Raw genomic sequence first — 72,089 nt, forward strand, 5'->3', positions numbered from 1 at the left:
CCTAGATTCGAAAACCGCCACTTATCGGCAGCTCCCGGTAGACGCACCACTGATGGAACCTAGAACGGGCCGGCACTGGCTCGTACACTAGCCGGACCTCTATCACACGCGCTCAACAACCCCACGGCCTCGCGGCCAAGAGCATTGATGACACATACATTGCCTTCCTAAATGTCTTGCGTTTGTATTACGTCGTTTGTAGTCCACTCTTCTCTCACCCACTACTCCTCAGAGGGAGTCCCTTACATATTACGAAGCACAGACATAGGGGGTCCTCCAACGGCTGAATGCCGCCACCCCTCTGCAACTCTCCTACACCTTGGGGATTGGCCCCTCGATGCGTCGCTCAACATATAAACATTTCGCACAAAATCCACTCAAGGTACCATTTAATCGTATACAGGAATGTACCATTGTCCTCACTTCTCTTTTCCCTAGACCCCACGACTAGCCTATGGCTTAGGATGTCCTATCTCTCACTCAATGTGGGTCAAGGTCCTAATGAAAACAATTGTTGTGCATCCAGGATTTCTGATACCTTTAAATATTTTCATGATTTATGCATATTGTGGATGCCAAGTGCTCAAACAATTATGAAATCAATATTGTGCACATGTACAAAACATCCTTTCAATGATTTTCAACTACCGTTCTTATACGGCGTTGCACAAACCTAGCACCGAGAAAACCCTCGTGCTACTAGGCTCTTATTTTATAATTATTCACCGACCTATATGGCATGCAAACAACACATCAATATTTTCATCATTTTACTCCACATTTAGACACATTTTAACCACTCTACCCTCCCATCGATCAAATGTTGCCTTGTTGTATGGATTTATAGGGCATTTTGCCATCATTTTATGTGTAAAAAGCGGGAAAAATACACTAGAACAAGAAGGTGGGGATGAACTGAGGCAAATCCTCATGCTTCAGTCCCCACAAACATTCACAAACATTGTTCTTAATTTTCATTAATTTTCCGCATCCAAAATGTATTTTTTTCCTATTTTTAGTGATTTTTCTCTATTTTCCTTGTATTTTCCCTTATTTTCTGTATTATTTACTTACTAAAAATCCAAAATAGGTTATGGGCTGTGGCCCTTAGTTCCTTCTTGCAACAAAAATGAAAATTTAGTTGGTGTTCCTATTCATTTCCCCATTTTTATGCCCAAAAACATCATTTTCCCTTGATTTTTCATATTTTACGTATTTTAGTGTATTATTTTGAGTCACAAGATGCATATTTTTCTGATGTTTTGATTATGATCAACAAGTACTCATGGAAAACAGCAACATAAACAATTTTTAGCCCACATGAACAACATTTTATCAATCAAAAGCCATGAAATCTCAAATTTCCTTTGAAAAAATTTGAATTACCACTTATTTGCGTGTTTCGGGTTTCATGTCCATGGCTACAAATCTGAAAATCAGCAGCACTTCATACTCATGACGATCACAAATCACCATTTCCAGCCCGTGGAACAATCGGATCCATGCCGGACAAGCCTCCACCATTCTTTCTTCTATAGCTCATGTCAACCCGCACGACTGTCTGAAAAATTATAAAAAATCAACAAGTGTCACTCGGGCACCTTTAAAGCACTTTGACGCTTAAAATCGTGAGCCGCCGGCGGCCTTTGGCGTTGAATATTTTTCCCTTGATATTCATAATTTTTAGCTATTTTTAAGCACTTTCCGGCACCAAAATTCCGCTCTCACCGCTTCGCAACAATGCCACAAAGCCATCTCCTAAGGAAAGCAAAGTTGTCGTGCAGCTTCACCTTCCTCAATTATTCCCCACACATTGCATTTCTCTCAACTTTATTCTTTCTCGCCCTCTCTCTCCAAGTTTTTCTCTCTCTATTTTTTCCATTTTCTCTATCTCTCTCCCCCTAAATTTTTTCATCTCTCTCCTTAAAAATTTCCTCTCTCCCTCTCTCTCTATTCATGGTTGAGGTGAAGGGTGACTATAGTAACTGCATGTCACCCTCTCACTTACCAAACTATCTTTGTTGGACTTAAAAAGAGAAATGCTATGACCCAAAGTAGTGACTTCATCATTTTTCCTTACCACCATGTGTACTCAAAAGGATTTGGTTAATTGCCTCTAAGCTACCATAGTTTAACTTTCTAGGCAAACATAGTACTTGATGTGCAAGTCTATGTGATCCATCCATCTTAAGAGGCTGTGAATTATACTTTTATAATGGCCGATTCATTCTTAAACAAAATTTATTTAAATGTTAAACACCTCTCTCTCTCTCTCTCTCTCTCTCTCTCTCTCTCTCTCTCTCTCTCTCTCTCTCTCTCTCTCTCTCTCTCCCTTTACAGTGCACTTTATATCATTTGAGTATGATTTAGCTCTTTTGCACATGGTACTTTTAGGCCCTTTACAAAGTGAGATTCATAGCTAAATAAAAGTATTAGTTGTTACTCATAGATAGAGTGTGAACTTTACAATCTTTTGTGTCTAGCTTCATACACCATTTAACCTTACAAGTGTATCATATGGCTTATATAAGGGTGAGATTATAATCTAAATGGCCTTTTAACATATATAGTTATTAGCATAAGAGAAGATTTGCACCAAAAGATTTTGAAATATTAGCATCTACATCACCAATGGCACTAGTCTCATCTAAAAATCTTGTGGAGAATTCTAATAGTAACTAATGTTCCAAGGAATGCTAGGTCGCTTCATGATAGTGTTGCAAAGTCAAATCCTGAGGAAAGAGAAGTTGACGTGTGGCTTTGCTTTTCTCAATTCTTCCCCACACATTGTCTTTCATTTTTCTCATCTTTTTTTTGCATTTCTCTCAACTTTATTCTTTCTCACCCTCTCTCTCTCTCTCGAATTTTTTTCCTCTTTTTTTGTAATTCTTGAAAAGAGAGAGAGAGAGAGAGAGAGAGAGAGAGAGAGAGAGAGAGAGAGAGAGAGAGAGAGTGTGTGTGTGTGTGTGTGTGTGTGTGTGTGTGTGTGTACATATATACATATATATCTTTCCCCCCCCCTAAATTGCACTTTATATCATTATTTGTGTATGACAGCTCTTTTGCACAAAGTACCTTTTCAGACTGAGATTCATCTCACTACATAAACATATCAATTGTTACTCATGGATAGAGTACAACCTTTATAACCTTGTGTCTCGCTTGATGCCAAACTTTTGCTTGCCTTGACCATTTAAAATTTTAAGTATATCATATGGCTTACATGATGGTGAGATTATCTGTCTAGATGACCTTTTAACATATATCATCATTAGCATTTTTAAAACTTGAATAAGAGAAGTTTTGCACTAAAATATTTTGAAATATTAGCATCTACATTGTCTATGGCACTAGTCTCATCTAACAATTTTGTGTAAGAACTAAATAATACTAACTAGTGTTCCTTGCAAGGAATGCTAGGCTACTTCGTGGCAATGCCAAGAAGCTGCTTCTTAAGGAGAGTAAAGTTTCCTCAATTCTTCCCCACACATCACATTTTGTTTTGCTCATCTTTCTTTTGTATTTCTCTCAACTTTATTCTTTCTTTCCCTCTCTCTCTCCAAAAAATTCTATCTATTTTTCGTGTGTGTGTGTGTGTGCGCGCGCGCGCACGTGCGTGCGTGCTGATGCCAAAATCGATCTATGAGACAAATCCAAGTAGAATTTTGATCATTATTGGACATCAAAATGTGACATCCTAGAGTATGGTCAATGACATATTGTAAAGGCAAGGTGGTATACAAGACAAAATAGTGCTCATATAGGGATACAATGGGAGGATGGGATAGTATATGTATGTTGTGTGATTGAATGATACTTGCACATGCGCGTGCATGCACACACACACACATAGCTTGTGGGCATGCAAAGAGCCCCTCACCCCTTGTCGGGTGTGCAAATGTGTGTGTATGTGTGTGTGTGTGTGTGTGTGTGTGTGTGTGTGTGTGTGTGTGTGTGTGTGTGTGTGTGTGTGTGTGTGTGTGTGTGTGTGTGTGTGTGTGTGTGTGTGTGTGTGTGTGTGTGTGTGTGTGTGTGTGTGTGTGTGTGTGTGTGTGTGTGTGTGTGTGTGTGTGTGTGTGTGTGTGTGTGTGTGTGTGTGTGTGTGTGTGTGTGTGTGTGTGTGTGTGATCCTAAGTTCTCCCTTCTATTGCTATGTCTTGCCTTCCCCTTCCATTGCCCTGTGCTTGCTGCATAAAGAAAGGGGGGGGGGAGAGAGAGAGAGAAATAGAAGACAAGAGATGTTGTTGTCTCCCTCCTGAGAGAGAGGGGGGGGAGGGATGGCTAGAAGGCCATTTGTTAATTATAAATTCAAACTTCTTTACTAAAAGAAAGAGAGGAAATTTGAATATTGGGAGATGTTGTGGGTTCTAGGACGCTTCTAGAGACTTGGAATTTCCCTAAGGTACTATCAAAATGATAAGTAGTATAAATATAATGAAGCAGTTGGTAACACCAATCACAATGTCGATTGAAGTATGAACTTGCATTTATAAATACATAATTACTCTCTTCTCAAGTAGAGAACTATACACTCATAAATGGACTCACTTGTTTTCTTCATAACTTGCCAAAGAGGGTCGCTCTTCTTCTCCACAACATAAAGAAGACTGGGCACTCCACACCTAGATTTTACCAATGTTTTGCCATTGGTGTTCTTTTGATGCTTTGTATTAGGTCTCAAAGGACTAATGTCAATAATAGTTACAAGACTTTGTGTCCTAATGCATATTTTATGTGGCAAAAAGATTCATGGGTGGTTGAGTTGCAAAGAAGCCAACCATGTATGTATGTATATGTGTGATTTATATGCATACATCCACTTGTCTGGTCTCATAATCTCATCATTTTCCTCTCCCTTCTCATTTTTCTCTCTTGTGTCTCCTTTCTTTTTGCTCTCCTATCCCTCCTCTCTTCTTCTTCTTCTTCTACACACAAACATAGACACGCTTTTTCCTTGTTTCCTCTCCTTAATGTCTATATATGTGTTGTGTGTGCGCGCGCGCACGCGCTCACATGCATTTATGTGTGTATGTTTGTATGCATGTGTGTATATACGTATGTGTATGTACTACATATGTTTTTATTTGTGTGGTCTCATAAGTGTATATCTCCTCTCTCTCTCTCTCTCTCTCTCTCTCTCTCTCTCTCTCTCTCTCTCTCTCTCTCTCTCTCTCTCTCTCTCTCTCTCTCTCTCTCTCTCTCTCTCTCTCTCTCTCTCTCTCTCTCTCTCTCTCATTGTTTTTCTCTCATCTCCTTTCTTTTTTTCTTGAAGTTCCTTGTCTTTCATCTTTTTTCATCTCATATGTATGTATCTTGTGTGTGCATGTGTATACACATGTGTATATATGCAAGTGTTTGTACATGTATGTTTAATATGTGTGTTTTCATTTGTGGGGTCTCAAAAGCATGTATGCCTCCTCTCTCTCCCTCTCATCATTTTTCTCTCATCTCCCCTTTTTTTTCCAAAGTCCCTTGTCTCTCATCTTTTCTCACCTCATACCTGTGTGTGTTGTATACATATGTGCATGCATATGTTTAAACACATATGCATGCATGTATGCATATGTTTGTGCATGGATATATGTGTTTGTATCTATATGTATAAATGCATGTGTGTATGTATGGATGTATGTATGCATATGTCTTGTAAATTTGTATCATTCTCTCTCATCTCCTTTACTTCCTATCTTCTCTCTTTCATACTTCTCTCTATCTTTTTCTCAATGATTTTTTTAGGTCTCCCTCCCCCCCTCTCTCTCCATTTTTTTATTGCTCATATGTTTGTGTATGGGATTGTGTGCATATGTGCATACATGAGTATATATGTTTGCACATACATATGCATGCGTACCAATATACATGTGTATATATGTTATCTGTGCATTTTTATAGTATGTGTACATTTGTAAGCATTTTTCGAATATGCACACATTACAAAATACCATTTCATCAAGAAAATTTCTCTCTCTTTTTATATGTGCATTTGTGGGTCTTACACTATGTACAAATTGCATGCTTATGTTCAACCATCAAAATATCATTTGATCTCATATCTATTTTATATGTTATTTAGAACTTTGCTTTGGGGATCCCTAACCAACTAGAATGCTACCGAGCCTATGTGGCATAAGAAGGGGAAGTTTGGTATCTAAGAAATAAAGAGGGCTTTTTCTTAAAAGGTGAGTGGGGGTTATATTCTCTCTCTCTCTCTCTCTCTCTCTCTCTCTCTCTCTCTCTCTCTCTCTCTCTCTCTCTCTCTCTCTCTCTCTCTCTCTCTCTCTCTCTCTCTCTCTCTCTCTCTCTCTCTCTCTCTCTCTCTCTCTCTCTCATTTTTTTCCTCTCTTTTTTTGTAATTCTTGAAAGAGAGAGAGAGAGAGAGAGAGAGAGAGAGAGAGAGAGAGAGAGAGAGAGAGTGTGTGTGTGTGTGTGTGTGTGTGTGTGTGTGTGTGTGTGTGTGTGTGTGTGTACATATATACATATATATCTTCCCCCCCCTAAAGTGCACTTTATATCATTATTTGTGTATGACAACTCTTTTGCACAAAGTACCTTTTCAGAGTGAGATTCATCTCACTACATAAACATATCAATTGTTACTCATGGATAGAGTACAACCTTTATAACCTTGTGTCTAGCTTGATGCCAAACTTTTGCTTGCCTTGACCATTTAAAATTTTAAGTATATCATATGGCTTACATGATGGTGAGATTATCTGTCTAGATGACCTTTTAACATATATCATCATTAGCATTTTTAAAACTTGAATAAGAGAAGTTTTGCACTAAAATATTTTGAAATACTAGCATCTACATTGTCTATGGCACTAGTCTCATCTAACAATTTTGTGTAAGAACTAAATAATACTAACTAGTGTTCCTTGCAAGGAATGCTAGGCTACTTCGTGGCAATGCCAAGAAGCTGCTTCTTAAGGAGAGTAAAGTTTCCTCAATTCTTCCCCACACATCACATTTTGTTTTGCTCATCTTTCTTTTGTATTTCTCTCAACTTTATTCTTTCTTTCCCTCTCTCTCTCCAAAAAATTCTCTCTATTTTTTCGTGTGCGTGCGTGCGTGCATGTGTGCGTGCGTGTGTTCTGATGCCAAAATGAATTTATTTTTAATTAAACATATGAAATGAATTAATAGTTTAATGGTTATTATTTAGAGCTTTGCTTTGGGAATCCCTAACTAACCAGAAGGCTCCCAAGCCTATTTGGTACAAGGAGGAGAAGTATGGTACTCAAGATATAAAGAGGGCTTTTTCTTGAAAGATGAGTTGGGGGGTTTTGAGAAGCAAGATGATAAGGCTATCTTAAATGGATAGAAGCAAGATGACAAAGTGACTCAAGAGCCTTACTTTTACAATAAATTTGAGAAACATGAGAGGCCTAGGAGACCATGTGTAAACCATAGCCCACTAATGGAGCAATATGCTAGGGCAATCAAAGTGAACTTTCGAGTGTCAAGTTGACCCATCAAAGGTTCCAATTACCTTGACTTTAAGGACATTGCTACAGTAATGAGTAGATACATGAGAGAAAACTTGGTGCTACTGAGGAAAATGTTGCTTGAACAAACAATAGAGATAAAACAAGGCAAAAATTAGAGGCCTCATGTGGCAATGAAAATCCAATGGTCCACTAAACACCATTCAAGCCAAGGATGGAGAATCATGGGAAGTTGAGTAGCTAAAACCCATAAGCAAAGAGGATTAAGAGATACACAACACTAGGGGTAAGGTCATTTATCTAACATGAGATGTGGGAGCTCAATAAGTGGGAGATTGAATTAAACGAGGGTGGTGGTTGTGAAGCTCCAACAAAGCTCACAGTGTGAGTGTGCAATGAAAATCCAATGATCCATTGGACACCATTCAAGCCAAGGATGGAGAATTATGGGAAGTTTAGCTAAAACCCATAAGTAAAGAGGAGTAAGAGATACACAACACTAGGTCGTTGATCCAACATGAGATGTGGGAGCTCAATAAATGGGATATTGAATTAAATGAGGGTGATGGTTCTAGAGGGTGAGTGTGCTTTGGAGGAGTTTCAACAAATGGCAAAAAACATAGAAGAGTGTCTTGATCAAGAGTAGGATAAGTGTTCAAAGAGAATAATAAATGTGAGCCCATTGATGTAATTAAATCCCTGAATTAGGGAGTTCTTAAGACAAAATCCACCGTTAATGTTTATCAACACTCTTCTATTATTACACAATACAATGAATGTGAGCATGCAAATGTGATCTTTTATCTTCAATTTTGCTATATTTTCTTAGTAAAAGAAACTTCCAAATGTATTCATTGGTTTGCCTAGTTGCTAATTTAACATGGCCTTTTTTTAAGCTTATAATTTTGGATGTAAATTGATAATTATTGAAAAGACTATGATTTCCCTTTCATGAGAGTTCTCGCTCTATTTTCCAAGTTGGAAAGTCTTTATGTCAAGATAAGGCTAAAGTTTGGGGGTTTATCCACATCCTTCTTAAACACTTTTGTACCAACATCTAGTCCTCACTAGCTACTCACAATCTCAAGCCATGGTTGGCTAGTCTAGTTTTTTAAACCAAACTTGTGCATGACTTTGAGTTCATGTCAGACCAATGTTATCTTTCGAGGTTCCTAAGAGGGGGCATCTAGAGAAGAATGGAGTGGGATTGTAGTCAATGCCTTTTAAAATATATCAATGGTGGCTTAGTGGTTGAACACTTTGCACATGCTTGCAATATCTTAGCAACAACATTGGCTCATATTTTTAATTGAGTCATTTGTGAGGGATTTCTAGCTGGCTAGTCAAACCATACAATTGTATGGCTCTTTAATACTAGAGACACTATGATAACTCTAGTAATTACATAATAATTATGATTGGCCACATGTTGGCTAAGATATATAGATCTATTGTGGAGTAAGCCTTTTGTCTTGACATTAGCAAGTCAAGTTGGTTTCACATAGGGGTATACCACACTCAACCATATCTTTACTCCAAGGGCTATTATTGAGAAAGGTTGAGTTTGCAAGAAAAATATATATTGTTTCTTTGCGGGTTTCCATAAGGCATTTGATATGGTGCTAAGTGCCAAACTCATGAGGAGACTATGAACATTGTTGTCCCTAAGTGATGTAGTGGAGCATCTATGCGCTTTATATGAGACATTGATAAGCAAAATGCAAGCACCAAGGGGTATCTCAAATTTAGTCAATAGCACAATTGGAGTGATAGATGGATGCCCACCCTAACCCACTTTGTTTGGGCTGGATATAGATGAAGTATCAAATTAATACTCATAGAGGAGGAGGAGTTGAAGCTAGTTTAATTGGAGTGGTGGTGCCAATATTGCTTTATGTAGATGACATTACGTTTATATTTGATTCACTCGAGGGACTACATAGACATTTAGATGCACTATCAACCTTTTGCGAAGATAGGGACCTTAAGGTGAGCCTTGAGAAAAACAAGGTTATGGTATTCAACACCTCAACCGTTTGGGTGATGAGATTTGAGCATCAATTTACTTTTGATGGAGAGTGACTAGAGTCTATTAGGTAGTATGTATACTTGGGAGTCACTTTCAAAGGGCCACAATTTTCTTGCATAGAGACATCGGAGACTTGACTAACATGAGCATTTGCAACATTGGGTCTATTCGAGAGATACAATCCTTCTTTATATAAGCAGAGGCCACATTGGCCTTTTACAATTGTTCTCTCTCTCTCTCTCTCTCTCTCTCTCTCTCTCTCTCTCTCTCTCTCTCTCTCTCTCTCTCTCTCTCTCTCTCTCTCTCTCTCTCTCTCTCTCTCTCTCTCTCTCAAACGCAACGAGCATCATGCAAGAGTGCAAGAAGTAGGCTAATGGCACACGCAATAGGTTGCAATAATGATGAGAGAGTGGGCTGCACAAGTGAGAGCATAATCAACAAGCACCAAAGAGGTCACAGGTGCTACAACCAATGTAACTTGCGAGGTCTCAAGGGCAGCATTGGTGAGCAAGTCAAAGGTAACATTATAGGCAATGAGCCACCAACAAATCGAAACTCGGCAACAATCGAGTTCACGAACAAAACCATGTATCTCCACCCATGTAATATACCTAATTTTCATGTAATAAAATAAGTCCTACATTTTTACCAATAACTCTAATAGTGTCTCAATAAATGAGGATAAACGTTAGCATGAATGATGTGTTGTACACCAATTCATAAGTGGGAGATACTTGGAAAGCCCTCCCAAAATAAGTTTATAAAAACCATATTTGTAGTATAGAACAACAACAAGGGCTAATGGATAGTTACTTGGCAATCAGCAATGCTCGAGTCATGACATTGTCAGGAAAGCTCCATAGTAGAGTAAGTCCTAGTGGCAACAATAGTGGAGAAAGCAACCATATGACAAAGCAAGTGATTGTGACAAGTGTGGCCCCTCTTCCACTTGCACTACCACATTATCAAGTGACTTTAAGTTTATTTTTTCATTAGAAACTATTTTCCTTATTTGAAAACAGTGGGATTGAGTCTACTATATTTTAATCAAGATATCTTACGAGTCAATCCCTTAGCTTTTTTAAGAACATAATATGCCTTTGCAATCAATGAGTAGTAGAAATATTTCTTGCCTTGTTGGTTCAATTCCATATATATATTTCATAAAAGCTTTATTTAAAAAAGATTGTATTCTGTCTTGGCATGTCTATTTTATGGTTGTGCTTGTAAAGAAATAAGAGAGCTAATGATGGATTGAGAGCAACTGTAGCCCATTCTATCCAAAGCTAAATTTGGTTTACTTGTTTGAAATCAATGGTTGCTTTTACTTGTTTTTGTGTGTACGATCTAAAGGTTTGTAATAAATCTATACTAAAGAATTAATTAAGAAAGCTAATTTTGATTGTCCAAAGTGTATTAGGACCCTAATTAGAAAACTCAAGATGTTTTGGCTATATGCGTGGGAAGTAGGGAGATGACTTTGTCGATAGGATTTGTCTTATGGCTAGCTAGACTCAATTAGGCAAGTGGCTTCTCAACAACTAACTATAGAATAAACGTTGACTTGCTTAGGGTCTAGGTCTTAGAACCGAGCCTAGTATCATTTTAGCAGGCCAACATGAGTCTATGCCTTGTGGGCAAAGGGATCAACATTCAACTCTCTCATTTCTCACTCTCATTAAACCAACTGTAGTGCTTGTCTACTTCGGGTTTGATTGACCACATAAGTAGCTTTCTTAACTACACTAAAATAATGTTAGCAACTGTAGTTGAGTCATTAGGAGCCTTAAGTCAATCCTTGTAGATTAAGCTATACACTCCCGTGTGAGATAAACCTAGAAGTAACATAACCATCTCAAACCATGTATTTCATGGGATCCGACTAGTAATGCTTAGGACAAGCAACTAGACGACTACCCAACATTACTCAAGTTTTCTAGATAGATACATTTCAACACACACACAAGAAAAATCAAAGAGAGAGAGAGAGAAGAGAGAATATCAAAGAGAAAAGGAAGGAGAGAGATGACATAGTGAAATGTGTGTGATAGAGGGAGGGAGGGGAGAGAAGAGAAAATAGAGAGAATGAGAGCATAGGCACGTATGTCTCCCTAAGGTTCCTACAAAAGAAGTTGATGTTGGCTGAGGGTCTTACCGACTTTCCTCTCAAATCCCTTTGAGAACAGCTTTCAATGCCCGATTGATTTCTTCTTAGTGTATTATCAAGGAGGATAAGACAATGTTTGAGAAGAATCAATAACTAATTAGTGTCCCCCCCACACGTGCCATATAGTCTCAAAGTTCATTATAGGATGTGTGTATAACTACAATTTATTTCAAGATAAAATCCATCATACTTCAAGTAGGCATGTACATATGATCAAAATAGCCTTTGGATCAACTAAGATGTCTATTAGAAGCCTAATGGAGTGCTTGGGGGAGGGTCTCTCTAAGGCGCATGAGACCCTCTATCAAGCATCCAATCAAGGTCCAAGTTGTCATAAACAATTTCAATTAGAGGTACATGTTTGATTGAAGTGTGCCAGATTCTGCCTCAGAGTCACATGGACATGCTTTGATGAAATTTTGAGACTCTGAAATCAATCAAAGATGCACATAGATTCCAAACTAACATATGTGGGAACCACACTTCCTTGACAATGCTACTTTGTTGTTGCTAAGCAGCCTAGCATTCCTTGCACACTTCATAATGCAACACCCATTGTCATGAATATCATTTGACAAATATTTATGCACATGTGCATGTGTGTGTGTGTGTGTGTGTGTGTGTGTGTGTGTGTGGATCGTTAAACTGCCATCAATGATCATTAATGCAAAATATACATTTTTGTGTACGTGTCCAAAAGATGAATCTCTTTGTATTTAGATTGCAATAAGCAAGTGGGCAAGGAGTTTGATAATAAATTGAGTACATTAACAAAACAAGTTAGTTGTAGACTATTTGTATAGCACAGTGCAAATCTCTGCATAGAACTAGCCTCTTACTTCGCAATTCTGCCCTCATCGAAGAAACAAGAATGGGGTGAAATCACACTCACGGAATTTCTAACAATGTTTTGACTTAGCACACAAAAACTAAGTATAGAATAATTTTGACTTATATTTCATATAGTGAAACACAAGCAATCTTAACAAACTTAACACACAAGAAATTAACTAGCAATGGAAGATTTCAAGGAGTTTATAATTTATTCTATGGGCCTCTATCTTGGAAGCCCCTCACCCCTGACTTTCCACACATTCCTAAATATATTTTTGGTGGTGGTGTCCTTGGGGCTTTGTGATTGCATGAGGATCAGTTAACGTTTTCTTTCAAGCCTATACCTCAGTCCACTAATTTTGCTCATCTATAGAGGTAGACATGAACAAAGAAAAGATGGAAGAGCGTGGTATTCTGCCCTTTGAATTGAATGGCCATTTTTCCCCATATTGTAGCTACCTCAATCTGACACATGTACCAACTTGCAGCTTAGCAACCTACATTCTGAATTGGTTAAATTTCTTGAGTCCAGTGATCAAAACCCTCCTAGACCAATCTGGATTAGGCTTTGTCTTCATTTTCGTGCATGTACTTCATAATTCTAGCTAGGAGAGCCTAACCAAGAGATGTGTAGGTTCCATACTTTTGAAGATGCTCTCCAAGCTTCCAAAAACTTATAGCAAACATGTAACCCCTATCCAGTGTTGGGCTTTATACATTCACATACATGTTTGAAAGGGTTCAACCTGAAGAATTATACATAAAGTCAACATAACCAGACTCAAAGTGAACTTGACTGATAGAGAGAGTTTTTTATAAACCTGTCAATATACTAATATAGTCAAGATTTTGAAATATTTACAATCACAGACTTTATGCCTCAGGCTGGCTTAGGTCTCAGGCTGCTTAGGACCTACCTAGCGTTTTCAAAGCATGATGAAGAAAACAGTAGTTTTGATTAGGCAGGATAGCCTTGAAAAGAAAACACATCTTTAAAGTCGATTAATAGAGAAAGTTGCTTACTAAAGGAGTTAAGCAAGGTGCCTGCTCACTGAGCTCTTCCACGCATAGTCCATGCTTGTTATCAATACTAGCTAGATGCTTCTCCTCTTATACAAGCTTTTCATTTTTTTTCCATGTGAGCATCCCTTAACACATGATTGATAGAGAAAGTTGTTAAAAAAGGAGTTACCCAAGGCACACATTCATTGAACTCTCTCACACATGGTCTATGCGTGCTATTCACACTAGCCCATGCTTCTCCTCTTATACATGGTTTTCATTTCTCTTGTTTGAGCATCCCTTAATGTCTCTTCCAATCGTCCACCAAATTTCCCTCCTCATCGTCCCTTCACAACTCGAGGCCTGGCTTCTATGCTCAAGCGTCACATATCTCAAAGTCAACCCACCATCAACAAAAGTTACTTGAGGGTGTAGCCTTTACAATATGATCTGGGTGAATATAGTTTGGCCTAGTTTTTGTGGTTTATTAGACTTAGGTTTCATCCTGGGAAGGTCTAACCCAGCACAAGGCAATGCCATGATCCCTTACAATTGGACTTGCATAGTGATTTATTGCCCCTCGATTTTTTCTTATGTTTAATTTTTTTTCTTCTCATGAAGATAATGCCGCGCCAAATGTCATAGGCACCTGGCACAACTACTTTGATATCCTGGACTTGCTGGGAGCCTTAAAACTTGCAATGTTAGTAACCTCCCTCCCTGTCACCAGAGAGTTTACTTCATAAGTCCCCTCGTAGGTATAAATAGGCTCCAAATCACAAAATGCCTGCCAAGAAAACCAGAAAGTTCTTAAGAAATGATTCCTACATCCAGGGCTTCAGAGGTTCAACAATCCCATCCTTCTAGAGCCCCTGAACAAGAATATTACTACTTGTCACAAACAAGGAGGTTTTAAAACACTAAGCCACTGAACAGAATCCCAATATTCAGTTCCTACAATGGCCACAATAAATACAATCAGGGTCACAATTAAAACAGGCTTGTTTAGCAACTAAAGAGCAGAACAGCATGGATGGTACAGTGCTAATATCCTAAAGCCCAAATTATGACAAAGCTTCAGAGATAAGACATTCATGAGGAACAATGTAATGGTCCATGGAACTACATAAACCATCGTTCAAGAGCAACCCAATCAAGTTGACAAAAAGGCACTGACCTTGGCAACAAGGAAGTCTGCCAAGATGCCATTTCCACCAAGTAATTCTCTTCCAAGGGCGACGGTTTCCCTGGCTCGCAAAGTGTTCCAAGCCTAAATGGATAGAAACATGTATAAGCAAGCTTTCCCTCTCCCTCCCTCCCTCTCCCTCTCCCTCTCCTGCAAGCAATCACTTGCATATAACAAAATTCCAGTCTACAAGTATGAGTTGAGACACATGATGGCTTTTAATGTGTTGTTCCTGAAGTCCTTTGCTTTTCACATTTTGGAACATTCAAAACCAATTTGTGTTTCTTTTTTTGTGCTGATTATTTTTTATCACCAAAAACACTGAATGAACTCTCAAGATATCAGAGCATTCTTATTTTCTCGACCTTTGCAAGGCTTGCATGCCCAGGTGTCATTTTCCCTGCTTCATACAGTTTACAAAGCCGCCAACCCATCAGAGCCATGGCTTGTATATTACCCAACATCCGGACAAGCTTTTCTTGATTAATTTGATATGATGCTAAGGGTACTCCAAATTGCTTCCTCTCCTGTAGATATCTGAATCAGCATATGGTAACAGACTATTAGTCTCTGGAAGCTATACATCCTTTTACAGAATCACCAACTATTTTAAAAGACATTCCAGTGGAGAATTTATATTTGACAATGGTGGACTTGTGCAATATATAGATGATGTATCTCAACAATTAATGTGGTGATCTCAGTCCTCTTGACTGCTTTGCAGAAGGAACAAAATGCTGCAGAATGAAGATGCTCCATTAGACTTGATTAATAGCAGCAACTTCATAATCCTGATTGGATAAGAACCTCAAGCATGCCAGCTGGGCAAGGACCAAGTACAGTAGAGCTCAAGTTGAAGACAACGGACCAGCTATATTTATTAAGATTCAATATTCTCTTTCCTGATGTGGCAGGTTTATGAGAACTTGAAAGCCAAAGTCTAAACCCCAAGTTTCACTTCTATTCTGTCACAATTATCTACAAATTGTGTAAACAAAAAACTTGGAAAAGGTGTTACTTTTCAGAGGATTCTAACATTGAAATGACATGGCAACATAAGGTGCTTGTTTGGAATCTAGAACGTTTCTTTTATGTAGCTTGGAATTAACCAAAATAATGTAACCAGCCTGCATCGTAATGAAGCATATGACCTACCTGCCATGCAATCAAGTGATTCCAACCAGCCAGGAACTTTGAGTTTTCCCATTTTTAACAACCAACCATAAATGTATTAGCCACAACATAGGGACTTGCTGCTTCAATCCCAATCCTTCAGGCTACACGACCACTACGTGTGCATTAAAGCATGTGTTTGACTTTCATTTCAGAAACAAGCATATAGCATCAACATGTGCACACAACAAATAAGTTGAAGTTGGAGGGAAGATGAAATACTCACGGTCTATGAAATGTGGCTAAGCACACCTGAGCATGAGTAGTACACAAACACAGTTTGTCACCAGATTGTGCAGCATAAAGATGCCACAGAAGAAGCTCATCACCTTACACAACCCTATTCAAAGATAAAGCAGGGTCCTCTAGAGTTTACGCACATGGCATTTTATTGCTCAACAGAACCTGAGGGTTTCTCATGGAAAGACGAATGGTGCATTTCGACTTTCAGCAAGATGCCACACAACTTGCATAAGGGACCTTGAAGAATTGGAAAGAGCAAAGGTGCTCTATGTATGTCGGGAAAATAAAATGGGGAGCTATGGGCCCAAATAAAAATAACTCGCAGATAACTATGTTGGGCATATGATGTCCAAAACCCGAGGAAGTGAGATTTGCAAAATAACAGGCACATAGAGCGAAATTCACAATGGTTTATATTGTCACCCTATCTTCTATAAAGGATGGAAGGGCACAAAGCAACGAGTGTTTTGATTTTACCACAATGCAATCATTTGGAAGGCAATACATGCGGCACCAGTTCTACATTATGCAAGCTCCCCTCCAAGTATGTAGAAGTCAATTCTGTTTTGCAATAACACAAATGTGCTATAAAGCATATGGACCAACTCTTCAGTCATTCCATAGTCTCACTGCTACTTCTAAGTAAGATAAAAGAAGGATCCGTATTTAGACAGAAATTGATTGATCTTGTCATAGAAAAAGGCACACAGAAAATCAATTGAGCTATCAACAACAAAATTTTATGTCTGTGCCATCTGTTTCCATATACATAATTTTGAATAAAACATCGAAATTATAAGACTTTTCCATAAAGCAAACCGAAAACTAGTTTGATACCTGTGGCACATATCATAAACACCCATAGTTATGCCTATAGGCTGCCATGCAACCACAATCCTAGATACTGCAAGCACCTGCAATCACCAAAGTAAAACTCAGGAAGCTTCTTCAAGAAAATGTCCAGAAAATGGTAAAATTCATCAGGGAATTCAACATAGGGCCAGCTCCAACAGCCAAACAAATCAACAAGCAACCATCTGAATACCTTGCTTGTATCCTGAAAAGAATTGATCCCAGTTAAGCGATCCTCATCTGGAACAAAAACTTCTTTGAGCAGGATGTCTCCATTCTGAACAACTCTCAGACCAATCTTGTTTTCGATTTTTGTTGCCAAAAACCCTGGTGCTCCTTTCTTCACCAGGAAGCTGAGGAAACACAAGCCCACACACACCCCTCTCCCCAGGCCCATCCGCACCAGCAACAAAGAAGGGGGAAAAAAAAAAAACCAAAGTTGAGGAAACTTTTCTTAAAAAGAATGATTGTTGAAGGGGTTCCAAGTGAACTGTATAAATGTAGAAACACTGACCCATTAATTTGGTTGGTTTCTCCATTCCGAGCAAATACGACACACACATCAGCAAAAGTGCTGTTCCCAATCCACCTTTTCTGCCCGTTCAGAAGCCATCCTCCAGCAACCTGTATGGAGGAAATTAGTCCCTAGTGTCAATGACTCTAAAGTGATTAGATACTTGTGTGATCTTGTGCCAAGTCCCTCATCCTCACTTAAAGCGGGTGGTGCTCACACTTCCCCCGTAGGTATAGTGCCCTGCCCTCACTTAAAGCAGATGGTGCTCACACTTCCCCTGTAGGTATAGTGCCCTATATAACATCTGTTGTGTCTGATTTTGGTATCTTGCAAACCTATATTCGTGTTTTGAGTTTCATATCTCCCCCTTTCTCATATTTATTCTTTTGCTATTGTAGATACTCTATAAATAAAGGAAGATAGTGAAGGATGAAGGTTTAGAGCTAAAGGATGAAGGATGAAGGTGGAACGGAGATTGGAGAGTGGACAGCAGCAGCATAGCTGAAGGATGAAGGTTGAGAAAGTGCAGGAAAAACTGTAGGCAAAACTGCAGGAGAAGCAATACGCATGGCTGGAACTCGGACAAAGCCCTGTCCCTGAAACACTGTCCCAAAATGCATTTCACCTCACCCAAAACATCCTTGCTTCCCTGCTTCAGGGTCTGAAACAGCATTTCAAGCAAGTATGATCCTTCGTGATGTCTCTTCTTTGACTAGTGGCACATAGGCTACATGGTTTCTCACGGTATTGTCCTTCTAGAGATTATCTATTCCACTCGAATTGTCTTTGCACGAAAATGGGGAAACAGAAATGCATTTTAAAGTCACAAAACAGAGTTTTGACCCTAGGCCCAAACAGCAAAATAGGGATCCAAAATTTCTGTTAATTTTTAGAAATATTTCTAGATTACACATGTTAAGGGATAATACCATTTGTGACTTTAACCATTTCACAAAAACAACTTAATTCCTAAACCTAATGCATTATACATGTAATACTACAAGAAGTTTGATGAGCCCAAACTACCAACGACCTTTCTGAAAGATTGTTATGGTATCAGATAGGCTCAAAAAAGAGAGTTTTAGACCTTTGCAGCCTTCGCATGGCCAGATTCTCATTGGTGATAGTTCTTCTATTCCTATTCAAGGACAAGGTAATATGCATCTTATTCCAAATGGGCAAGGTGGTGCCCATACATCCGAGGAGCTTTATGTGCCGCATTGGGATACCATTTTCTTTCAGTGCACAAGATTTGTGCCCTCAACCTCTTGGTCGAGTTTGATGTGGATTCCTTTTGGATTCTTGATCGTGGATCGCGACAAGTCCTTGCTTCAGGTTATGAGGAGAATGGAATCTACAAGTTGTGATCTTCTTCTGCCTTGACTTCTCTTCTTCTTACCTCTCAAACAAAATCTGAGCTTTGGCATGCTCGGTTTGGCCACCTCAATTACGATTACCTATGGAATGTGTCTAAGGAACAGCTTGTTCGAGGTTTGCTGGATAGTGTGGTGAGCCAGCAACCATGTGTATCTTGCATCCGTGGAAAGCAAACTCGTAATGCTATTCCCACCAAGGCTTCAAGGCGGTCTTCAGTACCCTTGGAGCTTGTTTCTACTAATCTTTGTGGACCAATGAGTACAAAATCCCTTCAAGGGAGCTTGTATTTCATGCTAATTGGGGATGATTACAGCAAGATAACATGGGCCTATTTTTTGAAGCTGAAGTCAGAGGCTTTCTCCCACTTTATGAATTGGTTGCTCTTTGAGGAGAACCAATCAGGCCAGAAACTACATACCTTACCATTAAATAAGGGCGAAGAATCTGTTCCTAATGAGCTTGCTCTTTTTTGAGCAGATTGTGGTATTCACCAAGAGTTTACCGATACAAACACCCCTCAGGAGAATGGCATATTGGAGCGAATTGTGGCACTATAATGGAGTATCAACAAACACCTCGATGTCTATGGGCTGAGGTTGTGGCTATTGTAGTCCACATTCTTAATCAATCCCCTACTTCCGCCGTTGTTGGTATGACACCTTATGAGGCATATTTTGGGTCTAAGCCAGATGTTTCTGATTTCAAGATTTTTGGGTGTGACGCCTATGTCCACATCCCGAAATCATAGCATGACAAATTTGAAGCAGCTTCCAAAAGACAATTTTTTGTGGGCTATAGCTTGCAGTCTCAAGGTTACCGATTGTATGATCCCATTAAGTAGGAACCATGAAACTGGCCTATTCACTGGAAAGGGCGGTAGTGTACAACCAAAATATATAAATGCTTTCACCCAATTCACAGTCGCCCACTTTACCTGAACTTAAAGACACAGAACCAAGAAGAAATACAGGAAGCTAGAATGCTCCTGTTGCAACACAGACACCCTGTTGGCCCCTAAGTCAGGCGCCCCTTGCGGTATTTCTTTATTCATTAACAAAGGGATAATCCCACAATAACCTGCCTACAAGCTGTCCCTGTACAAAGTGGAGAAGGAAACACAATTCCAACCCGATTTCGACACCATAACGGCAGTACAACTTGACCTGGTCATTATCCCTACTCAATAGGTGCCTCCATACACCTAAACACACTCAATGAAGTGCCTGGTAAGAAATTCAGCATGCTGAATTTTCTGGTTTTTGTCTTTAAACTGCTCCAAAATACATGTACAGTGTCCCTGGAGCTTCCTTGAAGCTTCTAGAGCAAATAGACACCAAAAATGTCCAAAAACCTAAACCTACAAAAATATACAGCAGGCTGTAATTTCCTGTTTTGGGTCTTGTTTTACCTGCCAATCACTTGTGTGCGTAGCCAGCGGGCTCCGCACCTTATGGGCCACTTGCCCTTTGAATCCTGCGAGATTTCACGCGAGAAATCTCAGGAAAACAGCGTTTTCCACACAAGTATCTGCTTGGGAATGCAATTAGCAAACCCTGTACCTGTTCAAGAGGCTCTTGCCTCGGCAATTATGCATAAACCCACAACACTGTACATGATCCATCTAATCAGCCCACAACACTGTACATGATCCATCTGATCAAATAAGGAGAGAGTGACCTAGGAGGAGCAAGCTCAACCTCTGTACATGAGTCAGAGATGAAGTACCCTCCATAGCTGATGTATTTGCAGCAATCTGCCCTCAGCCCCATGAGTTCCATGCTCCAATCTGCCCCTCATGCATTGAAACTTGTTTTTGTGCTGCTCTCTCTCTCTCTTTTGGGAATTTATGCCCAAATTGTGACACATGGCATACACGTAACAATTTTCCTGTTTAAACCTTTTGGTCTAAAATTCTCTATGATCGGTACAAAATTCGACCTCGGCACAGACCAGAGAATTAATCCTCGTGCAAAAACGAAGATAATGACGCGAACAGATTCTAGGGTCCAAAAATAGTAACTCCCTAAATTTTAGGAGCTGCTTCCATTGCATCCCCACTAGTCTTCTGACCATCTTTGCAGACTATGGCTACTTCCAAATTTGCAATGTAGCTCAACTGAAAGTGAATTTCCACTGATGACCCCACATGGACTAATCTCTTGCAGATTTGTCCATCTTCACTTTGAACTAGTCTCTTCCAAGCTAGTTCTTCAACACACTTGTCCATATACACTTTCACAAGTCTCTTCCAGGCTTGTCAATCTACAATGCCATCAGTCTCTTCTAGACTTGTACTGGATCTTAACTGTCCAGTCTTGACTCACTGGACATTCCTATCCGTTTCACATACTGGCCATGCAACTCAGGCGTTTAGATTTCAAGAGGGATCCTTCCAAAAAGAAAAACCAAATAAAGTAGTAATAAAGAAATCAGCAAAAAGGTAATAGTTGTCACAGTCTTGTGACATACCTCCCTCTCGAAATCGCAAACGTCCTCGTTTGCATGAATGTCATACATGCTTCCAGCTAACCCAGTGAACTTACACTTGGCAGCACATGTACAACACATACATGCTATCAGTCAACATTGTGTACTGAACACATTGTTAACACATGTATGTTCTAACTGTGAAATATGGCAGACTATCATCATGTGACTTCACATCACTGTTTCCAGATATAGTGGCCGGTACACCACAATGATATTCCCATAGTGGCAGATTCTCATTTGATGACTCCACATCACCCTGACTAGAGATCTAGTGGCCGGTACATCAAAATGATATCCCCACTGAGTGAATTCACAGAATACATGCCCGATCGAGTAACCATTGTTACAACCTGTATTCAATTCAATAGAAGTAAAAACTGTATTCTTGCAAGCAATACTTACTTCTTTAGCACTGAGAAAACCATATGGACACAATAAGTGTTAACCCGTACAAAATCTGTTTCTGTACATAATTTCTTTCTTGAGCAATTGTCACTTTGACAATCTATTTCAGCTTAGAGATACAAGGGGTCAAGGTAGGTTGCAAGCGAAATGCTTCAAGGTAAAGTTCCAACACATTAGGTGACTTTGCAAGTTCACCTTCGTCCATCCACTTAGCATCTATAGCTGGATAGTTCTTGAACTTAACCAAATACCTTCTAGCAACCTTGCCTTTCACTTTCCTTTCCTTGTGTGCCAGTACCTCTTCTAGAACAAGAATTTCATCAAGTTCCTCAACTTCAGGCTGTTCCTCAGCTGGCATATCTTCTGGCACATCACCCACATAGGGTCTAAGAAGACTTACATGGAAAGCATTATGAATCTTCCAATTGTCAGGCAATTTCAGCCTATAGCTGACATCACTAATCTTCTCTGTTACTTGAAAAGGCCCATAGTATCGCATACTAGTGATCCAAATGGCATTACCAAGAACTCATAGAGACCAAACGTGGTCCTAAATGCAGTCTTATGCACATCCTCTCGCTTAATCCTAATCTGATGGTATCCACTCTTCAAATCTATCCTGTTGAAAATTGACGCTCCTTCCAAATGGTCAAGGATGTTGTCAATTCTTGGAATGGGGAACCTATTCTTGATGGTACTCTTGTTCAACGCACGATAATCTAGGCACATGCGCCAAGAGCCATCCTTCTTCTGCACTAAGAGCACTGGTGAGCAAAAGGGAGATGAACTTGGCTGAATCAGCCCTTTTTCTAACAGCTCATTCACCTGGCTCAATATCTCTTTCTGTTGGACTGCACTAACCCTATACGGAGGACTATTTGGTGGGCTACTACCTGGCACCAAATCTATCACATGATCCTCGGACCTCTCTGGTGGCAACTGTGATGGTAACGAGTCAGAAAAACAATCACTGAACTGAGACAAGAAAGCAGACCTGTCTCTATCTAACATAGAGAAATTTGACTCATCATTATCCTTGACATCACGTGCAAAAATCAAGTACGCAGAAAGATGATTATTTATTACAGATGTAATGGCAGAAGCCGATACAATAGGTACAGACTCTCCTTTAAGCTTCACATCAAGCACGAGTCTTTCCCCTATGTTCCAAGTCAGTGTCTTGTTAAAGGCATCCAACACACCATGCTTTCTGAACATCCATAGCATTCCCAACAAGACATCACAGCCTTCAAGTGGCATGATATAAAATTCTTCTCCATCAACATAAGACTGTATATGAAGACGCAGCTTTCCAAGAATGGGTGTCACAGACTCTGAGTGGCCAAGACATGGCAACCCTGCCTCTGCTGTGTAGCCCACCTCATCTACTCTAATGCCCAAAGTAGAAGCCAACTCTGGTGAGATAAAGTTTGCCTTAGCTCCAGGATCAAAGAAAATGAGTACATGTTGATCCCTAACTTTACCCCAAGCTCTGCAAAGCTCATTAGCATCCGAGTGTAGCTTATCTCCCAGCAAATCTGGCACTAAACCTGCTGAAGGTTTGGGCTTCTTTCCTTTCCTGTCCTCTTTATCATCATCAACTGGTCTCTTATTCTTGTCCGGACAATTAGACACAATATGACCGGTCTGCTCACAAATAAAGCACTTCCTCTCAGCCATTAAAGCCTTTTTCTCTTCAAGAGACTTGCGCACAAAAGGCTTCTTCTGGTCCTTTGACTGCTGTCCAAAGAACTTGGCTGGCTTCTTCTTGAACTGCCAAGGTTTACCTGTGCTTTGAGAAATCTGAGAAACCTGTTTATCAAATGGCTTTTTTGCTGAAAATTTCTCAGATTTGTCCTGTTTAATGCTGCCCCCAAAACCACTTGACTGTCCCAGCAATAATGCATTTCCTGTGCTGGCATTCTCAATTAGCTGAGTCAAAGTGGTGACCTTTGTCTTTGTACAATAATTCCGGAGTTCCTTGGGCAGCCCGCAGCAGTATTTCTCTATCTGCTCGGTCAATGGCACAACCCTGTAAGAAGTGACTGGAAGCAAAGCCTCCCAAGACTTCTTGTTATAATCTTCCAAATCCTTGCATTTAGATGCATCCAAATTGTGCCAAGCTGACATAACATCGATCTCAAATTCATTGGTCAACCAAGCAGAAGCAAATACTTGCTTAAAGTAAGTCCAAGTGGTAGGAGCCTATCCTTGCATCAACAGTGTACTCCACCACTGACTAGCATTGTCCTTAAGAAAGGTGGCAGCTTTCCGGACCTTAGAAGGCTCTGTAAAGTTCCCTCCTGCAAATGCGGCATCAAACTGCTGTAAGAAAGAGAGAGCCTTAGTCCTATCTTCAAATCCTCGAAAGATGTCAAACTGTATGGCTGCACCACCTTCCTTGTATGGCTTTGGCTTCTCATGAGCCATCAAAGGGTCCATAGGATATACCTGTAACATAGGAACACTACAAGTGGCATGGAAGTTGCCGGACCACTAACTACAGGGCTTGTAGACACAATACTTGCTTGCTGATTTTGATAACTAGCCATACCAAAAGTGCCCTGTGGCATGCCAAAACTGCCCTGAACTCCTTGAAATCCAAGCTGCATGCCTATATTGCCATACATGGGGTTTGGCATAAAACCCTGTGTACCCCCAAACACTGTTCCTGGTACATAAATCTGGTTTCCAGGCGCATGACCAGCCATACTCTGAAATACAGATCCACCTCCAAAGTACCCAGGATGTACAGAGGTCGATGGGAAAACCTGTGGTAAAGCCTGAAAACTGCTTCCCTGTCCATTTAAGCCAACATTTGGCTGCTGTAAAGTGGCGAGCTGAACTGGCAATGCCTGTGTAACTAGCGTTTCCACCACCTGTTCCTGGACAGTCGAAACCAATCTTGGAGTCTCCATTGACTCCACAAGCTGCCTTGGTGTTTCCACTGAATCTGCAGCATGCTTACCCTTATCCTTGACCTCTACTAGATCCGAAATCTTTGCAGATTGCCCAACTTGTTGTAAAGGAAGAAAGGGTTGCAAAAATGCCAAAAACCTTGGATTCTGCATCACTTGAGTAAACATACTCACAGCAGCAACTAACTGAGTCTTGAAAATGTCTTCATCCATAGAAGAAGCCATAAGAACTTGTAGCTCAACCATAACAGGAGGAGTAACAAACTGTGGAGGTCTAGAAGACTCTCCCACCTCATGAACAACAGGGATCTCCTATGATGAAGACGCTTCCTCTCTGGTGTCTTCCTTTCTATCAACCATAATGCACAATTCTGTGTCTACACCCAAACAGACCCTGGCTCACTCTCTAGGGAAAAAGTGATTCATATCCCGGCAATGGAACCATGAAACCGGCCTGTTCATTGGAAAGGGCGGTAGTGTACAACCAAAATATATAAATGCTTTCACCCAATTCACAGTCGGCCACTTTACCTGAACTTAAAGACACAGAACCAAGAAGAAATACAGGAAGCTAGAATGCTCCTGTTGCGACACAGACACCCTGTTGGCCCCTAAGTCAGGCGCCCCTTGCGGTATTTCTTTATTCATTAGCAAAGGGATAATCCCACAATAACCTGCCTACAAGCTGTCCCTATACAAAGTGGAGAAGGAAACACAGTTCCAACCCGATTTCGACACCATAACGGCAATACAACTTGACCTGGTCATTATCCCTACTCAATAGGTGCCTCCATACACCTAAACACACTCAATGAAGTGCCTAGTAAGAAATTCAGCACGCTGAATTTTCTGGTTTTTGTCTTTAAACTGCTCCAAAATACATGTACAGTGTCCCTGGAGCTTCCTTGAAGCTTCTAGAGCAAATAGACACCAAAAATGTCCAAAAACCTAAACCTGCAAAAATATACAGCAGGCTGTAATCTCCTGTTTTGGGCCCTGTTTTACCTACCAATCACTTGTATGTGTAGCCAGCGGGCTCCGCACCTTATGGGCCACTTGCCCTTTGAATCCTACGAGATTTCACGCGAAAAATCTCAGGAAAACAGCGTTTTCCACACAAGTATCTACTTGGGAATGCAATTAGCAAACCCTGTACCTGTTCAAGAGGCTCTTGCCTCGGCAATTATGCATAAACCCACAACACTGTACATGATCCACCTGATCAGCCCACAACACTGTACATGATCCATCTGATCAAATAAGGAGAGAGTGACCTAGGAGGAGCAAGCTCAACCTCTGTACATGAGTCAGAGATGAAGAAGTACCCTCCATAGCTGATGTATTTGCAGCAATCTGGCCTCAGCCCCATGAGTTCCATGCTCCAATCTGCCCCTCATGCATTGAAACTCGTTTTTGTGCTGCTCTCTCTCTCTTTTGGGAATTTATGCCCAAATTGTGACACATAGCATACACGTAACAATTTTCCTGTTTAAACCTTTCAGTCTAAAATTCTCTATGATCGGTGCAAAATTTGACCTCGGCACAGACCAGAGAATTAATCCTCATGCAAAAACGAAGATAATGACGCGAACAGATTCTGGGGTCCAAAAATAGTAACTCCCTAAATTTTAGGAGCTGCTTCCATTGCATCCCCACTAGTCTTCTGACCATCTTTGCAAACTATGGCTACATCCAAATTTGCAATGTAGCTCAACTGAAAGTGAATTTCCACTAATGACCCCACATGGACTAATCTCTTGCAGATTTGTCCATCTTCACTTTGAACTAGTCTCTTCCAGGCTAGTTCTTCAACACACTTGTCCATATACACTTTCACAAGTCTCTTCCAAGCTTGTCAATCTACAGTGGCATCAGTCTCTTCCAGACTTGTACTGGATCTTAACTGTCCAGTCTTGACTCACTGGACATTCCTGTCCGTTTCACATACTGGCCATGCAACTCAAGCGTTTAGATTTCAAGAGGGATCCTTCCAAAAAGAAAAACCAAATAAAGTAGTAATAAAGAAATCAGCAAAAAGGTAATAGTTGTCACAGTCTTGTGACAATGAGGATGTCTACGCAAGCCATGATGTTCAATTCAAAGAAGTTCCTGCCTCAAAGGGGGGTGAGGAACACCCCATTCTTGGAGATCCCGGTGATAGTTGGACACCAGTGACTATCCCTCTAGAGTCTGTGCCTCTTGAGGATTCTTCTTTAGATGAGGAGCTTATTTCTTAGCCACCGGACTCATTGGTTCAACCCTAACAGTTGGTGGACCTTTCAAAGACTTCAACAGATGGAGAGCGACGAGGAGAGATCTAGCCTCCTCGTTGGACACATAACACTCTTTGTGACACACAGATTGAGGTCTCTAAGGAGTAGCAGCCACACGCCGCCCACGGTGTTCTCGAAGAAACCAAGCGCACCACACCAAGCTTATGTACACTAATTACTGTTTGATGACTCGTGCCATGCAAGATCGGGAGCCCGCCTCGGTGAAGCAAGCTTTACAGCATGATCATTGGTGGAGAGTGATGGAGCAAGAGCTGGAGTCGATTGAGAGGAATGGCACTTGGTGCTTTGTGCCTAAGCCTTCTCATAAGGTCTCTGGAGTCAAATGGGTCCTTAAGTCCAAGTACCGCAATGATGGCATAAGATCTATCAAACTTCTTCACTTCTTTCTAGGTCATAAGATTACGGTTTCTTCGAGCAACCCAAATCTCGAGATCTATTGTCTAGCAGGTACAGGTGATGCTGATTTGGTACTTATAAGATAGAGTGATTCAAATTGGGCTGGCGATGTGGCTCATCAGAGGGCCACCACCAGTTATTGCTTTACCTTGGGTGCCGGTATTATTTCATGGAGTAACAAGAAGAAACCCACGGTTGCCCTATCTTCGACTGAAGCAAAGTATCAGGTGGTATCTTCTACCATATGTGAGACGGTGTGGCTTCTTAGGTTATTGGAGAAGCTTGGCTACCCGCAGACAGGTCCTACTCTTCTTCAGTGCGACAATGAGAGTTACATTACCTTGGCCTGAAACCTCGTGTTTCATGCTCGGACGAAGCACATCAAGATCCAATACCATTTCATTCGAGAGAAGCTTCTAGATGAGACTATCGATATGGTCTATTGCAAGACAAAGGACAATCTTGCAAACTTGTTTACAAAGGTGCTTCCTCATGCTTAACTTCGACAACACTCTAGATCCCTTAGCCTTATGTCCTATCCAGGATCTGAGAGGGGGTGTTAGCGATTGTCACCTCCTGGACAGGCATTTCCTATCAATTGTGTGTGCTGGCAGTTCTGTACAGTCCACAGATGTGCCACGTCAGCAGGCAGGTGTGCCACATGGCAGTGCTGGTCTGTTTGCCACATCAGCAGGCAGTTGAACAGTTTTTTTCTGGTCGGACAATAATTGGCTGCAGCCAACAGCATATTTTTGTCATTTTTCATCAGGCTATTTATTGCCTGTTTTCAGCACACAGTTGGATATATTCTGATCACAGGTTTCCAGATTGCTAAACGTGGAGACTGCTTTGAGGTTCACAAATTGTGAGATCTTCGAGCTGGAGACATACGCAGACATACACTCTACACCCGCATACATATCTGCTTCCTTATACAGCATTCTTCATTTCAGATATTGTGTTCCACTCTCTCTTTCTCTCTCTCTCTTCTTTCTCTGTTCATTCTGTGTCTTGGTTGTATGCTTCCGCACAGCTTCACTCTGACAGCAAGAGGGAGCAAGACAGGAAAACAAGGAAAGAGGAGGGCAGTGACGATGAGGGAGGAAATCCTCTCAATGTGAAGTATCTCTTCCGCTCTTGAGTTTTTGAATTTGTTATGATAGTGAAAATGTGACTCAAACAGAAAAAATAAAAGAAAAAAGCACAAAGCAGTTAAGTAGCACAAAGAAAGTAAGGAGACTACATGCTCATAAACAACTGACATGAACATTTAGGGTGTTATGAAGTTTGCATCTAAGTGAAAATTCAGAAGATGCCCATAGAGGTTAATCTTGGTAAAAGGCGCTAGATAATAATAAACTTAGGTACCTTAGTTGCAGTTGTACTTAAAGAGCTTGCATCACTACCATAATCAGGCTCTGTAAGGGCCTGCAAATTGCAAAACAGCCAAGACATACATCACGAAGTTAGCACTTTTAAAACATTTTCTTACAATTTAAAGGAAAACATTTCAAGCTGGGCCATCCTAACTTACCCAGCAAGAAATTGTATCAAGGCGTGCAAGGGATGGCAAATATCTTTGTTTCTGCTCTTCACTCCCGCACATTGCTAGAGAGAGAAACAAACAGATTTACTTTCCACTTTCAAATTAACCACATATTATTGAGATTATATTGAAGATCAAAGTTTGCTTCAACAGTAGACAGGCATACCAATTGTAAGCATTGCCAAGCATGTGTGTACCATAACAAATGTCGAGCAACTTGCATCAACACGTGCAATTTCAGCCATGGCAATAGCACTGCCAACAACAGATAGACCAGGACACCCATAACCCTGCAGAAATGCAACATCAGCACAGTTTACAGGCTAAATCAAAGTGAGTCGGAAGCCATTTTATGTTTCACATGAGGCTCCAATAGTGTGAAAGGAACATAATGTAGACACAAACCTTTATGGTACCTCCAGCCACCTTCAATTTGGCCAATTTAGGGACAATTTCAAAAGGGAACTCTGCCTTCTCCCAATACTGGAGTCATGAAAACCCTACTTCTAAGTATCACCCAGATGGTTTCAGACATATGAAAAAATTGACAGACGGATAAGGAGATGCTACAGAAAAATTCTGACTCACCTTTGCAATGATGGGTGCAATGTCCCTTTCTGCAGTTTCTCTAACGCGTGCTCTCAAGGATCTCTCCTCAGGTGTTAGGAGGTCGTCTAACTGGTAATAATCAGATACTGGAACATGATGCCACAAATGTAAGTACCACTACTATCGTCGGTTTAGCAGCAAAGTATGCATGACATAAAACAGTGAACTAATCCAGCCCATAAGATCCCAGAAATTTTATCCCATCCTTTGTCCAGGAACCTTAAATGCACAGTTCAGTACTCCTGCCTTACCCCCCTGACATAGAGCCCTTTGCCCTCTAAAATGAGGTGTTTAGGCCAGAGCTTTTTGGGTTTGTAGCAATTTCTTCCTTCTAAAGAACTTAATAAATGTTAGAAAAATACTAGTTCGATTTTGCACCAGATTTTGAGGTGGAGACCTTTGCAGATACTCCAGATTACTGTTATGGTTACAATAAGTGTTTGTGGTCTTAAAGCACACTTAACTTTGACAACCTCCATAGATTATTGATATAGATGCAGCCTGATCAAACAATCATCTGGAACAGAATATTGATATTGGGGGATGTCAATTCCAAACTAGCAGTTCATTACTTTTTCCATTCTTATCAAGTAAAAGAGTGCAGCAGGGCCTGCACAGCAAGTGTGAAGAAAGAGACAGAGGTGCACCACCAAATGAATGTCATACCCACCATCACTATTAATAAGTAACGATAGTAATGACATTAATGCTTATGCTAAAAACTTAGTTGCAAATAAGATGATGCTTCTCCTCATCTTGCATTCTTTCCACCACTTTATAGTACAGCTGCTTGACTCTTAACCTTTTGTCCAGTCTTCTATAATTACTTCTCTAGATTTCACCAGCTGATTAAGTGAAGAGAGCACTCCCCTGTCATAAATTTCCAAAATCCACTCAAAAAACTTTGACACAGCCCAAACTAGTTTATTCCAAACAGCCAATCTAGCAAACCCTTGAGCCTGCTAGCAAGCAATGACTCACCCTCAGCTTCTAAGCCTCAAGAGCTGGTATCCCATAGCACTAGCCCACACTTCATCGATGTGTGTACCAAAGCTATCCCAAGGCTAGAGTCCAAGCAAAAAGTATGGCCAATGCATCAGATGTGAAATTGTATATTATTCATCTGGAACCAGTATGTCAGGCTCAATATTTGACTTGATGTGTGTTTATACAGTTGCATAAGAGGTTCATTAATCTCAAACAAGGCTGCTCGTTAAATATTTTGGTGAACCAAGGAGCAAGATAATTGTATGAAAAGCGCACCGGATGTTGGGAAGTTTGCTGCTGGAGTGGCTTGGGGAAAAGCTAGAGCAAGGTCCAGTGCTGGCAACTTTGGGACACTGAAATGGCCAGGTTCCATACTCAAATCTAGCATCACAAGCGCCATAAACTAAATAAATAACAAAATGAGCAACCAAACTCAGAAAAATGCATACTTGAACAGCAGCTTAGAGAGATAGTAAGGATCACATACCAGCAGCTGTGGACGTAATGTTTCTGCTCACAACAGAACTCCCAGATGAAGATGTCTGCTCTTGTTTCAATGAATGCCCTGAATTTTGAAACGTAACTGTTTGAACTTGTAAAACAGGTCAGATAAACACTCTAATCCCATAAATTTGCTGTCCAAATCATTGATGAGCACATAGCTGATAGTAGATACATACTCAAATGTTCAGGGCTTAAATGCTGGCCAATAATGGCCAGCCTATGCCAGGCTCTTCCATCTGCCATTTCACAACCTACACTCAGAAAGAGAGAACAGTGTAATGACCAAATCAGAATGCTATTACATAACCTGAGAAAGTTCAAGGCCCTTTGTCAAATAGCAACAACAAACGCATATTTTCCCTTTGTTCAGGCCAAAGTCACCGGCAATATCTGACTTTTCATATGAGCACCTTCTATTTACGTCAAGGTCACCTGAAGATGGCCAGGAGTTTCAGAAAGCTAGGCAGTTGGTCAGTTAGACACTTGCTTGAAGCATCAAAAGGCGATGTTCGCATACAGATGCAGCTAGCGTCATTTCCTGTGGTCCAAGTAATGGATGAAGCCAAGAAAAGTGGCATAGCAGGTCCAAATGATGTATGAACCCAATTAAAGTGGCATAGCAGTGATGTAGTCAGAAAAAGGGGTACAACATCATGCCAATTTAAATCTGTTCCATACAGTTAACAGTAAATAATCCCTTGCACTCATTTAAATGTGGCCCAAACGCACACTACTACAGCACTGATGTATTCCCTCTTAGTCACATGATTGCCCATAAGAAATAGCTCTCTTTACAATTTTAAGAATTAATATTGCCACACTTTGCCCAGCTTTCCTGCTGCAGAGCCATTATTGTAGCGGACAACTCCAAATATGATGTCCACCACACAGTCTTGATTTCAAGGAAGCTCATCATGTAATATTGATAGGGCCGCTGGTGATCACAGGTTCGAAGAACAATACACCGCAAAAAGACTCGAGAGATCTATTTTGCCTTAGAGTAGTGACTCAATTTGCTCTAAAGAGTTACGGAAAAGCGGGAAAGCCAAAGACAAGCGATGTCAAGCATATCGTCTTACCCTGTGCTGGCGATCGGAGCTCTAATGGCGGGATGGCACTGAACTGTGACGGCGAGTAAAATCAGCGGGACAGAGATCGATCGATCGATCGATGGAGAAGCGGAAATCAGAAAAGAACCTCGACGGCATAACGCCGTTCTTCGTTTTATGAGAGTGTTTCATCACATGTGACGTTGTCATGCGAGACTATATCCAAGTACCTCGCCGGTGGGGCCGACGTTACTGGACTAAAATGGGATAATTGCCATTAGGCCTCGTGCCTTTGGAGGCTTGAACCTGCAGTATTTGCAAAAATCCCCCAATATATATATTATATTCCTCATCGTTATCTTTTTTTGCCTTTTTGAAGAAAGCGGTAAATACTATGGAAGATCGAAGTTCATGTGTTTATGCGTGCACTCCACCTTTTGAAAACTAAATTTGTTAAGAAAAAACTTTTGGTGGACAAAATGCGAAGTGTGCACGGCGTAGCCTCACGAACTTCGTAACGATGAACACCGCATGAAGTGAGGTAGCTGACATGGCCAACATTAGAATATAGTATATTCCTCATCGTTATGGGGACTCATACTTATCCTTGCAGTTACATTGAGGGAGTGCCTCCTATTTGGCATCTTGTTACAAAAAAGTAGGATTGTGTAGAGGTCCACGAGCTCTATAGGAGCTATGGAGGGAGATTTCATGCTACGAAGTGTTGTAGGTTAACTAGGATCACTATCAATTCTTCTTCTTTCTTGCTCATCAATTTGTTGCAATGTTCCTTGCTAAGCATTGCCACTTTGGTGTCTTCGTGCATTATCACATTCCCCATCTTCACAACCTGAGATACAAAAGCAGTCTTCAATGTTATTAGAGAATTGATGCAACTCCCCTTAAAAATTTTATTGTTACGATTAATACATATGCTTCAGATGGTAGTGCTTCAAATGCAGGTCCATAACAAGGGGAAGAGGTTGTATGCTTCACCAAGAAGCATATCCTTCAAAATGAGTTTGAAGGGGTGGTATGGGAGGATCATATTATGCAACTATTATAGTTTAAACTAATTCGATCGACAGTGGAGGATGATATGCACAATGGTTTCCTCAACCCGACCACACCTAGTGTGTTTCCTATTCCATATTTCTTTGCTCTTTCTTGAGTCCATTCACCTCTGTGCAAATTCATCCAAAGGAAACATGAAAACTTATGCTCAATTGCAAGTGACTAGATTTTCATGAACCAATACTCCCATTGAGTAGTATTCCAATTGAGATGCCATCTAGCATTAAGCTTTTGGACTAGGTTGGTGTGTCCCTTGGAAAATTCAAGAGGGGAAGTAGATCTTTGTGTCTCGGCCATTTAGATCATGCTAGACACTTTTGCAGTCCTCAACAAATAACAAATCATTTGCGTTTTTGAATCCCTTTTTTGTTGAGTTTAGTAGTAGTTATAAAGTGATTATGGTCCATATGAGGAAAGTATAGCTCAAGGTGGCCCAAACATAGGACCTAGGGGATTTTTATTTCTATCACCTCTTTGTAAGCTTGCCAAAATTTCCATATCTACTTGATGGGGGGATGCTTTCTTCAGTCAAAAGTTGTGGCATGAGAATATGATAGAGTGGAGAGGGAAGTCTATCCTTGAAGGGAAACCTTCAACTTGAAAGCTCTTGAGGTTGAAGAGAAAGAGTCCTACCCAATCGTCTTGTGGTTTAACAAGGCATCTAATTACCAATTTCTCGGTTAGCTTGGTTAGATTGTTGATATCTACTACACCTAACCCTCCCTACTTTTTTGGTATGATACAAATTTTGCCATGCCACTTTGGGCATCTTAAAATTATTGGATCGAGCTCCCCATAAGAAGTTCCTACATAAAGCTTCAAGCTATTTTAAACTTGGGTGGGTGCCAACATGCTAGATAAAATTATTGGATCGAGCTCCCCATAAGAAGTTCCTACATAAAGCTTCAAGCTATTTTAAACTTGGGTGGGTGCCAACATGCTAGATAATATAACATGCAAGGATAACAATTTGATTAAGGACGATTTCGCTAGCTACAAAACCTTGTTGAATGTCATGCCATTGGGCTAGATTGATTTTTGGTTTGCTTACTACCCATTCCCATATCTATTTTAGGGTTAGTACCCATTCCCATCACTAGCTCAAGGTCACTACCCATTCCATCATTGTTTTAGGGTCACCCCAAAGTCCATAGGTGTGCCTAACAGTTTAGATATCTTCCCCTACTTCATGGGTTGACAACCATCCTCCAAGCTCCATTTAAGAGGCCATTTAATAAAGGTTTTGATGCATGTTTTCTTATTATTAACCTTAGATCCAAAGGCAATATAAAAGGTCTCAAGGTAGTCCGAAATGTTGGCTATAGATACCAAGTCATTGTTGAGAGTGACATTTGTGTTGTTTAGTGAATATATTGAGGAACATATTTGTTCCTCCTCTAGGAAGTTGAACCCCTTTTATGTTCCCTTTGTGGAGTTGTTCCTCAATCAACCAACCTAGTCCATCAGTATAGCAAACAAAAAAGGTGCTAGTGGTGGGTAGCCTTGCCTAATCACTATTTTGAGGTGGAAGTGGTTTGTTTGCTCTCCATTGATGGAAATTCTTGTAAAGGCATTGCCAAAAGGACGAAGAAAGATGTGATAAAACTTATGCCTAGTCCCATGTCAAGCATCAATTGGAGGATGAAGTCCCACTCTAATCTATCATAAGATTTATTGAAGTCTATCTTCAAGAACACATAGTCTTGATTGGCTCATTGCGCACAATCCAACCCTTCCCATAGGTTGATGATAGCATTCGAGATGTACCTCCCCTTGATAAATCCTTTTTGTTCCTTTCTAATGCCAAGTATCCAAGAGGTTGGAAAGTCTCCTTGCCAAAGTTTTGACCAATATCTTGTAAGCTAAAGTGAGACATGTGATGGGCCTCTAGTTTCCCATATCTTCTTTGTCCTCCTTTTAATGAAATAGTTTGACCACCCCTTCATTGATACTAGAAGGCAGGGTGCTATAGTGGACAACTTCTCTTAAAAGCTCCATAACAATAGGAACTTTTAGGTCTCAATGAATTGATTGGGCATGCCATCTAAGCTTGAAGTTTGGCTTTAGCCAATAAAACTATGGTGTTAATCTCTAGAGATTTCTATTTATGTAAGTTCCGAGCCAATTAGAATTGCTATTTGGTGAGGTACTAATTTCTTTTTGCATAGGGAGATGTACACTTTAGCAGCAATTTGAGCTTTTGTAGTCCTACAGCCCCTATTAAACACATTGAAGAAGTAATCATGAGCTATGCAAAGATTTTCTTCCTGGAAATTTGCTAAACTACCATCTTTACAATGTAAGCGGGGAACCCTATGTTTGCTCTGTTTATGCTCGAGTAGTCAAAAGGTTTCTTTAGCGGGACATACAACTTTTCTAGACCACCACTTGTGGAAATAGATATGCACATTTTCAACCTCTATCAATTCTTCTTTCCTAAGACTAGCTTTGGCTTGGATTAATTTCTCTTGTAGTGCGGTTTCTCCTTGATAAATCTTAGCTTCTAATTGTGTTACCTCTTGATATGCTACCATCCTTCTTGCTTATTTAATTCTAGTGAGGCACTACTTAGTGCACCCAAGGAATGACTGGGTTTCCCTTATGGTTGCTACCTAGCCCTTGGCTAGACTTACTTTGGTGGGGAAGTGTCAAGACCAAATTTTAGTCATCCATTTCATGTGTATTAAAGAAGGTCAAATGGGATGGAACCACCTTGCCCTCAAATTCAATTTCTATGTGCATGAGAGAGGTGAGAATTGCTCTATGATCAAATAGGAGGATTGTCTTCATGGCCTCTGCTTCTTGCGATAAGTGTAAGCAAATAGGACCCATCCAATATATAACACCTGTTGAGCCTAGCATTATAGAGGTAAGGTGGGTTCTGATTGTTCATCCAAGTGAATTCCGAGTAGGGATTAACATCTACAAGTCCATGGAATCCCTTTAGGTGTATAGCCAAATTTTGTAAGGTTATATATTGTTCATCTATATAAATGCTTCTTTCTACATTTAAAAACATGGTAAGAGTAGAATTTTACAATTGATATCTAGAAAAACCTTCTTTCTTGTACATGGACTTTATAACACATGTGCATCAAAGATAATATCTCACAAAATTTACATGAATGGACATCACCATTAATTATAGTGTTGGTCTTCATGATCATTCTTCTAACTAAAAGGACATGTAATACATGCATCAATATCAAGTAGGAATGAAACAATAAGCAAAATAAAGCCAAATGGTATTGTTGCTCAACTAAATTTGAACTTGGAAGGTGAATTCATTGATGATTAACCCCCATCTGCATACACACAAACATCTGCCCATAAGTAGAGTGTAAATTTGTAGGTGACCTAAATATGATAATGTAAAAAGCCCAAAACTTGAATTATTGATTAACTTGTAAACAAAAAAAAGGAGAGAGGCGAAGCAACCAAGAGTGCATACACATATGATGGAGAGTTGAGCACACAAAGAAGCAGGGTTGAAATCTTATTCTTCTTTCTTCTTCTTCCACACAAAAGAACTTAATCTACAACATGGTAATAGACTAATAAGAAAGTATTAGAAGCTTAATAAAAGAAATAAACCGTGGCTTCTTGAAATGAAGGTGCCCATGAATGAAGGGGGAGAGATTAATGGTAAATCTTGGCCATCTGTGCACCAAACTATGCGCAAAGTCAGGCGATTGGAAGCTGGAAATTCCTCTATTAGCCTACAACTTCAATTTGCCCAAGTATATTGAACCTCCATGTTGATGATCATAGCTAAGAGAGAGCAATGAAGGAGAAAAAGAGAGATTGGCATTGCATCCATGCCTAGCATTGTTTCTTTGCATTGTCTAAGCTCTCTAAAACTCTATTTGTCTCTCTCTATGCCAATTGTTGATTCCCTGCAGGCGCCCTCTCCTCCTAATGGCATTGTTTTAAGTTCTCTTTTCATTGCTAATGATTAGATTTTTGATGAATATTATGCATATTGTCTCTTGTTCCTGAAAGCATCTGTTCATCAATCATCATTCTCTCTCTCTCCTCTTGCAAGAAGGCGCCTCCCAAGATCTCACACCCTCTCTCCTTCCCTGCAGCATACAATGATTCCCTCACCCACTTTCATTTCTTGTTCTTTCTTTATTTTCTTTAAATTACCATTTTTCCTTGACCTAACACTCCTTTAAACCCAAAAATCTCCAACCCCCCCCCCCCCCTCGAGCAATTTTATAAAGACTCATTCAAATTTGTCAGTGTCTATACTGTCTATGCGGGTGAAGGTCAAATTATCACCTAGACCCCACATATGTCCCAAATTCTAATCTTGATATTTTTCTAAGTCCGGTCTCCCTAAAGAACTAGGAATTTCACTTGCAAGATTGCAAGGACACATCTTCCAAAGACAATAACTACGATTGCATCTGCATAGAATTAATATAAAAAGTTGATTGTAATGTGCTAAATGTATACAATTTTGTTAAAAATGTTTGCAATATTTGGCATATTTCTAGGTGTTGTCATTTCTTTCCGCTTAGATGTGATGCATTCTCATGAGCACAACTACAACGAACATCCAGCATCAAGAACACAGCTACCACGAGTACTGCTATGTAGTTTCAAATAGAAAATCTAGTCTCCCCCACTTAATTGCGAAGCATCCTCGTGAGCACAACTACAAGATCTACAAAACTGCACATAGAAGACTATAGACACTAAAAAGGTAGGAAAATACTTACTTGTGTCTTATGATAAATTAAGCAAGACAAATCTTTTAGTTAAGTTGTGTGAAAACTTGTGCAAACTAGCATTCCCCTTACTCACTTTCCCCACTAGAGTGTATAATATAGATGCATCCAATGCATGGAGCATACTAACTAGGAAGCATTCTAGAATTGTTAAGCAACAATAATCTCTCTAGGCAATGAAATGCCACACTACTTTCCTACCAGAAATATTGCTTCTGAAATAGTGTCGCTGATAAGGTCCATGCCTACCCATACAAGACAATCTAATACTACAATACCAAATAGGACCCCTGTGGTTTAACTGCTAATCCTCCATGTTTTACTAGAACAACCAGTCAATGGTCCTAACTCCCAACTTTTTTTTTGGAAGCTTTTCTTTCATAACTTTTAGTCAAAAGAGTATATATATTTATTCTCCTTCCCAAAAGGTACCACCCCAAAGAGATGCAAGGCATCAAATGTAGGGCACCCATCAAGGAAATCCCTACAGCAGCCTACCAGAACCTCAAAGGCAATAATTATCTTCTTTTTTTTTTCTTTTTTGTTCCCATCTAGTCTTTAGGGTTTTTTTTTTGCTTCTTTTCTTTTTCTTTCTAGAATAATAAATAGATATACTCTTCTAAAGTTAATTTAATTTAATTTAGTTTTGAGTCTTTTGACTTAGAGAAATGACTAAAAGACTATAATTTCATCACTAAATTGAACTTTCAAGCATTTCAGGTCAATAACTTCACTTGAGGAATCTAATCTAGCACATAATATTAGTCACCTTGCCTAGGCAAATGAAAAAATAAAATTACCACCAACTCAGCATCTCTCATCCACACTATCCCTAGTCAAAATTTCGTGGAGAGAACCTTGTTATTCAACTACCCTACATCGCTAAAAAAGCAACAAAGTTACGGGAATAAACTCTATTGGATTCCTAGGTAGTCACCACATACATTGAAATTCACCAGTCATGCACATACACACCATCCCCAGAAATCACTTCCTAGTGCTAATGTCTCATCCTATGTGGGTGGACTCTCATATAGACAGAATTGTTTATGTTTCTTTTGGTTTATTTTTGTTTTAAAAGTTTTGTTTTTGTTCCTTCTGAAATTTCTTAGGCTTTCGAATCTCTAAATCATTTGAATCAGATTATATTTTTGTTGACTTTTCTTTATGTCAAATGAATATGTATATATAGATTAGGTATGAAACAACATGTTATGTATGTGGATATTGCAACTCCAAGAATTGTCGATATAAGTATGCAACAACGTTAAATAGTACACTAACTAGTACATTGTTAAAGGGTTAGATAAATAAATAGTACACTAACTAGTACACTGTTAAAGGGTTAGATAAAGGACAATCTTGCATCCAATGCATGGAGCATACCAACTAGGAAGCATTCTAGAATCGTTAAGCAACAATAATCTCTCTAGGCAATGAAATGCCACACTACTTTCCTACCAGAAATATTGCTTCTGAAATAGTGTCACTGATAAGGTCCATGCCTATCAAAGAAGCCATACAAGGCAATCTAATACTACAATACCAAATAGGACCCCTGTGGTTTAACTGCTAATCCTCCATGTTTTACTAGAACAACCAGTCATCAATGGTCCTAACTTCCAACTTTTTTTTTGGAAGCTTTTCTTTCATAACTTTTAGTCAAAAGAGTATATATATTTATTCTCCTTCCCAAAAGGTACCACCCCAAAGAGATGCAAGGCATCAGATGTAGGGCACCCGTCAAGGAAATCCCTATAGTAGCCTACCAGAACCTCAAAGGCGATAGTTATCTTCTTTTGGGTTTTTTTTTCTTTTTTGTTCCCATCTAGTCTTTAGGTTTTTTTTTTGGCTTCTTTTCTTTTTCTTTCTAGAAGAATAAATAGATACTCTTCTAAAGTTAATTTAATTTAATTTAGTTTTGAGTCTTTTGACTTAGAGGAATGACTAAAAGACTATAATTTCATCACTAAATTGAACTTTCAAGCATTTCAGCTCAACAACTTCACTCGAGGAATCTAATCTAGCACATAATATTAGTCACCTTACCTAGGCAAATGAAAAAATAAAATTACCACCAACTCAGCATCTCTCATCCACACTATCCCTAGTCAAAATTTCGTGGAGAGAACCTTGTTACTCAACTACCCTACATCGCTAAAAAAGCAACAAAGTTACGGGAATAAACTCTATTGGATTCCTAGGTAGTCACCACATACATTGAAATTCACCAATCATGCACATACACACCATCCCCAAAAATCACTTCCTAGTGCTAATGTCTCATCCTATGTGGGTGGACTCTCATATAGACAGAATTGTTTATGTTTCTTTTGGTTTATTTTTGTTTTAAAAGTTTTGTTTTTGTTCCTTCTAAAATTTCTTAGGCTTTCGAATCTCTAAATCATTTGAATCAGATTATATTTTTGTTGACTTTTCTTTATGTCAAATGAATATGTATATATAGATTAGGTATGAAACAACCTGTTATGTATGTGGATATTGCAACTTCAAGAATTGTCGATATAAGTATGCAGCAATGTTAAATAGTACACTATTAAAGGGTTAGATAAATAAATCGTACACTAACTAGTACATTGTTAAAGGGTTAGATAAATAAATAGTGAATCTCCCCTAAATAAGAATAATTTTCATATACTCATGTCACAATCTCTAGTCATCTAATCTATCCTAATTCTTCCACTGTCTATTTATTTATAGCATTGCATTTCTTCACTTAACTATTCTCCCATATAGAACTGTCCACGTAGATTAAATTAAGTATCACTAACTCCTAGCATTGAAAGGAATACCCTAACCGTACGTGCAACTAACTACCTAACTACATGAAAACTAAGCTACTTAAGCTACAACATGTGAGAAACTAAAAAAATGAAAGGAGATAAACAAATCTTGATGGGTGTGTTTGTTTCTTGGTTTTGTTGTTTCCACTTTTTTTCTCCATGTAAATTATAATGAACATGAAAGAATCTAAGAAAACAAAATATCTAAACCAAAATCCTCACACTCTCTATAATCTTCTAACACAAACAATAAACTCAACCCAAAATCATCTGCACTTTCTAAGTCCAACCTATCAACTAAACTACCAAATATAGGATGCTCATGAATAGCTTCTAGCATAGGCACATCAAATGTCATAGACCTGCTATCAGGTGCATCACTAGAAACTTCCATCACATCATGGAGCAGAGCTACAACTACGTCATTATAATAGGGCATAGGTGCCATTGGTAAGCATCCTAAAGAGTAGCCCTCACTCGCATCCATATACCAATAGATATAATCCCAACAGGGACAACTAACATTTACTTGATCATCTGGATATGATGGAGTAAGACGGTAAATAGCAGCTTGATATCGGGAAAACTCTTGATGTTCTCTACCTATCCTATACTGGGCAACGCCATGCTCATACAACCAAATGGTGGATGATACTACAACTAAAAAATGATCACAAAAGAAGAACCACAATAGCCCTCTCCCCTCGGTGCATATAAGAATCTGTCATGTGTCTAAAAACGCATAATACTATAAGGCCCGGCATGAATAGGATCAAAACTATCAACATGAAGATGAGGGTAAAGTGCATCCATCCATAGAAAAGCCATATCTGCATCCCATTAAACCCCCCCCCCCCCCCCCCCCCCAAAAGAAAAGAAACCCGAATTCAAATTAGCCAGGGGTTATTCTAACCACTAAGCTAATTGTACCTAGCTACCCTAAGTCACAAAATGCTTAAGGTGGAGACCATTGACCCTAAATATCTCATTTTCAGCATTAATATCTTGCACATCTAAGGATCCATTGTCATACACATTAATAGCCTTAAAAGGTCCTAATCAAAGAATTTTAAGCTTTCCCGAAAATTTGTAATAATGACTATCATAAAGTAAAACTAAATCATTCTCCTTAAACTCTTGTACTTTGATATGTTGATCATGCCAAGCTTTTCGATGTTTCTGCATTGCTTCTAAACTTTGTAAAACTAACAATCGTTCCTCATCTAGCTTCACTAATTGTAAAATCCTTTGCTTCAATGATTAAACTTCCCCTAATCATAATGATATAGCTACTCGCAAAGTAGGTAGCTCTTGCTCAATTGGAAAAATAGCATTAGTTCCATAAACTGAGTAAAACGGTTTATTTTGCAATGCCACCTTGTAGGTGGTTATGTAGGCCCACAATGCCTCATACAAACACTCATCCCAATCTCGCCTATGAGAAGCAATCATTTTAGTTAAAATTCCATAAATAATTTGATTAGTTACTTCTACTTGGCCATTAGCTTTGGGATAATAAAGCACTGATTTGCGATGCTTAATCTTATATAATTATGTTAATTCGCTAATAGACCATTCAAGAAATGGGAACCTCGATCACTTACTAATTCCAATGGGCAACCAAAATGTGTTATGATATTTTCATACATAAACTTATCCACCTCAATGGCTTTATCGGTCTTAAGCGCTTTTGCTTCCACCCACTTAACAATATAATTAGTACAAACTAAAATATATCGATTAGATCGATACCTTGTAGGTGGATCAATTGGGCCCACAGAATCAATTTCTCATTTCTCAAAAGGTGCTAATGCCAAGATAGGGGGTCAAAGGTGTATTAAAACTTTTAGAAGGTTGACCAATCCTTTGACATACATCTCATTTTCGGCAATAAAATTGAGCATCCTTAAATAAAGTAGGCCACCAATAACTAGCAAATAGAACCTTTATTGCTGCTAATTCACCAATAAAATGGCCACCATAAGGCTCATCATGCAATGCTTTGAGAATTATCAGAACTTCATCTTCTTGTATACATCAACGATAAATACCTTCTCTTGGAAAGAATTTATATAAATAACCCCCTAATAATCCATAGGAGTGCGCTTGCATCGATATCTATCGCTTTTTTTGTTTACCTGCACTAGGTGGATACCGAGCTGTGCTAAGAAAATTAGCAATATCAGCATACCATGGAACTTGTGTCTCCACAGTTAAAAGTGAAGCATCTGGCAAATCATCTTCCACACCTTCCTCCTTATTTGATGTTAATAATTGGGAAAGATGATCTACTAGAACATGAGCTCTACCAAGATGATGGGTAACTATTTGAAAATCAAATTCTTGAAACAAAAACATCAAACAAATCACTCGTCCTGAAAGTTCTACTTTATTTAGTAAATACTTTAGTGCTTCATGATCAACATAAATAATAAATTTGTTTCCCAATAAATAACAATGAAATTTCTCCACCACAAAAACCATTGATAAGCAATCTTGCTAAGTGGTGGTATAATTTCTTTCTGCATCACTTAGGTTACGGCTTGCGTAATAAATCAGATGATCCACCTTATTGTCATATGCTTGACATAAAACAACTCCCACAACATACACATATGCATTTGCATGGATATGGAATTCATTTGTCCAATTTGGGGGTGCCAATATTGGTTCTTGAATTAATTTATGCTTAAGAAATTCAAATGCTTCTTGACAAGCAATGACCCAATTAAAAGGAGTATCCTTTCATAGCAAATTTGTTAAGGGTGAGGCCACCTTCACAAAAGCAGAAATAAATCTCCAATAATAATTTAAATGCCCCAAAAGTCCTCACAATTTTTTAAGATATGTTGGTGATGGAAGCACAGAAATCTTGGCAACTTTAGCTAGATCCATAGCAATTCCTTCCTTAGAAATTATATGCTCCAATCATGTTCCTTTTGGAACTCTAAAGACACATTTATTAGGATTTAATGATATACCCACCTCATCACTATGTTGAAATACTTGTGACAAAAGTTGAGGCATTTCTTTTGCCATCCCATAGACATAAAAAATGTCTAGAAACACTTACATCCATTGCCGAAGAAAATCTTGGTAGGATGTAATCATAACCCTTTCAAATGTTGCAGGTGCGTTGCACAAACCAAAAGGCATTACTTAATAAGCGAATGTACCCCATTTAGTAGTAAAAGTAGTTTTAGATTAATCTTTAGGATGAATCAACACTTGATTGTAGCTGTTGTAGCCACTAAACCCATGCATAAAATATATATAGTTCACGGCTTGCAACCTTATCCAATACTTGATCTGTAAATGGCAAAGGAAAATGATATTTGTGTGTTTTACTATTAAGCTTTTTAGAATAAACATAGATGCAGAATTTCTTGCTATTCTTCTTTGGTACTACCACAATAGGAGATACTCATTCACTATATGAATCGAGATATATAAATTCCACATCAAGAAGCTTAGTGATCTCAACTTCTCACCAATTTTGCATACACAAGATTAGTTCGTTCTTGATGTTGACATACGGGTTTTGTGCCTAGTTCTAGATCAATGTAATGCTGACATAGTTCAGCCTTAATACATTTAAGGTCAAGTATAAGACCAAGCGAATTCCCCAACATATGCTCGTAATACTTCTTCAAATCTCTCTCGATCTTGAGGTTGCAATTGAGCCCCTAGGTTTAAGTATTTTCCTTTTGCCATTTCTATTTTCCACTTCGGGCTCTTCAATAAATAGAGAGGCTATTTTTTGAGGCCTCTGACCATAGGCACATCTTATGATATTTCCATTGAAATGTTTTCAAGCAGACTATACCTGGCACTTCGTTCTGGTTCTTCTTTCCTTGCATTCACAGAATGTACTAAGGGTAAAGCCCTATAAGGTACAATAGTTGGATTGTCCTGAATATCATCAACCATTTCTATCGTATAGACATCCAACAAATCAGGTGATAGCTTACCAGTATAACTTCCTTATCTTTTGCTCAAGCCATGCAAAATATGCTTCAAATTTTTGTTATACTTTACTATGAATGTGGTATTTATAGAACCTGTTATTCGAGAAATCTACTCTTGACCACATGGAAATTGAGCATGTAATACTCGACGATAATGACATAAAATTCTATTTTGCTTTTCCAAACATTCTTGGTCAATCAAATCCCAAGACCATTGAGTATTGCTATGATTAAGGATTAATGAATGTAATTCTTCATCTTCCTCACCTTGGATCCAACAACCTAAATAGTGTATAACCCATTTTAGCTCTGGAAAGTCCTTAGGTGCTAGAGGTTCAAACCATCTAAGCTCTGGTTTAACTCCATCCTCATAAACAATAAAATCCATTATTCTTTCTTTGGGATGGGGTAATACTACATCACATATACTTTGCAAGCGAGATCTGCTTGATTTCAATTGCCTTCTATAATATCCCCCTAGCTAAGACCGTACATCATGAGAGCACCAAGAGCATGTCAAGAGGTTAAGCATATGATAGCATCCAAGTACATCATGTACCAAACCCAAGTTCATCTCTGACAAGCCAAGAAACATCCAAAAGAGGTTCCAAAGTATCCAAGTACAAGCCCAAGTGAAGCTCCAAGTGGCAAAGAAGCTCAAACAATGCAGGTAGCATGCATCACTGACATATGCTTCAAAGCATGTACCAACGGGTCATGCATAGACCATAGGTATAACCTCTGTCATAAAGCATGCTAGTGTTGACCAATGTCAAGTAAGTGCCAACCAATAAGGAGCTCAAATGAGTCTCAAAATACATTTTGAAACCATCAAAGACATTTGCCAATGTCCATTTGCATCCAAATAGTCATAACAAGCATCTAGGAAGCACCCGAGACCAATAGGCATAACATAACCTGAGTTAAATAGCTTTAGCCTTGCTCTATTATAGTAGTAAATTCACTGTCAAACTGAGCATAAACATGAACAAAATCAGCACCAAATCAATGGCATATCTTATGCATAGCTTCCCATAACATCTGGGCATGTTTCGGGTACCAAATGGCATCAACAGCTCTAGTACCAAGCAAGCATAAACATCAAATGCTAATGTAGCATTGTTTGGGGCTACTTGTGGACTGTTATGATAGTCCTGGATTGAAGTATATTAGACCCAAATGTCAATGCCAAGCTGAAGCCTTCAATGCCATGGTTGCAGCATGCTTCTATGCCTCAAATGAGACCTTTGTGTAGTGCCAATGGCGTGAAGAGGTGTTGGAGATGAAGGCCACATTTTTGACAAGTTGAGAAAATGGGGCAACCTACTAAAATCACATTTTTGATGTTGCTGAGGGAGCTGGGCACTACTTGATGGTTAGGGATCTTCTATGGCTCCCAAAGAAGCTTTCTAAGAGGCCTCAATAGGCATAGAAGAGAGAGAGCTCAATTCCAAACCTTCATGGGCTGAGCCATGGCTACCCTGTTCTTCAAACCCTGTGGACTAAAATAAAGAGTGAAATGAGAGCTCTAATACCTGAACATTAATACCCTGAGGTTGCCCAAGAAGGCCCAATGCTTGCCCAAGAAGGATGAGACCGACCAGAAGCTCGAAAGGTGTGGCTATGGCTGCCAAGACTAAAGACAAGAGTGTAGGTATTTGAATGAATGCTAAAGGAGTGCCCGAACACGTTCAAGACCTCAAAGAGCCAAGCTCTGATACTGGTTAAAAGGTGAGAAGGATTGAGCAAGAGAGCATGGAGGTGAGAGCTATTGCAGATGGAGCAAGAGCAAGAAAGAGAGTGACTCCAAATGTGGGAACTCCAACAATCACAATGTGTGACTGGCATTCCCTTTATTCAAAAGTTACTAAAAGAATAAAGAATGAAGTGACAATGATGGGCGCCTACCACTTGCAATATGCAGCTGTTGGTATTGTCAGTGTAATAATACACATGCAGCTAGCCGGAGGCACCTTTACCCCCAACATCTAGTCCTCTCTCTAGCAGGACTACTAGTACTTGAAACTACTCGATTCCATAGATATGAATCTTATTCACTTTCTTGTGATGGGGTTCTATCAAATGGTATATTAGGACCAAGCGGCTCCACGTTTGAGATTCGCACAATATATATTCCCAAATTTAGCAAAGCATTCACCCTTTGTAGCCTCTCTAGTAGCCAAAGCCTCCTATCGAGTTGCTTGTTCCTTGGTATGACGTTGGTCTCGAGCTTTGGCTTGTTGTCTCCATCTCTCCTCAAAACTCATCCATCACTAATTTAGTACCCACTAATGTCATGCTCTGCAAATTTCTTGCGACTTATACATTTTCCCTAAAGCTCCAAAGTTAGGTTTTTTGCAGTTGTGTATACGCTTAATAATTTGAGAATAGTTGGCAATTCTAGATCTACTTCTCCATATGGTAGTTTATCCTTCTGCTCAAGAATTAGACCTAAAATTACAGCTACCTCTCCAACGTCTTTTGTATCAAAAGAAAATTTCAAGCCTCTAGATATACGTATCCAAGGTAATATATCATTCCATTCAGGCCTTCTAACCATCCGATAAGCTATGCGATAATATCGATCAAAGTGGTATGACACACTAATTGTATTTATTTCAATTTCATCTATTAGCCAAAAATGTGCCACTAAGAAAACCATGGTTTGTGCACATTCATTATACCCCCAACTCTAAGAGGATAATTGTTCACAATCTACTATTAACTGTGGACCAAAATATTTGCCCCCCTCTACTAATTCTATGTCTCTTGCCCAATCTAACACTTGCCTTTGGCAATCCTGGGGTAAATTCAAAAAATAGTCTCTTAAGAAGGAGACTTTGTAATCACTCATCAACTTCACAGAAATGTGCCTAGGTTTCGAATAACTTAGGGAGATTCACCACCCATTTGAGTGCACTTGACTCCCTGCAAAAACACACCAAAAAAATGCCAAGCCACTTTTAACCGAGTTGCCAAGCCAACTCTTAAGAGTTCTTGCACCAGATGGGTGATATTTGTCACTAATTTCAATAACTCTGTCCAGCCTTCTAGGTATTTCTCAATGCCTAAGAACTAAGCAAGTCTACTCAGTTCTTTTATTTCCCTTTTCAATAATCACTCACAAGTAGGTCTCTAGATTGGACACTAGAATGCTAAGCCTAGGATAGTTATGGTTTCCCCATCTTTGAGGGGCGGCTTCTCATAATTTGCTCCTGCCATAATTGTGCCGGTTTTTTTTCCACGAGTTATAGTTTATTGAACTTTGAACAAATTTATTTTGAAACATAGATTTTCTTGATCTACAGTGGTACTTTGTTTAAATTCCTTATTATGTTTTCTCCACCTGTTTATAAATCAATTCATTTCATTTGTGGTTAAAGTAAAAACATTCAAAAGAAATTAGTCTAACGTTCCTTAAAACCCACAAATCTTAATCTTATTTTCAATATGCAACCCCTCTCAGTCAAATGAAATTCATTGTTATGCTATAAAATGTTCAAATTATTAATTCATTTCAAATCCGATAAGCACGTCCTTCTTTCCTTTCCTCTAAAACTAAGTAGCAAACAAATGAATACAATCTCCTTTCCCATTCTAGCGTATTTGCACATGAAATTTATTTTATTTAAAAAATTAAAAATTTCCCTAGTTAGTAAATTTACTATTGGCCCTCCTCTCTTGATTAAGCCTAGGCATCCAAATGATGTTTATCAAATATAATATAAAGTTTCAATTTTGATGCTGAGGCTTACCCTCACGCCATCATATTAACCAACAGTGAATTTCAGTGTTGTAGTATAAATCATAGCAAAATTACCAATAGTAATGTTGATCAAGAATACCCATACACTTCCCTTGCCCCCATGTGACACAGATCAACGTAGTGCATATATTCTTTTTTTGTCTAAATTCATAAACACAATGTTTCATGTGAGTATTTTCTTTAAAAATATAATTAAATTGATTTTTATTTCTCTAAAATTTTAGAAAATTCATTGAAAATTAGAAATGATATTTCTAACTTCTCCATAAAATATCATGCTTTTTAATGTGAAATTATAATTTTCTATCAATAAAAACTCCTATTTTTGCTTAAAAATCACTTTTTGAATTTTAAAACATACTAAGCAATCTCTCAAAATTTTCACAAAAATTCAACAAACTTTTCATGGTATGAAATATATCAAAAATATTATATTTAATCAATATGCACTCAAAAGTTTTATAAGAAATTTTAGATGTTGTTTTAGAGTAAAATTTAAGTATTTTAAATATTTAAAAAAATATTAGCAACCATTTAAAGTGAGAATGTAGGATTTGAGGTATTGTGTAGAAAATTTAAAGTGAGAAAATTGTAACATCATACTACTTATTTTTGTTAAACGAAATGAAGCACTTACTTGTTAACACATGGGTCATAATCACGTCCTTGGAAATGTGTGTCCCATAGTCCAGCCACGAAATTTTGTCTACCCAGTCATCTCAAATAGCAAACTCTCCACTTTGCTGAGACTTTCCACTTGTCAATTGCCTTGTCGCAATATGATTTTTAAAGATTAAGCTTAAATGAGAAGCTAAATAAAAGAAATAAACCATGGCTTCTTGGAATGAAGGTGTCGAGGAATGAAGGGGAAGACGACTAATGAGAAATCTTGGCCATCTGTGCACCAATCTGCGTGCAAAGTGAGGCGATTGAAAGCTGGAAAATTCCTCTATTAGCCTACAACTTCAATTTGCCCAAGTATTTTGAAGCTCCATGTTGATGATCATAGCCAAGAGAAAGTGATGAAGGAGAAAAAGAGAGATTGGCATTGCATCTATACAAGCATTATTTATTTGCCTTGTTTAAGCTCTTTGGAACTCTCTTTGTCTCTCTCTCTCTCTCTCTCTCTCTCTCTCTCTCTCTCTCTCTCTCTCTCTCTCTCTCTCTCTCTCTCTCTCTCTATGCCAATTGTTGATTCCTTGAAGGTGCCCTTTTCTCCTGATGGCGTTGAGTTTTTTTTTAAAGTTCTCTTTTAATTACTAATGATTAGATTTTCGTTGAATATTATCCATATTGTCTCCTATTCATGTAAGCATCCATCATCGATCATCATTCTCTCTCTCTCCTATTGAAAGAAGGCACGTCCTAAGATCTCATGCCCTCTCTCCTTCCCCGGGGCATACAACGACCTCCTCACCCCCTTTCATTTATTTTTCTTTCTTTCTTTTCTTTAAATTACCCTCTTTTCTAACCTTAACTTGAAACTCCTTCAAACCCAAAAATCCCCCTCGTGCGGTGGTTTTATAAAGACTCATTCAAATTTATCTGTGTCTATATTGTTTATGCGGCTAAAGGTCAAATTATCACCTAGACCCCACATATGTCCCAAATTCTAATCTCAATATTTTTCTAAGTCCAGTCTCCCGTCTAACGAACCAAGAATTCAACTTGCAGGATTGCAAGGACACGTCTTCAAAAGACAATAACTACAATCGTATCTGTAGAGAATTAATATATGCTAAATGTATACAATTTTGTTAAAAATGTTTCCAATATTTGACATGTTTCTAGGTGTTGTTAGACTTATTCTTACTTTGAGAAGAAGAGGAAACCAAGCCAAGGTTCTTCTTCTCAAGTATCAACATAGAAATCAAATATACAAAGTTAAAGGTATCATCCCTAGTATTCATAGATAATGTGAAGCTCTTGTACTCATCCCCAAGTCCATCTAAACATGCACCATACAAACAACACACACACACACACACACAAAATAACCTTTTCCATAGAATGAGGAGTATTTACGAACATAGTCATGCCAATACACTAGCCACACTCAATTCTTGATGGGCATGATCTACAAGGGCATGCAAAAATGGCTTAAAGTGTTTGTGGATGACCCTTGTATCAACTCTAGTTGGGATAAACATTTAGAAAAAATAAGGAGATCTTGAAACAATGCAGACTGAAAGGTGAGAAGGATCGAAGCTTGCACGCGAGCTATGGCGGGAGAGCAAGAGCAAGAAAGAGAGAGACAAGAAATGGGAACTCCAACGGTCACAATGTGTGATCGGGCCTTCCTTTATTCAAACTGTCACTAAAAGAATAAAGAATAAAGTGACGTGACGGGCGCCCGCCACCTGCAGTGTGCAGTGGCGGGTACTGTCAGTGTAGTAATACACGGGGCGGCACGGCGGAGGCGCCTTTACCCCCAACAACCTCCCACTTAAAGGTGAATCTGCCCTAGTGAGAGAGAAAAGAAAAAGAAAAGACAGTACAAATGTACATAGGTACAAGGGATGAGGAAAGGCGACATCTCATCCAACGCCCATCAACCTCCTGAGGAAGGCAAAGCGCTCAGTAGTGAGGCTCTTCGTGAGCAAATCTGCAGGATTCTCGTCAGTGGAGATCTTGACAAGGTCAACAGACCTGTCCTCCATGACACCACATATGAAGTGATACCTCACCTCAATGTGTTTCGTCTTCGCATGGAAGACCGGATTCTTAGCCAACTGAATGGCACTCATAGAATCCGAATGCAGTGTTGGTGTAGCATCAATCCCAAGGTCAGCAACTAGACGGCCTAACCATATGGCCTCCTTGCAAGCCTCAGTGGCTGCAACATACTCGGCCTCAGTGGTAGACAAAGCCGTACACTTCTGAACCCTGGACATCCAAGAGACAGCCCCTCCAGCATAAGTGAATACATAGCCAGAAGTGGACTTCCTACTATCTGCATGTCCTGCATAATCGGAGTCAGTGTACCCCACGACCCCTGTATCCTGGCTGCCATAGCAAATACACATATTTGCTGTGCCCTTCAGGTACCTCATGATACCCTTCACGGCATCCCAATGTCTGCTGCCAGGTGTAGCCATATTGCGTGCCACAACACCAACTGCATGCGCAATATCTGGACGAGTGGCTAGCATGGCATACATCAAACTGCCCACGGCTGAAGCATAAGGGATCTTGGCCATCTCGGCCCTCTGCTCATCTGTCTGTGGACAATCGGCCTGTGATACCTTCACATAAGAAGGTAATGGACAGCCAATAGGCTTTACGTCCTGCATGCGAAAGCGCTCAAGGACTTTATGAATGTACTCCCGCTGTGAGAGATACAAAAGCCCCTGATGCCTATCGCGCTTAATGTGCATCCCAAGTATATGTGAGGCCTATCCCAAATCCTTCATCTCAAAGCTCTTCTTCAGCTGAGATTTAAGAGCATCTAGCTCATCCTGAGCTTTCCCTGCTATCAGCATATCATCAACATAGAGTACCAAGATAAGCAAACTGCCATCACGGGCTTTCTTCGTGTAAAGACACGGATCCATAGCACTCCTACTGTAGCCCTGTGACTGCATAAAGGCATCAAACTTATGATACCATTCCCTAGGTGCCTGCTTCAAGCCATACAAGCTCTTCTTCAACTTGCACACTAGGTGCTCCCTGCCAGGTTCTGCAAAGCCCTTAGGCTGATCCATATAGATCTCATCATGCAAGTCCCCATGTAGAAAAGCTGTCTTAACATCCATCTGATATAGATCTAAGTCAAGTTGTGCAACCAAAGCCAAGACTAAGCGCAGGGTGGTCATCTTAACCACAGGAGAGAAGACCTCATCAAAGTCCACACCATGTTTCTGCTTAAAACCCTTTGCTACCAATCTAGCCTTGTATGCCGGCTTGGGGTGTCCAGGGGTACTTTTCAGCTTGTACACCCACTTGCATGGCAAAGTCTTCTTGCCCTTAGGCAAGGCAACCAGATCCCAAGTCTCATTCTTATGCATGGAGTCTATCTCAGACTGCATAGCCCTCTCCCAGGAGTGACTGTCACCCCTGCGCATAGCCTCATCATAAGTGAAAGGCTCTCCTGCATCTGTAACCAAAACATAATGCATAGAGGGCTGAAATCTGTCAGGTGGACGTCTGTCTCTAGCAGACCGTCTCACCGCAGGCTCTGCTGCCTGTCTAACTGCCTGTCCAACACCCTGGCCCTGTGGAGGAACTGCTGCAGGCTGTACTACTGGCTGTGCTGGAGCTCTAGGCTCCTCCTGAAAGATCACTCTGCGGATCTCAACCACCTTCTCAGGCTGCCTGTGCATCTTGTCTTCATGGAAGACGACATCATGGCTGCGTACTATTTTCCGCGCCTGCGGATCCCATAGGCGATAGCCCATCTCTCCTGACTCACCATAGCCAAGGAATATGCATTTAATGCTCTTTGGATCCAATTTACTCCTCTTGTCCTTGGGCACATGGCAGAATGCCTCACATCCAAAGACACGGAGATGCACATAAGAGGGTGGCTTACCATCCCAAACTTCCTCTGCAACCTGGAAATCCAATCCACTGGAAGGCGATCGGTTTATGACATGCACTGCCGTACTAACTGCCTCAGCCCAAAAACTCTGGGGTAGGCCTGCATGGCTAAGCATAGAGCACACACGCTCCTGAATAGTCCTGTTCATGCGTTCAGCCAAACCATTCTGGGGTGGGGTGTAAGGGGCGGTCAACTGACGCTTAATACCCCTGTCATCACAAAACTGCTCAAAAGCATGCGAGACATATTCTCCCCCATTATCTGTCCTAAGGCATTTCAGCCTATACCCAGTCTGGTTCTCAACAAGAGCAAGCCAACGCTGAAAGACTGCCAAGACATCGGACTTTTGCTTTATGGGATAAGCCCACACTTTCCTAGAAAAATCATCAATGAAGGTAACAAAGTACTTCGCGCCCATAGACATGCAAGGCATAGGCCCACAAACATCGGAATGCACCAATGCCAAGGGCTCACTCATGTGTGGCCTACCCGATTTCTTATGCGTAGACCTATTCTGCTTACCATAAAGACAATGATCACACGAGTCAAAACATGCATAATCCAAAGGCGGAAGATACTGCAAACCAGATAACATTTTCATTCCCTTCAAAGACATGTGCCCTAAACGAGCATGCCAAAGTGATACATGTGGGATAGAACCCACTGCCAAAACATGGTCTACAGAAGATCCAGATACAACAAGAGGATAGAGGCTGCCAGCCTTGGCGCCTCTAGCAAGCACAAGTCTGCCTTTGGTAATTTTCAAGGCAGAATCCCCAAAACAGACATGAAACCCTGCATCATCCAACTGTCCTGTAGACATAAGACTGCGCGTAAGCGCAGGTACATGACGTACATCCCTGAGCAAAAAGGAACTGCCAGTGGAAAACTGCAACTGAATATCTCCACAGCCCACAATATCAAGAGACCTGTCATCTCCAAGTCTGACTGATCCAGATACAGTACGGTAAGAGTGAAACCACTCAGGGTAAGGCGTCACATGGAAGGACGCACCTGAATCCAATAACCAGCACTGTGCATACATACTAGATGTCTCAGTCAAGTGTGAAGCATCAGAAGAACTAGCTGCAAGTATAAACTCATCACCACCATCGGACTCCTCAGTCTACGTGACATTAATTTCCTCAATCTTGACGTTGGACTTCACACGTACTATGCTGCGATCAAAGGACTTCTCCTGCACTTTATCTTTCCCCTTATCCTTGCGCTTCTCATTGCGCAACTCATGACACTGTGGTCTAATATGTCCCTTTTTCCCACAATGATGACAAGTGACATTTGCATTGCGCCCACGCGACTTACTACGTGACTTGCCACGAGATTTAGACCGACCCTTCTGCGAGTCACGGCCTCGGCCATTACCACGGTCATACTTGTCATTCCTGGCTCTAACTGTCAAAGCATGACTACCACGAGAGGCATCCAAGTTTTTGCGATTCACCTCTTCCTGAAGAAGAGCACTCTCAACATCTGCCAATTTTAGAGTAGCACTAGAGGCACAAAGAGCAGTGCGGAATACATCCCATGACTCATTCAGAGTCCCAAGCAAGAAAAGAGGAGTTACTTCCTCTCCAAAGGTGATATCCTGTGAAGTCGGGTTCTTCAGTATAGCATGGAACTGGCTCAAGTGAGCAGACATAGTCGCATTATCCTTCATGCGCAGATCCATAAGCTGCTTCAACCGGTACATCTGACTCGCCGGACTTTTCTTATCATAAAGATTCTTGATCTTATTCCATAGATCCCATGCACTCTGTGCTTCCTCAAATACATTATAATGTACCTGTTTAGTGAGAGACAATACAATCGTGGACTTGCATAGCTCATCAAGTTCAAGCCAGTCGTCATTGTCCATAGTTTTAGGCTGCTCCCCACTCAACCAAAGTGGCTTAATCTGAGATTTCTGCACCAAAACCTGCCATATTTGACTCTTCCAGTAAGAGTAGTTGGTACCATCCAACTTTGTAATGTTAAAGATGGCAGTATCATGCGAAGATGACGCCATTATGCAGGCTGGAAATGCCCAAACAGTCCAAAAACTGCTTGCTGTTTTACTGCAGAAACTGCCCAAAAATGACCAAAACAGGGTCCAAAGGGCGAGCAAAGTGTGCCAAAAGTTGCTGCCCACTTAGTACTAGGTGCGGTACACCAAATTAGGATATTTCAGCATGAAAAGTACACCTCAGTCCACCAATAACTGCTTGCTGTAATAAATTGCAGGTATGCAGTCTAGAGAGCAAACTGTCCCAAAATAGGATCCAATGTCAAGCAAACAATGCTAGGTCCAAAGCCGGCATGAAACGGACATAAGCAAGGCCAATGACAGTGAAAAGAACATGAGCTCAACACCGAAGCATGTCAAAATAACATCTGCCAGTGAAAGGCACACCCCCAGACACTCTAGGCAAAGTGTTCCTGTAACTGCCAAAACCTGACACAAATAGGTGTCTGCTCAAAGAGAAAGATCCAAATATGAGACTTAGCTCATAAGCATCTTGTGAACCAAGAGTACATCAATGCATATCCATAAAGATCGGAGTATGATCCCAAAGTCTCAATGCGTATGTAGCTGCTCAAGACATAAACTGTTCCAAATACATGTAAGTGCTCCAATAGCATGCAACTGTCAAAGGTCAAGCAAGCATGTAAAATGCTCCCACTGGCACAAAAGGCATACAAAGCGAGCTCAGAAGCTCAAACAACCCAAGAGAAAGCACCAGTGATAAGTGACCCTGTCAATGCATCAAGCGCATCCAAGAGAGCATGACATACATGAAGCACCGGTCGTATTAGCCATGAAGCAATACATAAGCCCAAATAAGCTCTCGTCAACTCAATGACATCCAAATAGCAACCAAGATCAGTGATCAAGTAAGCCGAGAATGCTCAAATACATCCAAATCCAAGCTCCAAATGTCGGTATGGCATACACGAACCAAATAGCATATGTCATGAACCAAAGCATGTAATGCAAAAGCCTAACTGTCAAGCAGAGACATGAGGCATAGGCGGTCCACGAGCATGCCAAGTCAGTCCAAATGCCAGTGAAGACAGAGCTAATGCGAAGCTCAAAAGCATCCCATAATCTCATACATATGCTCCAAGTCGTCCCCAAATGTCAGAGACATCATGCCAAAGCTCAAAGCATACATTCGGTATCGGTAGGTAAGTGCCAAAGCATGTAAAGTACCTTCAGCCCACTTTTATTCCAGCATGTATTTACTATTCTAAACAATAGATTTCAGCCCCGTATTCAAGCCAAAATCGCTCCAAGTCGTCCCCAAATGTCAGAGACATCATGCCAAAGCTCAAAGCATACATCCGGTATCGGTAGGTAAGTGCCAAAGCATGTAAAGTACCTTCAGCCCACTGTTATTCCAGCATGTATTTACTGTTCTAAACAGTAGATTTCAGCCCCGAATTCAAGCCAAAATCATGGTCAAACCAAATGAATACATCCCCAATACATCCGGGTAGGAAGTAGACCGCATACGGGCATCAAATAGCTCCAATGGAATGAGGCATAAGCAACAAATGTCAGTGTCAGGGGTGCTGCCCTGTTTCCAGCACTGTTATGCAGTAAATGACAGTTTCAAAATTGAGAATGATCAGCTCCCAACCTCAATGTCAAGCCAAAGCATCAAAATGATATCCAAAAATGGCTCAAATGCCCTCCAAATAGGCCAATGATGAGTGCTCCATGAGCAACAAAGCATTCAGCTGTAAAACGTGGAGGTCAAAGTCTGAAAATGGGCGCCATATTCAGCGTGTTGAGGCCTGGAGTGCTGCTTTAATCACGTGGCTGAATGTTGAGTGTGGGGGGGCTCAATGATGGCCCAAGGTAGGCACATACCAAGCCATGAAGGCCCAATGCAAAGGGGAGGAAAGATATGAGCTATGGAGCTCAAGAAGAGTGGCTGCCCTTTGTTCCTGCCTTGTTTCAAACTGAGAATACACTCAAATGCCTGCAAATGCTGAAGCAATACCTCAAGGGCAAGGCCCTGATGAAGCTCAAGAAGGCTGGGATGGAGTTCGGGAAGACGGGGAGAGTTGGGAGCTCAAGAGGTCGGCTATGGCTGTCGGGATGGAGACCCAATGCGTGAAGCGAGTCGATGCGAAGGTCGGGAAGCCCCAAGTCGAGCTCGAGCAAGAGAATGCCAAGCTCTGATACCAGTTGAAAGGTGAGAAGGATCGAAGCTTGCACGCAAGCTATGGCGGGAGAGCAAGAGCAAGAAAGAGAGAGACAAGAAATGGAAACTCCAACGGTCACAATGTGTGACCGGGCCTTCCTTTATTCAAACTATCACTAAAAGAATAAAGAATAAAGTGACGTGACGGGTGCCCGCCACCTGCAGTGTGCAGTGGCGGGTACTGTCAGTGTAGTAATACACGGGGCGGCACGGCGGAGGTGCCTTTACCCCCAACACAGACAGCACCAACTCTCTTTCGATTCTTTGAAGTGTGGGTTGTGGATAAAAGATGCACTCAACTTGAGTTGCATTGTGTCCAAAAATGGAATTATAATAGATACAATGAAGATTTGAGTAATTATGTGCTTATCACTATCAACAAATGTAAAGGGGGTCTATTACTTCCTAAAGAATGGCATTATAGGTGCTTCATGATCCTAAACTATGCTTCAATAGCAAGACCCCTCTACAAGCTCCTTATTATCTAGGATTGGATTGAGGAATTCCAAGCTACACACAAAGCACAAAAAAGGGCTCTCACAATTGCACTGCTTTTACAAGCCCTAAATTATATAGTCAAGTTTCATGTACATATTGATGCATCTAAACTTGCAATCGAGACAACCTAGGAAACATTACATGGATTTTCTAGTGAAATTTTCTAAATAGACAAATCATTGATGTGTAGAAATGAATAATTTAACAATGGAAATAGAGAGATTGTGAATGGTATATACATGTAAGAAAGTTTATCCTAACTTGCGTGCTAGTCTATTCACTTTGTTTTTGGACCATCAAGTATTATTATATATAGTAAACAAACTATGCACCACAAGTTGCATTACTTCAATGGCTCATTCTTCCACTAGAATTTGACTCCACTATAATTTCATACAAGGGAAAGTAGTAGTAAATAGCCAATCACATGTGTAGACTGAAAAGTGGCAAAAAGGAGACAAGAGTGAATGACATCTTTCTGATGCCCACTTGTTTAGTATCCAACAAGAGGCTTGACTCTTTATAAAAGCTTATCTAACATCCTATTGGAAAAACAATATACTTGAAAAAGGACTTTGTTAACCCTCAGACGAACAAGATGGAAATTTTGGAAAATCCAAAGTAGAAGACAAGGCCAAGGCAAAAGCGAAACGGAAGACAAAGGCGCACCAAGAAAAATATGGAAACACAAGAAGTGCAAAAAAGTACTAAATCAAGGAGAAAGACACACAAGAAAAAGCACAAATCAATACTTTTGTAAAAGAGCGCAAGGTGCATTGTGATTTATTTTAAGAGCGTCGGGCTCTCACCCGTGCAAATTGTAAAGGTAGATAGGCGGTAGGAAGGAAGCTAGGAAGATACGAGGACAATAGGAAAAATAAAAAAAGGGGATAAGGGGATGACCGCCTAAAAAGGGATTTAGGGTTTTATATATAAATGAAGCTCCAAGAGGAACACCAAGGAAAAGGGAATTCTCTTGCAAGAAAATCTATATTGTAACATCAACAAGCTTTGATTTCATTCTTTTGATCATCAAAACAAAGAAAACAACAATTCTTCACGCAGCATCATAGTAGATTTCTCCCACGGATTTGATAGAATCAACCATAATCTTCAACATATTCATGGAATCTATCAATATAACAAAGAACACAAAAGAATACACCATCTTTTAATGGAAATCAATCACATATTATTCATCTTCAATGTCTTCATAGTTTTCTCTCTCAATCTCTCATATACAGTTACACTGTTTTGATAGAATTGGCTATCTCTGACTCTCTGTCTCTTTCTCTCTCTCTCTCTCTCTCTCTCTCTCTCTATCAACAGTACATCATCTCCTCACTACAATACTCTCATAATAACTCTCAATAATCCTTCTTAGGTCGTGGAATGCACCTCCCAAGAGATATGTCTGATATGAAGAGTCACCAGAGTGACTATAGTGTCTTTTCACAACTCACTACTGTCACTGTCACTTAGTCTTCTCTTCAGTCTTCAGCAATTGCTTCTTCCACTTGTTTTAGCTCTTTTGAACTTAGATTCATCATTTCCAAAGGTTAGAAAACTTTCCCAAAGTCACACATACATTCTACAGAACACTTATAGAAGGTCTACAGAATAGTTACAGTACAGTACCAGAATAACTACAGTACAGTTACAGTACAAAGACAGAGCAGAGACAGAGGCTCTATAGAAGGTCTATAGAGGGTCACAGAAGGTCATTAGAACCTCATAACTCATACTCAAACCATTCCAAACTATCAAAAACTATTCAATAGGCTTCTAAAATATCTCAATCTTCATCAATCATCAATCCATTCTTCATACAGAAGACAATCAGAACAAAACATAAGCTATACAGAAGGTATACAGAACCAATGAGAAGCTCAACAGAACCTACCAGAACATCACAGAGCTTCATATCTCCACTAAGAATCATCATGAACTTCCAAAACATAATCAATATTATCCAAAACACTCTCAAATACTTCCTTTAACAACCATACATCACTCTAAATCCATAAAAAATCAATCATTCAGACCTCAAAACAACAAAAATCAGTCAAAAATTCAGTCTTTTTCCACTCTCAACATATCCCCACACTTGGAAAGGAAGCGTCCTCGCGACCCAAGGAAAAGAAGAATATAAGTTCACTAAAGAGCTCTATTTTATCGTCCGTAGAATCTTCAATAATCTCTTCAAAGCATGACCCCAACTTATCACCTGTATTTGATAGAAAAATACTACTAAAGAAAAACTTTCGTTATTCAATAACTCATCTGATTAATCATTTAAAAGGCATAACAAATTTGTAAAGGATATAAGAGGTTCTCTTCAACTTTCCACCATAGGCTTTCCATCCACCAGCAATCTTTTGAAAAGAGCTCTCGAACAAATTATTCTCAATCAGCACGAACTCATCACATACAATTATTACAGCACACACAAACACTAACACAACCATCTGAATGACACCTCCAAAAAGAGATATATATCATTAAGAATCATCCAAGATACATTGCAAAGGCATCAATGAAGATGATCCTTTTTGAAGGCTTGGTGGTTTCAAAAACGATCCATGGAGAAGGATTCATCTACAAATGTCTTGGGAGGATTTTGAAAGAACTGTAAGCAGTACATCCTTTCTAGCAAAACAAGGTACCTGCTAGGTAGACATAGGGCATGAAAGTATAGGACATCCAACTGGTGGGAGTCAATGTTCACATTGACATTCATACAAAGTTTTGGAATGGCCTTTTGATCATTATGGGAATGCCTATGCAGGTATGCGAGATACCAAGCAAAATGAGCTGTCAATCTCACCGAAGGATCTAGAGATAGTGAATATTGGTGAGCAAAATGAAGGTAGTTCTAGTATGCTTGACTAGCAGTTGTCCAATCTCCTGGAATTAGTGGCCAGTTAATTTGAGGTCCTGTAAGAGAATCAGTCAAGCTCCATCCTCTTCTTCTGGAAATCTGCTAATCAAACCCTTCATACTCACTAACCAACTGAGGGGGTTGAGAGATAGAAGTGGCAGGAGATGGAAGTGGAATAAGTAAAAGAGGATGAAGAGATGGGTAGGCAAAATCATAAAAGGAGGAATAAGTTAAAGGAGTGGCTAAAAATTTTAGGGAATCAGTTAGGAAAGGTGTTAATTGATAAATAGACAAGGTAGAAGGTACATGGATAGATGGAGAAGGGCATGGTGGCGAAGGGAAAAATACTCTATCTTCGATAAAAGAGCAATATGTAAATATGAGAATTTGAGGAAAAGATTGAGGTTGGAAAAGAAGGGGTAAGATTGTTGTTGAATTGGTTTGATAAAGGAAAAGATAGGTATCATAACAGTGAGCCATTTGTTGGTAGTACAGTAGGCTAGGAACAGAGGGACCTAAGACAGATATTCTCTGATAGGCATAAAAAAAGGTTGAATCAAATGGATGATGTTTGGAAAGGTGAGCTAAGAGATCCACCCTCAGTTGGTTAGTGCTTTGTACATAGGTAGAAGCTGTGTTCTAACATTGATTCAAGACCACAGAATCAATCATTGAGTGCTAGGAATTATTAGGGTAAGTAGCCACTTTTGAGGAGTAACTCTGGAACATGTCATCTATTCGCAAGTCCAAATAGTGGACATACAAAACAGCTTGTAAAACCACATATCCCACATACCAGGCCATATCTACTTCATCTAGAATCAACAAATCTCCCCGTAGATACATATATGATAGCAACATGGTATCCGTCGGCACAGAATCTTCAAATACCATACGGACCACTTCTGTCAGTAACTCAGAAGACCAAGCCCCACTCCAACCATCCTCTGGAAGAGGAAGATCCATCGTTGAAAGCTTCATGTAAAAGGCCAACTTCTACAATTGATAGTGGACAAAGGAAGAATGGTCCGGAGGAGCATATTCCTGGAAATGCTCAAATGTAGATACTTTATCTTGGAATAAAGGACACAAGGTAGCCTGTCTCTGGAGAACTGCCAAGTCCTGCGTTGAGAGAGAAGGGATCAGAGGAACATTGGGGCTTGGAGGAACAGACCGTTGACTGGGCCAATTGGTCTTACAACTGCTTGATTTGGGAGGCTTGTGATTCCACTGTAAGGCTAAGAGTTTTGCATCTAAAAGAGTCTGAAACTCTTGAGCTTCTTTGGACATCCTCTCTTTCTCCTCTGAGATTTTAGTGACCTCTGATTGAGCTTTTGTTAACTGAACCTGCAAGGAAGATATCTCTTTTCTTTGGGTCTCAATCATGTGGGTTTGTTGCTCCATCTGCTTAAACAGATATGCTAGTGTGTCTTTAGCGGAGGCTAACTCTTATGTTGCCTTATGCAACTGGTCTTTGGACTGCATCAGTTCTTCATAAAAGGAAGCATACAGGTGTTGAACACAGGCTATCACTGAAAGTTCAATTGAACTCTGAATGTCTTTACAGAGGAATGGAATGGCATCTCCCGACACTAAACTGTTCAGTGAAGGGACTGATATGTCCAAGGAACCCTCTCTATGTGCCCTGAACAGATTGTTACATGTGAGATAAGCAAGGAGGTCACTGCCAGATGTAGCAGGAATTGTAACTGAAGGAAGAATTGAAGGAACTTTATCTGCTACACGCTTCAAGCGTTTTCGTTGAATGACCAGGGGAGGAGGAGAATCTAGATCCTCTATATCAATAGGTTCTGACTCTTCTAAAGGTGGTGGAGGAGGTACTGGATCAAATGGAGGAGGTGGTAGCATACCCTTCTTTAAGCCTGAGTATGTTAAGAAAGCATACAGGTAGGATCCATATGTGACATTTGTGACATTTCCCCTGGTTACTTTGACGAAATGTTGATCCATTTTTATGAGTAGGTAAGTGCTCCAATCAATAGCTACTCCTTTTAACTCCATCATGGAAGCTGTAAAGAGCTCTTTGGACAAGAAATGGGATGGCGTTTTGGCAGGCATAAACCTGTCTTGGAGAAACTGACAAACCAACTTCCACACAGGATCAGTGATCATGGAAAAGGAGACGCCTAAAGTGTTGATCACTTTCTTGACATCTAGAATTTTCTTGGTCTGTTTGTGTAACAGCTTCAAAATCTCATCGTTGGAGAATAGTTGTCTAGCTGTAACAAAGGACTCTCCTTTGTAGGGAAGAGACAAAGACTTCCCTAACCCACGGGGTGTCAATGTCATGGAAGTACCATGAACCAGTCCCGACTTCTTGCTGTATGAGGCAAGGAACTCATCACATATGGATGGATCTTCTGGAATCAACGGGAATGAGGCAGCCATAAAGTCGCGAGTCCTGCCTTCGCTATAGGCTCAAAAGTGAGTAAGGAAGAGTAATCCCTACTAACCAGTGGGACATACTGGATAGGAGGAGGAGCATGAGGCACCATTCAGATGGTAAACACACACACCACAACATAGACAGTCACACAAAGAATGCCTGCAAAACAACAAAAGGGCTATAAAAAAGAAATCAATAAAAAAGGACACACATACAGTCATTGACGTAACTAACCCATTTACCACCCCAGACAATACACATCCTAGAAAAAATTCGGTATGACCTCTACACATATGCGACCGAAAACTTCATGCGATGCAACAAACAAGCACCCAAAATCCCCGTATCAGTCAAGAAAGAAAGAACTACACACCATTCCCGTAATCATAACACATAGACAAATCAAACTACCATAAAAATGAACCTCAAGACTTGACCATAACCTTGACCATCAGTGTCAACTAAAAAGACTTGTATGCACCCATCCCACGAAGCGTGTTTATTAAAAAGGGGAAAAAAAAGTGCAGTGAGGGGGAATTAGTTTAATGAAGGGTTCATTTTAAGAAATTATTAACAATGGGTGACATTTTGTTAGGTTATAAACCTTAATGAAAAAACGGCGGTTCCTTCTTAAAATTTAAATTACAAATTATTATGGTGAAACGGTGCTTTAGCACAACCCGGACTACGATTCCCAGACTGGGTCTCTAAATGCAAATTCCTTAATTAAAAATTAATAGTGATGTGGAGTACTTTTTTACCAGCGTGTACTTTTTCGTGATAGCTGGTTCATTTTTATTACAAATTAAGGTGCCTCTTAAGCGCACGTAGCGCGTACAAAGTGAACGGTTGGTTGATTTTAAAATTATTAATTAGGATGTTTAGTGCGAATGCGCGTGGAAAATGTGGGTGAATAAATAGTTCATTTTAGCAAATAATAGTGATTAAGGGGGTAATGAAAATTAAAAAACCTCACAAAATAAATAGCTGGTAGGGGTGTGTATGCAATGGCCTAAAGGCGCACGGAGAAGTCCCCCAAAAGCAATGAATCCAGTCAAACAAAATCAAAGACCATTGACCGAACAAAAAAGAAAACACCTGAGTGTGTTTGTTGATTTGTAATGTATTTTTAAGTTTTAATTTTGTATTGTGGTTGTGTTATATTTTAGGTGTGTTTGTTTAGTTTGTATAGTGTGGTGTGGTTAATTTATTTTATTTGTTTTATTTATTTTTTAAATTTGTTATTAGTTGTGGTTTATTTTTGTTTTGGTTTTTATTTTTTTAAAATAATAATAATAATGAAATCAAGATATATAACACATGGATATGTGATGAAGGGGAAAAAATAAAATTTCAGCCATTTAGGAAATATCCACAATTTAGGTTAATTCAACTAGGAGTTTTAGATGATTTATAGAATTTAAATGAATTTTTATGATGGTTTTGGTGCTTCAAAAAATATTTTTACCTTTTATGGAAATATTTTTTAAGTGAAAATTTAGTAGAAAAAGGGTAGAGGGGTGTGTGGAATTTTTTGAGATTTTTCTAAATGTATTTATGTATTTTTACTAATTTTAAAGGAATTTTATCTATTTTTCAAGTAATTTTGAATGAATATTTAGAATTAAATTTTTTTGCAATTTAGTTGGTTTAATTTCCACCTGAAAAATATTCCAAATAATTTCAGAAATAGGGGAGATTTTTTAGATTTTTTTGATAATTTTTTTAAATTTAAATGAATTTTTTAAATTAACTAAATCAATGAAATGATGTAAATCAGGTTAGTTGGGTAAGTAAGGTCAAGTCAAGTCAACTAAGTCAAGTTAGTTTAAGTAAGTCGGTTAAGTCAGGGTAAGTCAAGTCTGGTCTAGTTAGGTTAGTCAGGGTTGATTAGGTTAGTCTGAGTTAGTTTAGGCTAGTTAGGTCAATTAAGTTAATGTAGGTTGGTTAGTCAATTAAGTTAGTTAGTCAAGTCCTAACTAACCAGGGTTCAGTTTTAGTAAAGGTGGAAACTAACTAGGGGTTAAGTGAGTGGGGGTAACTAACTGGGGTCAACTAACCCTAGGTTAGGTTAGTGGGGACCTAACCCTAGTTAGGTTAGTTGGGACCTAACTACAGTTAGATTAGTTGGGACCTAACTACAGTTAGGTTAGTTGAGACTAACCCTAGTTAGGTTAGTTGGGACCTAACTACAGTTAGATTAGTTGGGACCTAACTACAATTAGGTTAGTTGGGACCTAACTACAGTTAGGTTAGTTGGGACCTAACTACAGTTAGGTTAGTTGGGACCTAACTACAGCTAGGTTAGTGACTAACTCTAGGTAGGTTAGGTTAACTGTAGTGGGGTTAGTTAACTAAATGGGGGGTTAAGTAACTAAAGTTAGGTTAGTTTAACTAAAGGTAGGTTAGTGACTAACCTGGCAGTTAGGAGGAGGAGGAGGAGGAGGAGGAGGAGGAGGAGGAGGAGGAGGAGGAGGAGGTGGTGGTGGTGGTGGTGGAGGGGGAGGAGGAGGGGGAGGCACAGGTGGCCGATGGTGGGCATCCAAGGCGGCGGACGAGGGAGCAACAACGGCCAAAGTGGGGCGGCGATCGACAGGGGGGAGGCGACAGCAACAGCAAGGAGGCGGCGTGAGGAGGAGGACGAAAAAAACACCAGAGCAGACAAGGCCAACGAGGGCATCAGGGATCTTCGTGAGGAAGGCGGTGGAGGCATCAGGGGTGTGGCGCTTCACCAAAGCGACGATGGCGGCCCGTGAGATGTGTGATGGCGTGCAGGGCTGCGTGTGCTGCAAGATGTTGGCGGTAGCTGCTACAAGGAGGGCGACCACGCGGCGGCGAGGGGGACAACCAAGTGACGACAGTGAAGGGAGGGAGGGCAAGGAGGGATCCAACCAACAGAAGGCGGGAGGAGGAGATGGAGATGGAGGAGGGAGGCGACAAGGAGGCAATCGACGGGTGCGCAGGTAGGGCAAGTAGGTTTTTTTTATTTTCTTTTCTTTTGTTTCTTTTTTTTTTCTTTTTTTTTTCTCTTTTTGTTTTTCTTTTCGTATTTTCTATTTGGTTTATTTGGTTGGTGTGGATAGGTTGTGTGTTTTGGTGTGGTAAATGTGATCATATATATATATGTGTGTGTGTGTGTGTGTGTGTGTGTGTGTGTGTGTGTTTATTTTTAATTTTTTAATTTTTTTAAATTTAAAAGTGTTAACTTTAGTGTTTTTAAAAGTTTTTTAAAAGAGATTGAATATGGGTGTGTAAAAGAACACACACCCCCGTCCCGCGCGCATACGCAGGCGGGCATAAAAAAATTTTACAATGACGGGATCAAACGGGGCAGGGACGGCGATGCGCAAACCACAGACGCCACGGGGGCGTCCCGAGGCGCGTAAAACCAAAAACAAGCGCGTTCACATGCAAGGCGAGAAACGCGGTTAACCAAAAAATAAAGAAAAATTAATAAAATCCAAACCATTTGTCGGATCAAAATTTCGTAAAAAGGAAAAATGGGTCGAGAGATGAGAAAAAAATATTGGAAACATGCAACATGGGTTCCGGGACAAAATTAGGGTATTCACATGGGAAAAACGCAAAAAACAAACCTGAAAACACATACGGGCATTAATATCGAAAAATCTGCACATCGGAACGAAGTGCAAAAAGAAGAAAAAGTGGGCAAAACAATGTGTCCGACAACCTTATCATGAGAGAACACAGTTCCGATCGAGATAGGATGCGTTCACATGGGAAAAACCCTAAAAATGGGCCCGAAAATGGACTCGAAAATTAATATGGGAAAAACTGTGTGTCGGAATAGCAGGCGGTAAAAAGAAAAAATGTTCGAAAGAAAGGAATTCACAGGACTGGTGCATCAAAACTTAGTGTGGGGGAAAGTAGAAAGGGTTCACATGAAAAAAACACAAAAAATACATTAAAAAACCCTCGAAAAAATTAATAACTAAAAATTCGACAGTTAGAAGAGGAGGAGGGAAAAGGAAAAAGTAGGGGAAAGGCTGGGAAGACACGACTGTCAAATCAAACTGGAATTCCGATGATATAGGGCAGGTTCACATGGAAAAATGTGAAAAATAGATACGAAAAAGGCTCGAAAACTTGCAAAAATTAATAACGGATGAATCGGGCATCAAAAGGACACCGAGTAAAAAGGATAAATGTTAGGGGGAAGAGGTAGGACAGGCTTGACACATCAGATCAGGGTTCCGAAGCAATAAATATATGTTCACATGGAAAATTATCCAATTTACGGGAATCGCTTCAAAAATTAATAACTTGAAAACCGTCTGTTGGAATAGGGGTTGGTAAAAAGGAATAATAGGCAGTTTGAAGGGACAAACAAGGCTGTAAGGTTGAATTGAGTTTTTGATAAACGTAGGATAGTTCATATGGGAAAATCACAAAACAAAGAATAATGACAAACGGTCAAGGAACAGCTCCGAGGACAGGGTAAAATAGAACAGAAAGGTGGGGAAGGGACCTCATCAGGGTAAAATGAAGTCATGGCATAGATGCATGATCAGAATAGGGTATATGCATGGGGTATGCTACATAGACGCGCAGGGACGCGTCCCCATGCTTAAAACCTTAGCAGGAAGGGTAAACCAAACATCCAAGATTTGGTACCTCACATCAAACCAACCACGACATCCCCACACTTAAGACATGACCGGTACTAAGAAACAAAAGGTGTAGGGTTAGAAAAACTTGGCCCATAGTGCCGAGAAGGAATGTCGACTATCGAAGTTGCATCTGGTGTCGTCGTCGGCTGTAGGAGGTAACAAGGTATCTTCATAGCACACGTCCTTTATTCTTTGTGGCAGGGACCAAGCAGCAGCACCCAAGGAGGTAGCTGGTTGAAAGAATCACAGGAAATTCGTCAATGGTGAGGGATATTACACTCAACTCACGATCACTTAAATGGAATGAAAAAACAGTCACTCGCCCCATTACTAATATCACTCGAGGAAATAAGGATGAAATCTCAGAGCTCACACCTGGTTTAGAAATCGACAAGGGAATGATATTGAGGGAGTATGCTAGGGTGCACAATTGATGGTGCATTAGTGCGTCCAACCCGTCTGGCATAGGTACAAGGAGAAAGGCCAGGGAGCCTTGCAATGCAGTGTATAGAGCAGAGTGATGTGTCCTATGCTAATGGCAGAAACCTAGCCCGTGGGTGCATAGGAAAACGGAAACGTACCTGACTCCAAATGTCGTAACGTCCCTCAATCCTCACCTCTCGGTAATTGATTGAAGAAACACTAGTCACACTTAGCCCACCCTCTATCTCACGCTCTATTGATAGATACAGAGGGTAGCCCTTTCCTGAAACCTATTGATGTAATCCTCATTGTCACTTGTGCAGAGGTTGTATGCCTTGTGCGCATTTGAGGGTGCAACTGTGCATCCCACCTATGCCGGCATACAGTGCAAGAAGAAAGGCCAAGGAGCCTTATGGTGCAGTGCACAGAAGCAGATCATGCTTTGTGCATAGAGAGGCCCATCTCTGCGTGCAATACTCTGTTCACATATCTCACCTCTCATTTGATTTAAAGGGAAAGACTGGTTACTCACCCCACCCTCTGTCGCACACTCTGTTGATAGATACAGAGGGTAGCCCATACTCATACTCACGTCTCCATCCTGTTACGATGAAAGCTCACATCACTCAAGGGGTTGGTGATGAAGATCATGTCGGCTGTTGTTGTCGTTAGGATCTTGAGGACGAGGCATACTCAGGGAGGCAGCCAACAAGTCTCTTACTTCAATGACTTGTAAGAAGAGTCGTCTGTTAAGAAGGGCAGATTGACTGATATTGCAGAAACAGTGCACCAAGGGAGGGGGCTTCAAATTACTTGCGGAAGAGGTTCTGCTAGTGAATCAGCCATCCCAAACTGCAGGGTGTTACCACCTTTTCCACAGTCAGATTCCTGCCCAAGGGTCTTTCCACCTTTTCTTGGAACGAGGCCTGTTATGACAAGGAATTTCTTCCTTTTCTCCCATAATAGTTTTGTTGTTTTTTTTTTTCTTTCTTTCTTTTTTTTTTTTCTCTTCTTGTGTTTTTTTTTCTTAAGAAAGAGAATGATAGAAATACCATATATTAGGACCAACCTCGCCACCGTTGTTGGATCAGATGAGAAGAGAACAATGTCGGGTTGAGATGTTTCTACGAGGGGGTAGCAAAACGAGACCGCCTCATGAGGAGAATCACAATGGCTATCAGAAGCACGACAAGAAGGAGAGTGTGACGCCCAAAAGGAAAGGGGTAGGTCGATTGTGATTGTCAAGATCCCCAGGGAGGGAAGTAGTTCTTCAGGCGATAGCCATTGATGAGGAAAGGATCATCAGAGGCATCAACAGTCTGCACTTGAACATAACCGTTAGGATTGACCGGCCAGTACCTTGTACGGGCCCATCCACCGTTGTTGAAGCTTGCCAAAAAACTTGCCAAATCTTGAATCATAGGCTAGGACAAGATCACCTTCTTTGAACTCCTTGTGCTTGATGGAACTATCATGATAGGCCTTGCGTCGCGCTTGAGTGGTTTCCATGCACTATAGGGCCATCCATCGTATCTCATCCAAGCATTCCAAGTGTAGGAGACGGCGTTGCAGTGACTCACTATCTCCCAAGCGTTCTTTAACTGCCACTCGCAAAGAGGGCAATTCCAGCTCAACAGGGAAGACAGCTTCTGTACCATACACTAGCTGGAAAGGGGTCTGTCCTATTGCTGCCTTATGAGAGGTTCTGTATGGCCAGAGGGCCTCTGTAAGTCGATCGTCCTAGTCGTGATGATGTGCGGCAATCGTTCTTGTCAGAATTGAGTAGAGGATGTGATTGGTGACTTCAACTTGGCCATTGGCTTTGGGGTAATAGGGAGTGGACTTACGATGGCAGATCTTATACAGTTCAGTCAGCTTCTCCATAATTTTGTTAAGGAAATGAGTACCTCTGTCACTTATCAGCTCAAGGGGACTGCCAAAATGGGTGATAATATTCTCGTACATGAATAGGGCGACACTGTTACCATCATCCTGCTTCAAGGCTTTAGCTTCACACCACTTTGTGACATAATCCGTATATACTAAGATGTATCTGTTCTGCTTCTGTCTGGTAGGTGGATCAATGGGACCCACAAAATCAATCCCCCACTTCTCGAATAGCTTTAGGGGAAGAATGGGTTGCAGTGGCATGGCACTTGTTTTGGTGGGTTTTCCCATTCGCTGACAAGCATCACATCTCTTATAGTAATCATATGCATCCTTGTGGAGAGTCGGCCACCAGTATCCTGCTAACAGAGCCTTCCTGGCTGTCGCTTCTCCTGTCGAAACTTCTCCAGTGCAAACACCATTGCCAAGCACTCAAGCTCTGCCACTGTATAGTTCTGTTCCCTATCACTGACCTTTTGGCTTACATAATATATCGGTTGATCTAATTTAGAGGGGCCCTTTTGACATAGGACAGCACCTAGCTCTTCAACTGATGCATCGGTGTGCACATGGAACTCCTTCGTCTAATCAGGAGGCTGTAAAATAGCTGCTTGGATCAGCCACTGTTTTAGGGTATTAAAGGCTTCTTCACAGTCATCCGTCCAAAGAAAATCAGCTTCTTTCCTTAGAAGCTTGTGCAAAGGGGCTACCTTGGTTGCAAAATGTGCAATAAATCTTTTGTAGTAGCCCACATGGCCAAGAAATCCTCTTAATTGCTTGAGGTTTGTTGGTGCTGTTAAGGCAGCAATCTTTTCAATCTTTGCCGGGTCTATTGCAATCCCTTGTGCAGAGACAATATGGCCCAACAGAACTCCCGAGGAGACACCAAAGACACATTTGTCGGGGTTGAGAGAAATCCCATACTCTTGGCATCTGTCAAAACATTGCTCTAGGTGTCCCCAGTGCTTACGGATCAAACTATAGACACATAAGTCATCAAGATACACCTCAATGAAATCATGCAAATGATTTTGGAAGGCAGCCATCATTACTCGCTGGAAGGTGGCAGGAGCATTACAGATCCCAAATGGCATCACTCTATAGGCATAGGTCCCCTATTCTGTGGTAAAGGTTGTTTTAGATTGATCCTCTTCTGCGATTTGGATATGGTTATATCCACTGAATCCATCCAAGAGGGAATATAGCTCATGGCATGCCACTGTGTCCAACAGTTGGTCTATAAAAGGGATAGGGAAATGATCCTTCTTTGTCTTCGAATTGAGCTTTCGAAAGTCGACACATATTCAAAGTTTCCCGTTCTTCTTGGGTACTACCACAATGGGCGAAACCCATTCACTGTTAGCCACGAGATAGATGAACTCTGCTTCAAGAAGTTTCAAATAATTCGGCCTTCACTAGAGCAGAATAATTAGGATTCATCCACCTTTGCCTTTGCCTTACAGGTTTGGCATCAGGCTCTAGATCAATGTGATGTTGGCATACTGTGGGATCAATCCCCTTTAGATTTTTATATGACCAAGCAAACACATCTAAGTTCTCTTTGAGTAGGTCTTGCAGGACCACTAATTCTTATTCTGGAAGATTGAGGCCCACTTTCAGGTGACATTCAGTACCGTTAGTATCCAGGAACGTTACTTATCTTTCACCTTTTACTTCGCGGATAAATGTCCTACGGATTGCTTCTAGATAGAGGTGTGACTCTTTCAAGAGAGTAGTATCCTCGTCTGATGTTCCACTAGAACCAGTGTCCTCCTTCTGAACAAATGACTCATTCGTCTATTTAAGTTGCTGGAAGGGGATCAAAGCTTTGTTTGCTTCGGTGTGAGTAGTGATTTCTTCTAGACTTAGGGATTCATCTTCAGAAGATGCATCCAGGAATGTCACATAGCATGGACCTTCTAGGGACTGTGGCTTGGAGGGCTTTGGCTTCTTTTGGCAGGGGGCATCATCATCATCTTTTCTTTGGGCTGAACGGTCAGGGCGACAGGAGCCACTGGTGAACTTAATTTTTATTCCTTTCATTCATTGCTTATACAGATTCTGCATACTTTGTGGTTCATTGGCCAACCCAAATGGAACCATGGTCATTCCATCCAACACCTAAGATCTTCGGCCTCTGAGGTCTTTGTAGGGCCATCAAGAGGATCATCCACTATCAGAGAAAATTCTTCATTTGCACTTTCATAACCTGCTTCATTTTCTTCCTCATCATTTTCATC

General features: G+C 40.2%; 1 protein-coding gene and 1 pseudogene across 2 annotated transcripts; both read right to left on the reverse strand.

The window, feature by feature from the left end:
- Positions 1-13,638: 13,638 nt before the first annotated feature.
- ACX4 (acyl-CoA oxidase 4) lies at positions 13,639-32,227 on the reverse strand. 2 transcript variants are annotated; one of them, XM_087661336.1, is made up of 15 exons: positions 32,054-32,227; positions 31,151-31,225; positions 30,958-31,053; positions 30,747-30,851; positions 29,463-29,569; positions 29,280-29,357; positions 29,041-29,164; positions 28,863-28,936; positions 28,697-28,756; positions 17,449-17,558; positions 17,128-17,287; positions 16,920-16,996; positions 15,032-15,203; positions 14,658-14,750; positions 13,639-14,267 (listed from the first exon to the last, which is right to left on the reverse strand). In XM_087661336.1, exons 2-15 carry the CDS (start codon positions 31,215-31,217, stop codon positions 14,139-14,141), a joined length of 1,452 nt encoding a protein of 483 aa, XP_087517462.1. In that variant the 5' UTR covers positions 31,218-31,225; positions 32,054-32,227; the 3' UTR covers positions 13,639-14,138. The 2 variants fall into 2 exon arrangements, with proteins under 2 accessions (XP_087517462.1, XP_087517463.1); XM_087661337.1 differs by having other exon boundaries at positions 30,958-31,035; positions 32,054-32,226.
- On the reverse strand, positions 17,892-24,873 carry LOC148018501 (uncharacterized; annotated as a pseudogene).
- Positions 32,228-72,089: the final 39,862 nt, after the last annotated feature.

This window comes from Lygodium microphyllum, chromosome 21, assembly GCF_053477565.2.
Source record: "Lygodium microphyllum isolate KBCC chromosome 21, Lygodium_microphyllum_v1.1.10, whole genome shotgun sequence".
NCBI lineage: Eukaryota > Viridiplantae > Streptophyta > Polypodiopsida > Schizaeales > Lygodiaceae > Lygodium > Lygodium microphyllum.

What these genes read in the sequence shown, in the direction of transcription:
- ACX4 (XM_087661336.1), bottom strand. Translation starts at nt 31,217, where the DNA reads ATGGCAGATGGAAGAGCCTGGCATAGGCTGGCCATTATTGGCCAGCAT. An exon ending in TTTAAGCCCTGAACATTTGA is followed by an intron (nt 31,054 to 31,150) that starts GTATGTATCTAC and finishes AAGTTCAAACAG; the next exon opens with TTACGTTTCAAAATTCAGGG. An exon ending in TGGCTGGAGGTACCATAAAG is followed by an intron (nt 29,165 to 29,279) that starts GTTTGTGTCTAC and finishes GCATTTCTGCAG; the next exon opens with GGTTATGGGTGTCCTGGTCT.